This window comes from Anomaloglossus baeobatrachus, chromosome 2 (genome assembly GCF_048569485.1).
Source record: "Anomaloglossus baeobatrachus isolate aAnoBae1 chromosome 2, aAnoBae1.hap1, whole genome shotgun sequence".
NCBI classification, from domain to species: Eukaryota; Metazoa; Chordata; class Amphibia; order Anura; family Aromobatidae; genus Anomaloglossus; species Anomaloglossus baeobatrachus.
The window spans coordinates 615,119,156-615,191,244 of record NC_134354.1 but is presented as its reverse complement, the minus strand read 5'-3'; positions in this window follow the sequence as shown (position 1 = coordinate 615,191,244).

Sequence of the window (72,089 nt, the reverse complement as noted above, 5' to 3'; positions counted from 1 at the left end):
GTGTTACTGTTCTGCTGATTACAATGCATTCTGACATTTATGACAGTTTTATAATTCTTGTATTCTGTACTTTGCTGCGCTCTGAAGTGTCTCTACTCTGCTGATGGCTTTCTCTTGGGAGATGGTACTAAAGCTTTGTGGGCACAAAGGACAATAAACCATTTTAATGGGAAGCTAGCTATGTACATTCATTGTTTGCTAATTTGGAAAGTATACAAACTCAGAGAGATGAAGTAAATCAAAGAAAGATACAAAATATTTAAATATATGAAAAATTGACTAATAAAACTAATTTTAAATCCGCTTTCTAAAATATTACTAATAGCTATAAATCGAATTTTACATTATTCGTTAGCAACAAAAGTGTATAACAAAACAGGGAGGTAACATTACTGCCTAAATATTCAGTTTCCATATTATATATATATGAAACCCAGTAGGACAGACCGTAACTCAGCACTGATGGGGTTGAACTAAAAAAATAAAAATACAAAGCATTTTATAGAGCAACAAAGTAAACAAAAGAGCAAAAAAAGTTTAAGGAACTTTGTCACCACCACTAGCTTGATATAGATCTATATATATCACCGCTTAACTTTTTGAGAATTTTAAGCAATACAAAATGAATACATTATTGCAAAATGTTTATAAATCCGTTGACAGTCACATCAGTCACTGGATAACCATGTAAAGACAAATATAGCATGCATATTTCTTCGCATTGTGAAATTTATATTTTTAAACTGTTTAGTACTAACAGCTAAGGGTTCCTTTATATTAGTGCATGTGTGATATGAATGTTGATCTGCATCTTGTTTTCTGCTCAGTGGTCATTTAAATGCCTGTTTAGACATGCAGATTATACTTCCGATGGGCATATAGGCTGCCACTGTTCCTGGCAACACAGTTCCTGTTTACAGAGAATGATGTGCTGTAAAGTTTGCTGAATTTTGAACCTGCTTAAGGCTTTGTGCGCACGTTACGCTTTTTCTTGCGTTAACGCTGCGTTTTGAAATGCAGCGTTTCAGTGCCAAGTAGCATGCATTCTGCTTCCCCAGCAAAGTCTATGAGAAGTCAAAAATTCAATGCGCATGCTATATTTATAAATGCAGCATTTTGAATGCCAAAAATCGCTGCGGAAAAAAAAGCAGCATGTCACTTCTTTTGTGTGTGGTTGCTGCGTTCTCCACCCATTGAAATCAATGATGTGGGTCAAAACGCAACCAAAATGCACTTGGACTGCATTTTTGTTGCATTTCGCATGCTTTTTTGACAAGCAAAATGCAGGTCTTCAGTCTCTCTCTGTCGATGTCGGTCAATCTCCCTCTGTCTGTCGGTCGGTCTCTTTCTCTGTCAGTTGGTCGCTCTGTCTGTCTCTCTCTCTTTCTGGACATCGGTTTCTCTCTCTGTCTGTCCCTCTCTCTGTCCGTTGGTCGAACTCTAGCTCTCTCTCATACTCACCGATCACCAGCGTGGCGCTGCACGGCTGTCACAAGCTCCGGCGGCTTTTCCTCTTTTGAAAATGCCGGCCGTTAACATTATTCAATCTCGTATTCCCTGCTTGCGCTGCACACCGGCGGCTATGATTGGTTGCAGTCAAACACTCCCCCACCCTGAGTGACAGCTGTCTCACTGCAACCAATCACAGCCACCGGTGGGCGGGTCTATATCGTGCAGTAAAAAAATAAATAAATAATTAAAAAAAAACGACATGCGGTCCCCCCACAATTTTCATACCAGCCAGGGAAAAGCCACACGACTGAAGGCTGGTATTCTCAGGATGGGAAGCTCCCCGTTAGTAACTCACAAATACCCATCCAGGTCTGGCGTAATCCACACAACATCCCACAATGCTCTCAGCTCTGCTACATGAAGCTGACAGAAGTGGTCACAGACTCATTCATCAGGTTATCAGTAGCTTGTTTACCCTTCAAAACTATCAGGAACTGTTAATTCATAAAAAGATTCAGAGTTCATATCCACCAAATTGTTATTTGGACTTTACCCCTTAGCACAATATGACATACATATATGTAAGTGCTGGTATCAACGTGTGTAAAGGGGGCTCATGAGTTGAGCTCTATTTGCATGTAGTAGATGCTGGCTCTTTTACATAGCTGCTATCTGTCTCCAATGGCTACTGTTAACAATTAAGATGTCGCTGTCCAATTCTGACAAAGACATAGAAATGAAGGGGTTATTAATGCATGTAAAACCCCAGCTCCTTTCACCTCTCCACTTGGTGATTTTGGACCTGCAATTCTTTGTCATGGCATCCAAATACTTGCTGAAGGCCATCATTTTTGCCATCCTTGAGCTTCTATGAAATAATTTTCACCATGTACTGCAATATAGTAGTACTGCAGTATATAGTTACATATACACAATAAAAATAAACTAAATAAACATATGTGATGCCCCTGGACTATCAGGTTCTCACAGGGTACTGCACAAACTGCCCTTCCATGCAGTATTTCAAGTCCCTCATGGTTCTGGGTCCGTATCTTATGGTGTTGCCCCCAACAACAAATCAAATCCTAGATACATACTGCACCACACCCACCAGGCAGACCAGTGGACGGCTTGAGTAGAATAGAGTCGCCAACCTGGGGTCAGGGAAGGGAGGTGAGTAGTGTAGTCAGTCTGTCAGTGAGTGGAGAGTTGGGAAGTAGCCCTCGAGCTGTGAGGAGCTCAGAGGAGGATGGGAGAGGAGGCTCTCAAGAAAAGCTTTCTAAGTTGCAGATGGTGTTCTGGACCTAGAGGAATTGGACCCCCAGTAACAGGGGATTGCTGCTAGGTGCCTGCACCTGTCGAGGAGGACGGTCAGCAGCCTGGCACAGTCACCGGTCTGGGACCGAAGGCAGGGCAGGGTACACGGACCCTAACTCGGGGAGAAGCTTCAGGCAACCCGACAATTCACTTAAAGAGAACGAAGCCTTTATGATCTGTTCCCACCCGCTCCAGAATCGGGGCACTAGCACAACAAGGGGGATAGGGCCTTTCAACCAAACGGTCCAGAAAATTCCAAGCGTGAGCTCTGAGAGCAGGCTCCCACACTTAGCCACAGTAGAGAGCGGGGACCGGCAAGTTTCAGATTACTGGGCCACCACATTGAAATTAAACTTAGTGCCAGGAGGCAGGTCACGTTTCACCAGGCAACACCATAGGGGACGGGACCCGCACGTGCTCTCTTCAAGCGGCAGCAATACTCGAGATTTGGTTTACCCAGTTGTCAGCGTTTTCTTAATGACTGAGTGAGTACCTGAGTGATACCTGCATCCCACGGCATCCCACCGAGTCCCGGGGCCTACCTCTACCCGTGGAGGGCCACGACACCTTGCTGCCCCACTCCATCACCCCGAATATTCCCAATGGCAACGGCGGTACTTCCAATTACCGTACACCATGGGTGGCATCACAAACTATCTCTCCCCTGTAAATACACCTCTTCTTCAATCGAGTGTGGCCCCTAGCCCCCGGGTCCGGAGACCCTCGAGCCACGAATAATCACCCCTTGATCCGAGTGGTTCGGACCACTGCAGGGGCGGCACACATATATGCTATCAGTGTCCTTAAAAGTTCGGCCCATAAAAAATTTAAATTATTTGACACATACTGTAAATGGTGTAAGCAATAGAAAGAGAAAAAAAAAACTTTTTTCAGTCTCAACACCACAGTAAAAAATATATTATAAAAACTAATCAAAATGTATGATATACCCAAACTTTCCAAAAAATTAATACCATAAAATAAACCCTCCAAAACAATGGTGTAATTACATTTTTTCAGTATTTCATCCCACTTAAAAAATGTTTATTGTGTTTCAGTTCATTGCATGGAACAATGGTAATGCCATTAAAAAATACCACTCTTCCCATTAAAAACAAGTCCTCATATGGCTACGTTGAAGGAAAAATTACAAAAATGTGGCTCTGGGAAGAAGACGATGGAAAAATGCAAATATTAATACAAAATTTGTTGCAGAAGCAAGGGGTTAAAGATAAACCTTTCATTCGGGTTTTTAGACCCTAAACTACATTATGTATATTATTAACCTGAAATATTGATTATGTCCATGTCTTTGTATAATACATCTGTTTCCCCCTTTTATTGAAATCCATCAGTGAATGTTTAAGCAAATAAGCTTTCAACTGCAGGAGGCTTGGCCTGTACATCGAGCTCTGTGGACTCTTTCTTCCAACACTGTCTACCTATCAATGGCTGACAGGTCACTCTTCTCTCTGACCTGCTTCACTACCTTTCACACAGGCATCATCTTTCTCAGGAGCAGTGCATGAGTACTAAGGTCCTGATGACACTGCAAGAGTCGGGTTATCAATCTGCGCATGTGCGGCAACCGCAATTGACAGCAGGCTGCTGACATAATTTCTTTTCTGTGGGCGTACCTAAAAACTAATGTAGAATTCTTGATTATGGCTTATTATCTGGGAAGTGAGGGAAATAGTTTTTAGAAAATTCAACACATGTTTTAATTTTGCCATACTTGTTTACTACTCTATTTTAGAAATGTTACCCCCATTTGATTGGTAACCAGATTGGGGTGATATGGAGGAGATGTCATCAGAGGTGAAATTTGGTGAACTCAACATTAGAAGTTACGACCTTGAGCAACTATCTGTCACTATATGAGTGAACATAGCCAGGTATACCTAAGCTGCAATGCCCTGCACATGAGGTGAGCAAAATGGCTATATCAGGAGAACTAGGTTACATTTCTAATTGGATGTTCCAATATTATTAATATTACACTTACTACATATTAGGATAGGATCATGGAGATGTAAATAACCCTTTAACTGATGAGTAAAGCCGCAAACCGCTGAGTGAAGAGCACCTGTAAAAATCCAGTTCATACACTATGGGGCTGCCCCTGCTGTTTACTATTCTCTTAAATGTGCTTTACACCAGAGCCATTTGGGAGGTTTTTTTGGGGTGTCTGGTGTGTAATTGCTGCACTGACCAAAAAAATGTGCTAATCAAAATAAGCCATTGTTTCCATGCTTAAAAATACCAACATCTACAGTTTTGTTGAATATGAGGTTATTTTCCACCTTTGATTTTGTCTGAACCCTCTTCCTATTTGAACAGTCTCAGTATCAGCATCTTCATCATCTACTGCTTGTTGTACTTACAGTAATCCTCTTGATCACAGACATGTGCTTTAATCTGCAGTGCAGAGGTTGAATTGTTCAACCCACATATTGCTATGAACATTTTGGGTTGACGACAAATGTGTAATAAACACTGGAAGTAAAGAAATTTGAAGTGCTAGTTTGTTTCTTTATACATCGTGTTAACACAGACTTGTATGTTGTTGGAGACAAATGGTAGCCACACATTTCACAGAGCTTATAGTCTTCAGAATGTGAGGTGTATCTAGTAAAATGGTTTTCAATATTAATTTTTTTTCATTTTTTTTAAATTCCAATGTTTTAAGAATATATTTTAATATTATTGTTTACACTGCATAATAATAAAGTTTGGGAATGCAGTTTGTACACAAAAAAAAATAAACTTTTGATGCTTAGTTTGGACTGATATGATTAAACATTGCCCCTGACTTAAAGGGAACCTGTCAGGTCCAATATGCACCCAGAACTACGAGCAGTTCTGGGTTCATATTGCTAATCCCTGCCTAATCATCCCTGTATACTCTAGCATAGATAAAAGAAATACTTTTTCTAAAGATCCCTTTATCGTAATGAGTGAGGGCACTAGTCCCCTGGGTGTTAGTTCCCTTGCCAATCATCTCCATTAGCGTGTTAGTTCGCCCCTGTGGTCGTGATAACATGCTAATGAATGCGCAGCATCAGAGGATGAACTCACTCACCTCTCCGCTGCCATCGCCACCCAATGCTGGATTTTGGCTCAGTGCGCATGACCCCGGAGTTTCGTTCATGAGCACTATGAAGCCGTGAGTACTTGTTCCGGCTTAAAACTGAAGGAATGCGTATGACCAAAAGTCCGGTATCATGCATACTGTGCCGAAATCCAGTGTTGTGTGGCAATGGCGGCAGAGAGGTGAGTGAAATCATCCTCTGGTGCTGCGTATTCATTAGCATGTTAGTACGCCAACAGCGGCGTGCTAACATGCTAATGGAGCTGACTAGCAAGGGAAGCCCAAGTCCTTGGAACTAGTCCCTGCTCTCATTAGCATACGAAAAAAGATCTTTATAAATACTTTTTCTAAATATCTCTTTATCTATGGTAGTGTATACTGGGGCGGTTAGTCAGGGATTAGCAATATGCACCCAGAACTGCTCGTGGTTCTGCGTACATATTGGACCTGATAGGTTCGCTTTAAGCTCTTTTGTATGCTGTGGTGATAAACCTTTCGGGATAAAATTTGCAAATTGGACACAATGGTTGATAGCTTTAATGTTTTATTGAGGCATCAAATTATGAGAAGTAATGTAGAAGGGGAGTAAAGGTACAAAGTAAGGTAATGGAATATGATTGGCAAGGCTTTTAAGGCACAATTATAACTGTGGACAGTGGAAATTAAGCTAATACCACAACATCATGCATTTCAGAGAAATGTAATGGCAGAAGTAAAGTCTTTGAGATTGAAATTCAATACTCATTTAGTCGAAGAAGTTAATTTTAGAGTGTTGGTAGACAGTACAAAACTATTGGGGTGCTTAATGGTGAGGAATGAAATGATGTAGGTAGTAAGGCTCTGTGGAAAAATGTATAAGGAAAATTAAAATATCTAAGCTCTGTTTAATAAAGAATTATATTGCGTATCACCTGGCTGTAGAGAAAAGACAGACATTTTTAGGCAAGACATGATCAAGTATCTGCTGTTTTTTTATTTATCTACAGATTTGAGGCTCTAAGAAATTACTGAAAAAAAGGAAACTTTCAATCAGAGCAAGACTAAAAATTTAAAAATCAAAAGCTAGGATTTAGTAATAACGTTGTTAGTAGAGTTGATCAAACCCGCCAAAATCCAGGATCGGTGGATCACTGCCGGATTAAAAAAAAAGTCTGGATCCGCTCTGAATTCCAGTGCCCATAAAAGTCTATGGGGACCAGAATCTGGAGAAATAAAAACATTTGTGGATGGGATTAGGGGGGGTAGAAACACGTGCTGTGTACTCACCCGCGTCTGTGTCATAGCAGCAAACTCCATCCGGGTCACGCTTTTCCCTTCTGGAGCCGACAATTAAATATTCATTGTTTTGCTCACCCACCGACACATGAAATTGGTTGCAGTTAGACACGCCCCCACCCTGAGTGGCAGCGTGTCAGCTAACTGCAACCAATCACAGGCGGCAGGACGGCCGTTAGGTGGGGAAAGCAGTGCAAGTGTCTGCGGGTCAGTATTGTGAACGTGCATGTGTTTCAGAAATACATGCGTGCTCCTGTCAGAAGTGTGTGCGGCTTTGCTGGTGATGCGATGTCAGACTCATGCGAGTCTGCCATGACAGCACCCGGCACGGCCTGCCGCTCTCTGAACATGAGCGTGCATGTACCTAGAAACACATTCAGACTCCTGTCAGAAGTGAGTGGCTGTGCTGCAATGTCAGACTCACAGGAGTCTCTCACAAGTGACTCCGGCCATAAAGAAACCACATGCAGTTTTTTTTTTATTAATTAAATAAATCATTTTAAAAAAAACAACGTGCGATCCCCCCTAATTTTGATACTCAGTCAAGATAAAGCTTGCTGGGGGCTGGTATTCTCAGCCCGCAGCTGCCCAGTATTGCCGCATCTATTAGATGTGACGATCCTGGTGCAATACTGGCTCATCCCGTTGGCAGTGGAGCAGTGCCAATCGGGGTAATAAGGAGTTAATAGCAGCGCACAGCTGCTACTAAACCCTAGGTTAGTAATGGCACAGGCATCTATGAGATACCTAGTAAATAAACACAGTCACAGAGAAAAATCCTTTATTTGAAATAAAGTACAAAACACACACCCTCCTTCACCTCTTACTAACCCCCAACACCCTGCAGGTCCAGCGTAATCCACACGAGGTCCCACGCCATTTCCGCTCTGCTACATAACACAGCCAGCGGCCATAGAGCACGACCACTGGAAATGCAGACAATGACTGAGCCGCGATAACTGGATGGCAGGCAGATACTGTCACAGGATGGGGAAGTGTCTGCCTGAACCAATCACAGACAAGAGGATGGCCGGTGGGTGGGGAAAACATAGAAAGCTGTGTGTATACGATGCACAGTACAGGAAGTGAATGCGCGACCCGGAAGCAGTGTGCCTCCATGACACCGAATCTCGGTAAGTATGAAACGCTGTTTTATTTCTGTTTTTCTTTATTTTTCAATTATTTTCCCCAGTGCCAGATCCGGATTGTGCACCCGGAATCCCGGATCCAGGTCCTGCACCCGGGCATCATTAAAATCGTGCGAATCTGGATGTTTACAGTCCGGATCCGCTCAGCTCTAATTGTTAGGGTGTAAGTGAATCAGAACTTAAATGATGTTTTCACATCAAATGCTGCTACAGGTTCAATGATAGTGCAGCAGTGAACACAGTCACTGTAGGTTTACTCAGAACATCATGGGTCTGCACAGCATAGCAGTGTATAGACACAATATTTGTTTGTTTTTCATGAAAATTGAGGTTTCCAGTAAGCACAAAGCATCGATATTGCAGAATGCATTCTCTTAAGAGAGATTACCAACAGCAAACACAATCATGATGCTTTGGAGGTTGAACCATTTGCACTGCACACTTTGTAGTACCTTTCACTATGGCTAATCCCTAATAGCTCTATGCAGGAGCAACCTGCATTCTCACAAATAATTCATTCTCACAGATGGAGGACACAAAACTGTAGGTTTTGTGTCTTGCAGTATGGCATTTCATGTTTCAATGAGGTCATCATAACATGTAATCACAATTATTATAATGTTTCAGGTCAAGGACCCAGTGGCTATCACAAGACAGCTTTCCACACTATCTCAGGCTACAACAACACTAGGTATAGAGGCCACAGACATCTTAAATGTCTCAAGCAGGTTAGTGTTCTCAATTATATCAGGTCAATTCAGGGCATTACACACTATACCTACAAGGGGAGTAATGATCAGGAAGGTGACCTGCTGAAGCCAGCGCCTATTTCACCTGAAATGAATTCCAATGCAGAGACCCACTGGCTCTTTGCACTGCAATACACAATGCATACAAAACAGAGGCCTGAAGCAGATGTCGACTTGCCCATGACGGGAGGCACATGGAAGTGACATCATGTGGTGCCTGTGCTGGAACGCCAAAGTATACTGTCAACTTCTGCCCCTGCTGTAGAGGAGGACTCTCCATTTTTTTTTTGGCGCTGGGGAAGACACGTAGAATAGCTTTTTTTTTTTTTAAAAAAAAAAAAAAAAATGTGTTAGACATGAACAAAAATTATTTTTACTGGAAGGGGTGCAGAAAGAGTGACATTTTACTAAGAAAGGGCCCACAATGTGGAGCATTATAACAGGAAGGTCCTAGGATGGTGAAAACTATTATTAAATGAAGAGGACCAGAATTATACCGAAAAAGGGTCCCAGGATGGGGACATTGTACCAAAATTGTAGACCTAATATCCGGAAGAGTCCCCGGATTGGGGACATTATACCATAATGGGGAATATTGTTATACTATTGAGATCAGGATGGAGAACATTATTACTGGAAGTGCCATTGATGAAGGACATTATTAATGGAAGGGGAAAGATGGGAACATTATTACTATAAGGGACCCGGGATGGAGAACTTTATTACATGATGAGGGACATTATCATAGGAAGGGGTTCAGGATATGTGATATTATTACATGAAATAGGACAACGTATCAGGAAAAGGCCCAAATGGGGGGCATTATTACTGGAAAGGTCCTGGATAGAGTTGAGCGCGGTTCGCGGTTCGAGGTTCTCCAGTTCGCGGCTCGAGTGATTTTGGGGGCTGTTCTAGATCGAAATAGAACTCGAGCTTTTTGCTAAAGCTCGATAGTTCTAGATACGTTTGAGAACGGTTCTAGCAGCAAAAAGACAACCTAATTACTAGCTGGCTTTCCGCTGTAATAGTGTAAGTCACTCTGTGACTCACACTATTATGAAATTTCAGCGTATAGTGTGCGGGAACAGCGCATTCAGATTACTGCTGTTTGGATAATGGCGATCGCCTTTTTTTTTTTTTTCCCTTGTCTTCCTTCCCTAAGCGCAAGCGTGTAGTGGGGCGGGCCAGCATGTCAGCCAATCCCAGACACACACACAGCTAAGTGGACTTTTAGCCAGAGAAGCAACGGCATGTGTGATAGGATGTCCATGTCACATGTCCATGCATTATAAAAATGGACATTTTCCTCCAGCACGCCATTATCTGCCTTCTGTGTCTTGGTGTCAGTCACCGCTGGTGTAGCTCCTGTCTCCGATACTGCTGTGTACGCTCTATACACAGCGCTATACAGAATAGGGATAAAAGTTTCTATTAGTCCTTATAAGGGCTAATACCGGCAGGGTTAGAGCCATAGGTGACAGTCAGGTCCGTGAAAACAGATTTTAACAGCTACACAAGATGACAGCGTCTGTGTAGATAAGGTCAGGGATTTCCTCGATGCATTTCCCCATTAGGAGGGATAGAAAGGGAGGCTTCCTTTCCGCTACCCAGACACACAACCCTGCCACTGTACCCTCCTGCCCTTTGCACACTCAAACTCATTGTTACTAAGCCATTATACTAGCAAACACTGAGGAAACTTAGTGGCATCCTAAAAGTGGCTGTTGGACTTCCATTAGTGTCCCACTGGTGCAAATCTATGTGCAACACCTCTGCATTACACACTCAAACTCATTGTTACTAAGCCATTATACTAGAAAACACTGAGTAAACTTAGTGGCATCCTAAAAGTGGCTGTTGGACTTCCATTAGTGTCCCACTGGTGCAAAGCTATTTGCAGCACCACTGCATTGCACACTCAAACTCATTGTTACTAAGCCATTATACTAGCAAACACTGAGTAAACTTAGTGGCATCCTAAAAGTGGCTGTTGGACTTCCATTAGTGTCCCACTGGTGCAAACCTATGTGCAGCACCTCTGCATTGCACACTCAAACTCATTGTTACTAAGCCATTATACTAGCAAACACTGAGTAAACGTAGTGGCATCCTAAAAGTGGATGTTGGACTTCCATTAGTCTCCCACTGGTGCAATCCTATGTGCAGCACCTCTGCATTGCACGCTCAAACTCATTGTTACTAAGCCATTATACTAGCAAACACTGAGGAAACTTAGTGGCATCCTAAAAGTGGCTGTTGGACTTCCATTAGTGTCCCACTGGTGCAAACCTATGTGCAGCACCTCTGCATTGCACACTCAAACTCATTGTTACTAAGATATTATACTAGCAAACACTGAGGAAACTTAGTAGCGTCCTAAAAGTGGCTGTTGGACTTCCATTAGTGTCCCACTGGTGCAAACCTATGTGCAGCACCTCTACATTGCACATTTAAACTCATTGTTACTAAGCCATTATACTAGCAAACACTGAGGAAACTTAGTGGCATCCTAAAAGTGGCTGTTGGACTTCCATTAGTGTCCCACTGGTGCAAACCTATGTGCAGCACCTCTGCATTGCACACTCAAACTCATTGTTACTAAGGCATTTTACTAGCAAACACTGAGTAAACTTAGTGGCATCCTAAAAGTGGCTGTTGAACTTCATTATTGCCCCACTAGTGCAAAGATACTTGTAGCACCTCTGCATTGCACACTCAAACTCATTGTTACTAAGCTATTTACTAGCAAACACTGAGGAAACTTAGTGGCATCCTAAAAGTGTCTGTTGGACTTCCATTAGTGTCCCACTGGTGCAAACCTATGTGCAGCACCTCTGCATTGCACACTCAAACTCATTGTTACTAAGCCTTTATACTAGCAAACACTGAGGAAACTTAGTGGCATCCTAAAAGTGGCTGTTGGACTTCCATTAGTGTCCCACTGGTGCAAACCTATGTGCAGCACCTCTGCATTGCACACTCAAACTCATCGTTACTAAGCCATTATACTAGCAAACACTGAGGAAACTTAGTGGCATCCTAAAAGTGGCTGTTGGACTTCCATTAGTGTCCCACTGGTGCAAACCTATGTGCAGCACCTCTGCAGTGCACACTCAAACTCATTGTTACTAAAGCATTATACTAGCAAACACTGAGGAAACTTAGTGACATCCTAAAAGTGGCTGTTGGACTTCCATTAGTGTCCCACTGCTGCAAACCTATGTGCAGCACCTCTGCATTGCACACTCAAACTCATTGTTACTAAGGCATTATAATAGCAAACACTGAGTAAACTTAGTGGCATCCTAAAAGTGGCTGTTGGACTTCCATTAGTGTCCCACTGGTGCAAACCTATGTGCAGGACCTCTGCATTGCACACTCAAACTCATTGTTACTAAGCCATTATACTAGCAAACACTGAGGAAACTTAGTGGCATCCTAAAAGTGGCTGTTGGACTTCATTATTGTCCCACTAGTGCAAAGATATTTGCAGCACCTCTGCATTGCACACTCAAACTCATTGTTACTAAGGCATTATACTAGCAAACACTGATTAAACTTAGTGGCATCCTAAAAGTGGCTGTTGGACTTCATTATTGTCCCACTAGTGCAAAGATATTTGCAGCACCACTGCATTGCACACTCAAACTCATTGTTACTAAGCCATTATACTAGCAAACTATGCTGCCAGTTTAAGAGCCGTACTTGCATTGTCAGGGATAGTTATTGTTGTTTATTCTGCTGTTAATAAAGATAGACCACCGCTGCAATCTACACCACCTCTCAATTTTTACTACCACATTTTAAGTGCACAATCTTGTCGCAATCAAAATGAGTGGCAAAATGACAGATGCTGGTGGAAAGGGGAAGAGGCGTGTTGGAAAAGGAAAAAAAGGGTTTGTCCGTGGGGAAGGTGGCAAAGCTCCATTAACATCTGCTGAAGATAGACTATCTTCCAGCAAAAGTAAGATGTCTATTACTTACCGTGGACAATCCGATGTGCTCCCTTTTTTACGGACACGAACAACTGGAACAAAGGTAGATGATGGCCAAAAAAGGAAAATGCTTGAATGGATCTCAAGTGGTCCAACAAGTGCTCTCTCCGCCACCTCAACTACCGCATCCAAAAAACACCAGTCCTCTGAGTTGTCATCCCAATCAAATTTGCTTTCTCCCAGCTCTGAAGTCTCCATCCGCCCGGCACAGTATGGTGGAACTGAGATGGCTGAGTCTGCTGAGCTGTTCAGTCACACTATAGCCTGGGAATCAGACATTTGCTCCCAAGCTACAGTGAGTACAGACCAGAAAATGGTCTGCAGTGATGCCCAGAACCTTTGTGACTCAGATTCAGGCCGTGAGGACCAAGATTTTGAGCATAATGTTGACCCTTTTTCACAAACTGTAACACCTGTTGTTATAGACAATGAGGAACATACTGATGACGATGAGACGCAGATACCAGATTGGGATGACAACTTAAATATTCGGTCAGGGCAAGAACAGGCTCGGTCTGAGGGTGAGGGGAGTGCAAACACAACAATTGATGAGGAAGTTCTAGATCCCACCTACTGTCAACCCACAGTCAGGCCCTCGAGGAGGTCAACAGAGACGGTGGAGGAGGATGCAACTGACGACGAAGTTACCTTGCGCCTTCCCGGACAGAGTCCTAGCACTGGTAGCACGTCTACAACTGCATCCTCAGCCACCACTGTGCCTCTGAGCACTAGTCGGGGTGGATCAGCAGGTCGCATGCCCTCTAAGCCTTGCCTAGCCTGGTCCTTTATTGACATAGCAAAAGATCGCCCAAATTATGTGATCTGTAAAATTTGTCATGATTCTGTTAGTAGAGGGCAAAACCCCAGCAGTTTGACAACTTCTTCCATGAATCGTCACATGAATAAATATCATATGTCCCAGTGGGAAGCTCACCGTGCTGCAATGCAGCCTAGCGGAGCGAACCATCCACCGCCTGCCCCTTCCAGTGCATTTGCGCGCTCTTCATCTTCTAGGACTGTATGGACAGCTGTAACACCTGGTTTTCCACGCACAACTTCCACCACTGTAACCGCAACAGGCAGTTTGCTTGGTAGGTCGTCAGTTGGTTTTAAAGGGGAAACAAGTGCGTGTGTACAGCTCTCTCAGACATCGATAGCACCAACGTTGGATGAAGGCAACATCATGTCTACGCCTGCACTTTCCTCACAAACCTGCATTTTTCCAGGGACATGCTACTCAACACCATCTACACACAGCAGCCAGATCTGTCCCTCAGATGTGGACAAATAAAAGGCCATTTCCTGCGACCCATGACAAAGCTAAGAGGTTGACTTTATCCCTCTGTAAGCTCTTGGCTACCAAAATGCTGCCTTTCCGCCTGGTGGACACACAGGATTTTAGAGACCTTATGTCTGTCGCTGTGCCCCAGTACCAGATGCCCAGTCGCCACTACTTCTCTAAGAAAGGTGTGCCCATGCTACACCAGCATGTTGCACACAACATCACCGCTTCCTTGAGAAACTCTGTGTGTGAACGGGTGCATTTCACCACCGATACTTGGACAAGTAAGCATGGACAGGGACGTTACATGTCGCTGACTGGGCACTGGGTAACTATAGTGATAGATGGTGAAGGGTCTGCTGCACAAGTCTTGCCGCCCCCACGACTTGTGTGTCAATCCTCTGTCTGTCCAAGTTTCGCCACTGCTTCTGCCTCCTCCACCTCATCTGGGTCCTCCACCTCCGCCCAAAGCCTGCCTGGACAGGCCACCAGCGTTCTCACTGCGCAGAAGGAATCACGCACCCCTCATTACTATGCTGGCAGCAGAGCGCAACGGCATCAGGCGGTCTTTAGCTTGACATGTCTTGGAAATAGGAGTCACACAGCGGCTGAGTTGTGGGCAGCTCTGGAAACTGAGTTTAATAAATGGTTGTCTCCACTCAACCTGCAGCCTGGTAAGGCCGTGTGCGACAATGCTGCAAACCAGGGTGCGGCCCTTCGCCTGGGCAAGGTGACACACGTGCCTTGTATGGCTCACGTGTTGAACATTGTTGTCCAGCAATTTTTAACACACTATCCCGGCCTAGATGGCCTTCTGACCAGGGCACGAAAACTGTCTGCTCACTTCCGACGTTCAACCGCCGCAGCTGAGCGAATTGCATCGCTCCAGAAGTCTTTCAGCCTGCCGGTTCATCGCCTGAAATGCGATGTGGCGACACGCTGGAATTCGACTCTCCACATGTTACAGCGACTGGGGCAGCACCGCCGAGCCCTGGTGCAATACGTCATGACGTATAGCCTGGGCCAAGGAGATGCAGAGGTGGGGCAGATCACCCTGATGGAGTGGTCTCAGATCAAGGACCTATGCACCCTTCTGCACAGTTTCGACATGGCGACGAATATGTTTAGCGCTGACAATGCCATTATTAGCATGACAATTCCAGTCATTTACATGCTGGAGCACTCGCTAAACACTATTCGGAGTCAGGGGGTGGGACAACAGGAAGGGGAGGAACTACAGGAGGATTCATATGCGCAAGACACAACAACATCACCAAGGTCCAGACGTTCATCATCACCAACGCGGCAGGCATGGGACCATGGGGGACAGGGATTAACTAGGGCGCATGGTAGCAGGCGCAATGTTGAGGAAGGTGCAGGAGAACATGAAGAAATGGAGGACGAACTGTCCATGGACATGGAAGACTCAGCGGATGAGGGAGACCTTGGTCAAATTTCAGTTGAAAGAGGTTAGGGGGAGATGTCAGAGGAAGAAAGAACGGTTAGCACCTCTATGACACAAACACAGCGTGGAATTGGTCCGCATGGCTGCGCAAGACACATGAGTGCCTTCTTGCTGCACTACCTCCAACATGACCCTTGTATTGTTAAAATTAGAAGTGATGATGACTACTGGCTTGCCACACTATTAGATCCCCGGTACAAGTCCAAATTTTGTGACATAATTCCAGCCATAGAAAGGGACGCACGTATGCAGGAGTATCAGCAGAAGCTGTTACTCGATCTTAGCTCGGCTTTTCCACCAAACAACCGTGCAGGTGCAGGGAGTGAATCTCCCAGTTGTAACTTGACAAACATGGGACGATCTCTTCATCTTCAACAGTCTACCCGTACCAATAGCACCGTATCTGTTGCTGGTAACAGCAATTTTATTGAATCTTTTCATAATTTTTTTTTAGACCCTCCTTTGCAAGGCCACCAGAGACAACAAGTCTGACACATAGTCAACGGCTGGAGAGGATGATACATTAGTATCTCCAAATGAACATCGATGCCATGACTTTGCAAATGGAGCCTTCCTCATTTTGGGCTTCAAATCTTGAAAAATGGCCAGAGCTCTCCACTTACGCCTTGGAGATTTTGTCGTGTCCAGCTGCCAGCATTCTCTCAACAGGTCTTCAGTGCTGCTCGGTGTGTGCTGACAGATAAGCGCACGCGTCTTTCCACTGACAATGTGGACAGACTAACGTTCATCAAAATGAACAAGTCATGGATCCACAAGGAATTTACTACCCCTGTGTCCTCCTGGGGAGAGTAAATGCTTGTGGATTTGGAATGTGCTTGATGCAAATCAAAACATCCTGTTTGCAACTAGGGCACAAGTGCTGCCACTGAAGGGGTGAGTGTCTGTGTGGCCCAATTTTTGGAAAAAAGGGAGACTCCGCTTGGAGTAACCCTTGCTTACATTGTTTTTTAAAAATGATCCAAGATGCACAGAGCTGGAATCAGGAAAGACTTTGCTACCTACCCCAGGGTCATCCTATCCTAAGTATGGTGTATTTTTGAATGTGCTTGATGCAAATCTAGCTGTGAAGTGTACAACTGGGGCACAAGTGCTGTCACTGAAGGGGTGGGTGTGTGTGGGGCCCAATTTTTAAAATAAAGGGAGACTCCGCTTGGAGTAACCCTTGCTTGCTGTGTTTTTTAAAAGGAGCCAAGTTGAACAAGTCATGGTTCAGCAAAGACTTTGCTACCTACTCTGGTGTCATCCTAGGGACGGTTAAGTATGGCATATTTTTGAATGTGCTTGATATAAATCTAGCTGTGAAGTGTACAACTGGGGCACAAGTGCTACCACTGAATGGGTGGGTGTGTGTGGGGCCCAATTTTTTGAAAAAAAAGGAAGACTCCGCTTGGAGTAACCCTTGCTTACATTGTTTTTAAAAATGATCCAAGATGAACATTGCTGGGATCAGGAAAGACTTTGCTACCTACTCTGGTGTCATCCTGGGGACGGTTAAGTATGGCATATTTTTGAATGTGCTTTATATAAATCTAGCTGTGAAGTGTACAACTGGAGCACAAGTGCTGCCACTGAATGGGTGGGTGTGTGTGGGGCCCAATTTTTGAAAAAAAAAGGGAGACTCCGCTTGGAGTAACCCTTGCTTACATTGTTTTTAAAAATGATCCAAGATGAACATTGCTGGGATCAGGAAAGACTTTGCTACCTACCCCGGTGTCATCCTGCGGACGGTTAAGTATGGCGTATTTTTGAATGTGCTTGATGCAAATCTAGCTGTGAAGTGTACAACTGGAGCACAAGTGCTGCCACTGAAGGGGTGGGTGTGTGTGTGGCCCAATTTTTGGAAAAAAGGGAGACTCCGCTTGGAGTAACCCTTCCTTACATTGTTTTTAAAAATGATCCAAGATGCACAGAGCTGGGTTCAGGAAAGACTTTGCTACCTACCCCGGGGTCATCCTGGGGACGGTTAAGTATAGTGTATTTTTGAATGTGCTTGATGCAAATCTAGCTGTGAAGTGTACAACTGGGGCACAAGTGCTGCCACTGAAGGGGTGGGTGTGTGTGTGTGGCCCAATTTTTGGAAAAAAGGGAGACTCCGTGTTTTACATGATTTTAGAAGGGCGTGCCATGCCTATATCTGTGTCTCCTCCTCTTTTTCCTTGTCCAGCTCTTTTGTTTTTGCATGAGTATATGTCCTTGTCACTTTCCCATGTGTTTGTGTTGTGTTGTGAGTTGTTTGTCACCTTTTGGACACCTTTGAGGGTGTTTTCTAGGTGTTTTTATGTGTTTGCGATTGCCTGCCATTGTTTCCTATGCGGTTCGAGTTCGGTTCGTCGAACGTTCGCCGAACCGAACTCGAACGAGACGCCCGTTCGGCGAACAGAACTCGAGCCGAACCGCGACCGGTTCGCTCATCTCTCGTCATGGATGGGGGAAATTATTACTGGAAGGCTATTATGGGGGAGATTACTACATGATGGAGGTATTATACCAGGAAGGGGCCAAGGATGGGGGTAATATTACTGGAAATGCTCAGTAGGCGGGAATTATTACCTTAAGTGCCCAGGCTGGGAGATTATTACAGGAAGGATCCAGGATGGGAGGATATTATTTCTAAGGAGGCTAATATGGCTGTCTTTATAGAATCTAGAACTCTACAAGGGGCCATACATTTGACCAACATGCAGGTATAGGACCATGTCCGAAGTTTGAAACAGAGTCCATAGGACTTTAGTGAATGCCACTGGTACTTTCCAATGGCAATCTATTTCTAGGTGTTCCCCCACTTTTGAAATCAGCAAAATGACAAGTAGTCCAATGAGAGCAGGAGAAAGGTCTGCAACCACTGGCTATTTTCAGAACATGTCTACCAGTCATGTGCTGACTAACTGTGCTTTTTCTGCTTTTGTCCAGTCACATATTTTATCTAGCTACATCCACTGCTTCTCACCATAAGACTTCGTAACTCCCTTATGTTATACTATTGACTCACCTTAATTGGTGTGGTTAGTTTATATCACTAGTCTAACTTAATTTAGTTTATAAATACTGTCTGTTTTCTGTAAGGCACTTTGGCAATGCTTCTCAGTTTCACACTGCAACCGTTTGAAATTTAGAATTAGCATGAATATGCCAGATCAGAACAAAATTCCATAGGCAACATGCCAGCAGATTATGACATTAGGAATCATATGATTATTGATTATACGTATAAGAAAATATTTCTGTGTATGAATGTATTCTTCAATATACATGTGTGAATGCTCACAGTTTTATAGTTTTCCCTCTATATTGGTAACTTGACTGGTTATTTTTCTTTTACGTTATGTGGCCACAAGTAAACAAATTAAAATATTCCCTAAACTGTTTCCTTTGCAAATACATGTATAACTAAAAGCCTTAATTAAAACAAATCTGTAATTTCCTACCCGAAGTGACAAACCGTTAAAAATGGTAAATGACCAACATATTGTGTAAATGTTGTTCCCTAATTTAGAATCATTACCTTCCTGGAACATTGGCATTGTGTCATTTGTTATAATTTCTTGTAGTGGGTGTTTAAGCTATTTTTATGATTTCTCAATTTAGGCAGGTGGAAATCAATGGGATAATATTTATATTTACTCTTTCTGCGCTGCAGATTTTCATGGCAATGATAAATTGTATTGAAATTGTAAGTGTGACATTTGTTGAAGCAAGTTTTAATAATTTCAATCTTTAGTAATTGTGTAGAGGTTATTTTCGTTCATATTTCCTTTACAGAAAATTTGCATTTACTCTCAGCTAAATGAAAATTTAAAAATCAAGTATGTGTTTTGTGCTAGTAAGCTACCATAGTTATGCCTCCCACTGTTAGTTTCAGAAGATAAATTATACACTAGAACAAATTATACCAGATTTATCTATTATGGAAAATACTTTATTGTATTCAAGTAAACAAACAGTATGAATAAGGGTACAAAGAATGTAAGTAACTTCCGTTCCCCCCCCCGTAAGAGCTGTATATATAGTTGATACAGCATTAGGCTGAAGAGAAGTTGAAGACCTATTAAAGCAAAAAAAAACAAAACAAAATACAATAAATTTAATGCATAACACGTTGCAGTATAACATTCCAAAAAGAAATGAAAGAAATACACAGCATAATTAATAATTTCTGAATATATTTAATCTTACTCCACTTTAATTTATGAGGGGGGGGGCAAGATTCTAATATTTTAAACATACATCTGATTTTTAAAAAAAAATGCATATGCAATAAGCAACTTAATCTAGAGTTAAATTAGATAATATTCTACAAATAGAATTAGTTTAGCAAAAATACCAAGAAAAATAGACCTCATCATGGTTCATTTATACAGTACCTGTAGCCCGATATTATCATAGAAACAAACCAAAAGAAAAAGGGCCATTACAGTATAAATAAATAATATGCCATATAAGATTTTTAAACTGCTTTTCATTTGAAAAAGTGCACATTAGTTACAGCCAGAAAATGGCAGGTGAATTTAAAATAACAAATACATGTAATTGTACCAGATGAACTAGGTATGAGGAGGAACAGAGTCCCATATGAGGGAAGGGGAGTCCTAGAAGTGTACGGTATAGGGTTAAATAAAATAATAAGGATAACAATCCTAATAAAAAAGGACCCTAGATCACCCTGAAAAAAAACACTAAAAAAGACCAAGGTCTTCTTAAGCAGCACTTGTGAAACACATGTCTGGACCTTTCCCATCCCAGGACTGGCATACCCTTTTTTTCTCTGACAGTAGGTAAGGTCTACAGGTGCCACTTCACCACCAACTTCTTTCTATTCTTGATATATTAAACTTTTGTATATATATACTTTTCAGAATAGATGGTTGGTATATAAACAAGTGGCCCTGCGTGTTTGACCTCCTCTGTCTTTTTTAGTGGGTTTTTTGGGGGTTATTAGGGTCTTTTTTTTATTAGGATTGTTATCCCTATTATTGTATTGAACCCTATACTTCTAGGACATGCCTTCCCTTATTTGGGACTTTTTTCCTCCTCATACCTCGTTTATCTGATACAATTACATGTATTTGTTATTTTAAATTCACCTCACATTTTCTGGCTGTAACTAATGTGCACTTTTTGAAATAAAAAGCAGCTTAAAGAGTCTTATATGGCACATTATTTACTTATACTGTAATGGCCCCCCTTTTTCTTTTGTTTTGTTTCTAAAATAGAATTAGTTTGTAGCATTACTCACTAGCAAGTCTGAGAGAGCTTCATGTGTTATTGATCTTCCTAGTGACAAGTGCTAGTCAGCTTGGCACTCAGAAGTTGGATAGCCAGCATGTGAGCCAGCATTCATAGGAGATCATGACTTTTGCTATACAGAGCAGTGATGATGCTTAGGGCACAAAACTAAGTCATTATACAGCCCAAGATCCCTAAAAATGAAAATATTTTGGGTCTTGGAAAATGGCAAACAAAGCAAAACTATTTTTTTGACAAAATATCTGAATTTTTTTCATCACTATTTAAACAAAAAATTATACTTGTTTGGTATCTACTTACAGTTCCTTGTGAAATTATTCACTCCTTTGCTTTGTTACCTAAATATTTTTGTAATCCGATTTGTGTGTGATGCATCAACAATAAACAGTCTAAAGGGCCCGTTAAACGCTACAATATATCTAACGATATGTCGTCGGGGTCACGTCGTTAGTGACGCACATCCGATATAGTTTGACATATCGTAGCGTGTGACAGCTACGAGCGACTGTGAACAAGCAAAAATACTCACCTTATCGTTTCTCGTTGACACGTCACTCATTTTCAAAAAATCGATCTTCCTATTCCGCGCCAGTTGTTCATTGTTCCCGAGGCAGCACACATTGCTCCGTGTGACACCCCGGGAACGATGAACTGCAGCTTACCTGCGGCCGCCGGCAATGCAGAAAGAAGGAGGTGGGCGGGATGGTACTTCCCGCTCATCTCCGCCCACTCCGCTTCTATTGGGTGGCCTGCTGTGTGATGTTGCTGTGACGCTGAACGTCCCTCCCCCTTCAGGAAGAGGACGTTCGCCGCCCACAGCGAGGTCATTTGTGAGGTAAATACGTGTGACGGGGGTTACCGACTTTGTGCGACACGGGTAACAAATTGCCTGTAACGCACAAACGATGGGGGCGGGTGCGATCGCACATGCGAATGCGTGATAAATCGACGCGTGTAACGGGGCCTTAAGTTGGGGAAATAAAATGAGAAAAATATAAGAAAAGATTAAAATTTATGGGATAAAATAAATAATAACTGTCTTGTGGACATGTATCTGCCTGTTTTGCTTTGAAGTCCCAAAAAATTTCTGGTGTAAGCAATTACCTACATAAGTGACATGCTTATTAATAGGAAATCCACCTGTTTGCAATCTGTCACCTGGTCTATCAGTATACACACACCTTTTCTGAAAGTCCACAGCGGCTGCAACACAATTAAGCAAGGGACATCACTAACCAAATTATAAAATGAAGACCTAGGAGATCGCCAAACAAGTCAGAGAAAAATTACAAGTTAAGGTTGGGTTGTAAAAAAAATATTCTAATGTCTCATAATCCCCTGGAGAACCATCAAATCCATTATCAACACATGCAAAGAACATGGTATCAGAACAAACCTGCCAAGACAGGGCTTTAAACCAAAATGATCAGCCTGGGCACAGAGGACATTAATCATAGAGGCAGCATAAAGATCAAAGGTAACCCTGAAGGAGCTGAAGAGTTCCCAAGCAGAAACTTCAGCAGCTTTCCATATGACCAAAATAAGCCGCACACTACATAGAGATGGCCTTTATGGCAGAATGACCACAAAAAATGCATTTACTTACAGCCAAAAATTGGAAAACTCATTTTTATTTTGCCAACAAACATGGAGGAGACTTCACAAATGTATTGAAGAAGGTGCTGTGGTCAGATAAGACAAAAATTGAACTTTATGGCCACCAAGGTAAACACTATTTCTCGATCCAAACCAACACAGTTCTTTACCCCACATCACCATCACCACAATGAAACATGGTGGTGCCAGTACCATGCTGTGGGGAAGTTTTTTGGCAGCATGAACTGTCAAAATAGTCAAAGTTGAGGCGAAAATGGATGGTGAAAAATACAGAAAATTCTTGAGCAAAACCTGTTTCAGTCTTTCTGTGATTTCAGACTGGGATGGAGATTTAGTTTACAACAATACAATGGCCCAAAGCATACTTCTAAAGCAACACTCAAGTAGTTTAAGGGGTGAACATGTAAATGTATTGGAGTGGCCTAGTCAAAGCCCACATCAACCAATTGAGACTCTGTGGTTAGACTTGAAGACAGATGTTCATCTGAAGAAACTATCTAAGTTGATGGAGCTGGGGCAGTTTTCCCTTGAGGAATGGGCAAATTTTTCAGTGCCAAGATGTAGAAAGCTCAAAGAAACTTATCAAAAGCATCTTGCAGCTGTATTTGCCAGACAGGAGGGTCTAAAAAGTAATGACTTTAGGCGATGAATAGTTATGCCCACTGAATGTTTGTTATTTTGTCCAATTTTTTTGCTCCACAATAAAATGAAAAACAAATGTTCACAGTTATAGACATGTTCTTTACATGTACTGATGTAAATGCTAAAAAAACAATGAAATTCCAGTTTGTGAGTAGAGATAAGCGAGCCTCTGAAGGCTCGAGTTCGATTCGGTTTGACGAACCGTTCGACCCACTTTGAAAACAATGGGAGGTAAACACAAACACATAAAAACACATTATACATGTACACATACAGTTAATAAACATTGCCATAACACTTACAATTCCACTCGACGCGTCCTGCACTCTGTCTCCCGCCGCTTTTCCTTCCGATAATCGCTGCGTCCTCCCGGTAGCCAGCACTGATGATAGGACCTTCCGTGACGTCAAAAAAAGCATGTGACCAGTCACATATCTATTATCTCATCGGCTACAGACTGGTCACATGAGTATGACGCGTCATGTAGGACCTGTCATTCCATCTCTCTGTTACACGGTGCACGTTTGTGTATCGCCGTGTACCGGCGACATGCTCTAGCACACGGTCGACTCCCCGCTCTGCTTCCCCGTTCCCTTATGGTACCGTCACACTAAGCAACGCTCCAGCGATCGCACCAGCATCCTAACCTGGCAGGGATCGCTGGAGCGTTGCTACACGGGTTGCAGGTGAGCTGTCACACAGGCAGATCTCAATAGCAACCAGTGACCAGCCCCCAGCCAGCAGCACGCGTGGAAGCGATGCTGCGCTTGGTAACTAGGGTAAATATCGGGTAACCAACCCGATATTTACCTTGGTTACCAGCGCACACCGCTTAGCGCTGGCTCCCTGCACTCCTAGCCACAGTACACATCGGGTTAATTTAACCCGATGTGTAGTCTGGCTATGTGTCTGGCTAGACATCATTGCTAGGTCCTGTCAGTGCATCTCAGCGGTAAGCAGTGCTCGTTTGAGCATGTCCCTGTACCGGCGAGATGCTCTGGCACATGAACGGCTTCACCGTCCATGCATGTGGGCGCTCTTTACAGAGTCAGCCCACATGCAGGGACTAGCTGTCACAGCCGGTAAATAGCGGCACCAGGAATCAAGTGATCGGAGCACTGTTGCTATGGTAACCCGCCTGTCAGCGGTGACGTCACCGCTTACAGCCGTCAGCCTCTGGTCTCTCTTACTGAGGGAATAGACTGCACGGGAGCAGCAGTGTTCTTCCTCCCATGCTGTGCTGTCTGATGTAGCAGAGCTGCATGGGTTGAAGGAGAAAGAAGACAGAAGAGCAGGATCGTGGAGGGCTGACAGGGAGTAATAAACATGGAATCTCTAATGTGTCTGTGTATTTATTTCTATTAAAGTATTTTTTCTCTGTGTGGTGTCTTTTTTTAACCCTTTATTGGAAATTCTTAATGGCCGGGTCAAACTTTCCTGACATTAAGAATCTCTGACTTAATACTAGCTAGTAAAACAAAGCTAGTATTAACTCATTATTACCCAGCAAGCCACCCGGCTACAGGGCTGCTGGAAGAGTTGGATACAGCGCCAGATGATTGCACTTCTATGAAAGCGCCATTTTCTGGGGTGACTGCGGACTGCAATTCGCAGCAGAGGGGCCCTGAAAGCACGGGCTAACCTGTGCTGCGGATTCCAATCCCCTGCTGCCTAGTTGTACCCGGCTTGACATTATTTCATGAAATAATTAAAAAGGGCTTCCCTATATTTTTAGTTTCCAGCCGAGTACAAATAGGCAGCTGGGAGTTGGGGGCAGCGCGTACCTGCCTGCTGTACCTGGCTAGCATACAAAAATATGGCAAAGCATACGTCATGTTTTTTTTTAGTTTTTTGGCAAAAAAAAAAAATGCTTCCCTGGATTTTCCATTGCCAGTGAAGGTAACACCAAGCAGTGGGGGTTAGCAGCCAGTAGCTGCTTGGATTACCCTTAGCTAGCAATACAAAAAATGCAGCGGGAGCCCATACATTTTTTTTTAATTATTTATTTAAATAACTAAAAAAAATGGGCTTCCCTGTATTTTGATTGCCTGACATCACAGTACTGTAAAAATAAATCATTAAAAAAAACGTAGCGCGGTATTTTTGATTCTCAGCGCAGATAAAGCAGAAAGCTACGGGTTGCCACCCCCATCTGCCTGGCGTTACCTTGGCTGGCAATCAAAATACAGGGAAGCCCATTAATTTTTTTTATTTAAAAATATAGTTTAAAAAAATAAATGATGTGGAGTCCCCCCATTTTTGATAGCCAGCTAGGGTAAAGTAGATGGCTGTAGCCTGAAAACCACAGCTGACAGCTTTACCGTGGTTGGTGATCCAATGTGGAGGTCACCCCAGGCTCTTTTTTATAATTATTTTATAAATAATAATAATTCCAAAAAAAAAGTAGGATCCCCCCCAAATTGGATCACCAGCCAAGGTAAAGCAGACAGCTGCGGTCTGGTATTCTCAGGGTGGGAAGGTCCATAGTTTTTGGCCCTTCACAGCCTAAAAATAGCAGGCCAAAGGTGCCCCAGACGTGGCGCATCCACTAGATACGCCAATCCTGGCACTTCACCCCAGCTCATCCCGTGCCCTGGTGCAGTGGCAAATGGGCTAATAAATGGGGTTAATACTAGCTGTAAGGTCACCTGACATCAAGCCCAGCAGTTTGTGATGTCATGGCGTCTATCAGATTCCCGACATCACAAACTGTCAGTACTAACAAAAAAATAGACAACAAAAAAAAAGTATTTGAAAAAACTCTCTCCAAAACATTTCCTCTTTGACCAATTTATTGTAAGGAAAAAAAAATAAGGGGGTCCCACGACGACTCTGGTCCGTCTAGAATATGGAGGGACACACTCAGAGAACGTATCCTCCATTTTCTAGGAGTGCAGACCCTCCATGTGAGGAGTGTGGGTGCAATGAATCTGCACTCACTCTCCCCGGGTCCACAGCAGCAGAGTCCATGTCGTAACTGTTGCTACCAAAGCTGCCATGCCCTTCTTATGAGGAAAGGGCATGCCTAATCAGGAGAACTATTCTACATTTCCAAACATTGGTATTTGCTGATATTATTACTATTCCACCTACTATATATTGGGGATAGGATCTTGGAGATGGAAAACCCCTTTAAGTCCAGTTATCCTGCTGAATGAATACTAAACAACATAGTTCGCTATTTACACATGTTATTTTGCGGCGTATGACAGACTCTCATGTTTGGTATTCATTTAGCAGGGCAACAGAAATAGCAAATACCTCCATTTGGAAATTTAGTATAGCTCTCCTAATTAACTATGTTCCTTACCTCATTAGCAGGGCATTGCAGTAGCTAAAGCCTGCTTTAGACGTTACAATTTGTTGTACAATCGCGTTTGCGATGTGACACGGCCAGATCGCATATGTGATCTAATAAGATCGCACGTAGGTCATTCATTTGCTGTCACACGTGCGTTAGTAGTCTGTTAAATTGATCAATTTTGTGTGTGATATTTCAGATCAAGTGTTCTGTGACGTATGCATTGTGCACCCTTTTTTTTTTTTTTATTTATTGACTTGCCAAGCGTGTGTAATGCGTAGGGGATCCATTTTTACTATGTCATCTGCCATTCAGCTCTGCTACATGGCCGCTGACAGCAGACACAGACAGCCATGTAGCAGAGATAAATGGCAGATGACAGCAGACACAGACAGAGCCGCACGATCAGAATGAAGTCGGATGAACTTCACCCGACTTCATTGTCATACCGCGGGTCTGTCTGTGTCGCCTACTGATTAGCGGTCACCCGTGAAGGACTCACGGGTGACTGCTAATCTCCTGAGTGACTGAATTGAGCAGCCCTCTCTCATACTCACCGATCCCCGGCGCGGCGCTGCACGGCGTTCACACTGCTCCGGCGGCTTTTACTATTTTGAAAAAGCCGGCCGCTTATTATTTAATCTCGTATTCCCTGCTTTCCCCGCCCATCGGCGCCTATGATTGGTTGCAGTCAGACACGCCCCCACGCTGAGTGACAGGTGTCTCACTGCACCCAATCACAGCAGCCGGTGGACGTGTCTATATTGTGCAGTGAAATAAATAATTAAATAATTATAAAACTGGCATGCGGTCCCCCCCAATTTTAAAACCAGCCAGATAAAGCCATACGGCTGAAGGCTGGTATTTTCAGCATGGGGAGCTCCACGTTATGGGGATCCCCCCAGCCTAACAATATCAGTCAGCAGCCGCCCAGAATTGCCACATACAATAGATGCGACAGTTCTGGGACTGTACCCAGCTCTTCCCGATTTGCCCTGGTGCGGTGGCAATCGGGGTAATAAAGAGTTAATGGCAGCCCATAGCAGCCACTACATCCTAGATTAATCATTGCAGGCGTCTCCCCGAGTTACCTTCCATTATTAATCTGTAAGTTACAGAAAATAAACACACACAGCCGAAAAATCCTTTATTTGAAATAAAAAAACACTAACAAATTCCCTCGTTCACCAATTTAATAAGCCCGAAATAGCCCTCCATGTCCAGCGTAATCCAGGATAATCCAGCGTCGCTTCCAGCTCTGCTGCATGGAGGTGACCGGAGCAGCAGAAGACACCGCCGCTCCTGTCACATCCACGCAGCAACTGAGGTGAGTAGCGCGATCAGCTGAACTGTCACTGAGGTTAATCACGGCCACCGCTGGATCCAGCAGTGGCCACGGGTAACCTCAGTGACAGCTCAGCTGATCGCGCGGCTGTCTTCAGTTGCCTCGTGGAGGTGATTTATGTCGCTATTTAGACATATTTTCTTGTGGCGTAAAACAGACTGTCATGTTTGGTAGTCGTTCAGCAGGGCAACTATAAAAGCAAATACCTCCATTTGGAAATGTAGTATAGCTCTTCTGATCAACTGTTCCTTACCTCATGAGCAGGGCATTGCAGTAGCTTACAGATGCATGGTTACCGCCACTCACTGTGACTGAAGACAGGAAGATGAGCTGACAGCCACTCTGTGCATGCGGCAGCATCTATTGTGAAGGAGGGGGCCGCGGCTGCACAGGTAACATGGGACAACGGGGAACACCGGTGGGGTTATAGGGGGTGACCTGGCAAGGCCTGGGGAGGAGTTTTTTGTCACATGTGTCATGGCACACGCGACAGAAATCAGAGAAGAAGGGTTAATGCGACTGGCACGCTGCTGTGCGTGTGGCCATCTTGGATTTCCGGGAGAGGGTTGGGGGGGCACTTTGGTGACACCAGGGAACTAGAGGGGACCGGGGAGGAGATTTATCTCCCATCTGAGATGTTTGTTCATGCCAGATGGGAGACAAATAATTTTTTACCGACACTGTCATTTACTGTAACGTGATTAGAGATAAGCAAACCGGTCGCGGTTCGGCTCGAGCTCGGTCCGCCAAACCGAGGTCTGGTTCGAGTTCGGTTCGGCGAACCGGTTCGGCGAACCACTCGAACCCATAGGAAACAATGGGAGGCAATCACAAACACATAAAAACACATTATAAATGTACACATACAGTTAAAAAACATTGCCATAACACTTACCTGTCCCCGGGATGCGTCCTGCACTCTGTCTCCTGCCGCTATTCCTCCCGATAATTGCAGCGTCCTCCTGTTAACTAGCAGTTATGCAGGACCTACGTGACGTCATTAAAATAGCATGTGACCAGTCATATGTCTGTTGTCTCATTGGCTACAGACTGGTCACATGATTATGACGCGTCATGTAGGACCTGTCATTGCATCTCTCTGTTACATGGTGCACGTTTGTGTATCGCCGTGTACCGGCGACATGCTCTAGCACACGGTCGACTCCCCGCTCTGCTTCCCCGTTCCCTTATGGTACCGTCACACTAAGCGATGCTCCAGCGATCCCACCAGCAACCTAACCTGGCAGGGATCGCTGGAGCGTCGCTGCACGGGTTGCAGGTGAGCTGTCACACAGGAAGATCTCACCAGCAACCAGTGACCAGCCCCCAGCCAGCAGCACGCGTGGAAGCGATGCTGCACTTGGTAACTAAGGTAAATATCGGGTAACCAACCCGATATTTACCTTGGTTACCAGCGCACACCGCTTAGCGCTGGCTCCCTGCACTCCTAGCCACAGTAAACATCGGGTTAATTTAACCCGATGTGTAGTCTGGCTATAAGTGCAGAGAGCAGGGAGCTGGCACTGGCAGCGTGAGAGCGGCGGACGCTGGTAACTACGGTAAACATCGGGTAACCAAGGAAAGGGCTTCTTGGTTACCCGATGTTTACCGTAGTTACCAGCGTCCGCAGAAGCCGGCTCCTGACCGGCTGACACAGCCGGTCAATTGTGGAGATCACTGTTGCCATAACAATGCGCTTGGTAGCGGTGACGGGGACGTCCCGCTACCAGCATGCAGCGGCACCGGAATCACGTGATCGGAGCAGCGTTGCAATGGCAACCCGTGCCACCGCTTACAGCCGGGAGCCTGTGGTTACTCTCACAGAGTGATTTCTGCACGGAGCACAGCGTCTTACCCCATGCAGTGCTGTCTGATGGAGCAGACAGAGCTGCATGTGTTGAAGGGGAAAGAAGACAGAAGATCATGGATTGTGGAGGGTTGACAGGGGGTAATAAACATGGAGTCTTTAAGTGTGTCTGTGTATTTATTTATATTAAAGTATTTTTTTTCTGTGTGGTGGTTTTTTTTTAACCCTTTATTGGAGATTCTTAATGGCCGGGTCAAACGTGCCTGACATTAAGAATCTCTGACTTAATACTAGCTAATAAAACAAAGCCAGTAATAACTCATGATTACCCAACAAGCCACCCGGCTTCAGGGCTGTTGGAAGAGTTGGATACAGCACCAGATGATGGCGCTTCTATGAGAGCGCCATTTTCTGGGGTGGCTGCGGACTGCAATTTGCAGCAGAGTGGCCCAGAAACCTCGGGCTAACCTGTGCTGTGGATTCCAATCCCCCAGCTGCTTAGTTGTACCCGGCTGGACAAAAAAATGGGGCGAAGCCCACGTCGTTTTTTTTTTTTTTTAATTATTTCATAAAATTCATGAATTTAGTAAAAAAAGGGCTTCCCTATATTTGTAGTTCCCAGACGGGTACAAATAGGTAGCTGGGGGTTGGGGGCAGTCGTACCTGCCTGCTGTACCTGGCTAGCATACAAAAATATGGCGAAGCGCACGTCATTATTTTTGCACTTTTTTTGCAAAAAAAATAAAAAATGCTTCCGTGGATTTTCCATTGCCAGTGAAGGTAACACCAAGCAGTGGGGGTCAGCAGCCAGTAGCTGCTTGGATTACCCTTAGCTAGCAATACAAAAAATGCAGCGGGAGCCCATATATAATTTTTTTAATTATTTATTTAAATAACTAAAAACAAAAAGGGCTTCCCCGTATTTTGATTGCCTGACATGACAGTGCTGTAAAAATAAATTTTTTAAAAAAATGACTTAGCGCTCCGCGGTATTTTTGATTCTTAGTGCAGAAAAAGCAGAAAGCTATGGGTTGCCATCCCCATCTGCCTGGCGTTACCTTGGCTGGCAATCAAAATACAGGGAAGCCCGTTAATTTTTTCTATTTAAAAAATAGTTAAAAAAAATGGCGTTTGGTCCCCCCATTTTTGATAGCCAGCTAGGGTAAAGCAGAGGGCTGTTGCCTGAAAGCCACAGCTGGCAGCTTTATCGTGGTTGGGGATCCAATGTGGAGGTCACACCAGGCTCTTTTTTTATAATTATTTTATAAATATTAATAATTACAAAAAAAAAGTAGGGTCCCCCCAAATTAGATCACCAGCCAAGGTAAAGCGGACAGCTGTGGTCTGGTATTCTCAGGGTGGGAAGGTCCATAGTTATTGGGCCTTCACAGCCTAAAAATAGCAGGCCGCAGGCACCCCAGACGTGGCGCATCCACTAGATGCGCCAATTCTTTCGCTTGACCCCAGCTCATCCCGTGCCCTGGTGCAGTGGCAAACGGGGTAATAAATGGTGTTGATACTAGCTGTAAAGTCACCTGACATCAAGCCCAGCAGTTTGTGATGTCATGGCGCCTATCAGATACCCGACATCATAAACTGTCAGTACTAACAAAAAAATCAACAAAAAAAATGTATTTGAAAAAACAATCCCCAAAACATTTCCTCTTTCAACAATTTATTGTAAGAAAAAAAATAAGGGGGTCCCACGACGACTCTGGACAGTCTAGAATATGGGGGGAGACATTAAGGGAATGTATCCCCCATTTTCTAGGAGTGCAGACCCTCCATGTGAGGAGTGTGGGTGCAATGAATCTGCACTCACTCTCTCCACAGCAGCAGAGTACATGTCGTAACGGTTGCTACCAAAGCTGCAATGCCCTGCTCATGAGGTAAGGGCATGCCTAATCAGGAGAACTATTCTACATTTCCAAATGTTGGTATTTGCTGATATTATTGCTATTCTACCTACTATATATTGGGGATAGGATCTTGGAGATGGAATACCCCTTTAAGTCCAGTTATCCAGCTGAATGAATACTAAACAACAGATCTCGCTATTTAGATGTGTTTTCTTGTGGCGTATAACGGACTCTCATGTTTGGTATTTGTTCAGCAGAGCAACTATAAAATCAAATACCTCCATTTGGAAATGTAGTATAGCTCTCCTGATCAACTATGTTCCTTACCTCATGAGCAGGGCATTGCAGTAATAATAATTTATTCATTTATATAGCGCTATTAATTCCATAGTGCTTTGCATACATTGGGAACACTGTCCCCATTGGGGCTCACAATCTAAATTCCCTATCTGTATGTCTTTGGAGTGTAAGAGGAAACCAGAGTACGCGGAGGAAACCCACGCAAACACGGGCAGAACATACAAACTCCTTGCAGATGGTGTCCTTGGTGGGAATTGAACCCAGGACCTCAGCACTGCAAGACTGCAGTGCTAACCACTGAGCCACCGTGCCGCCCATTTAGCTTACAGATGCATAAACACCACTCACTGTGTCTGAACACAGGAAGCTGAGCTGACAGCCGCTCTCTGCATGCGGCAGCATCTATTGTGAAGGAGAGGGCCGTGGGGGATCAACGCTGCACAGGTACCCTGGGACACCGGGGAACACCGGTGGTGTTATAGGGGGTGACCTGGCAGGGCCTGGGGAGGAGTTTTCTGTCGCATGTCTCATGGCACATGTGACAGAAATCAGAGGAGTAGGCTGAATGCGGCCGGCGCGCTGCTGTGCGCGCGGCCATCTTGGATTTCCGGGAGGGGGTCAGGGGGGGGCACTTTGGCGACACCGGGGGACCGGAGGGGACCGGGGAGGAGATTTATCATGTTTGTTCATGCCAGATGGGAGATACATTTTTTTTTACCATTGCTGTCATTTACTGTAATGTGATCATCGGTATACGGTGTATACCGGTGATCACGTTAGCGGGGACCGGAAAAACCGGCCTAAATCATGATCTCCAGGGTCTCAGCTACCCCCTGAAACCCCGGAGATTTTCTGACGCTGGGGGGCGCTATTCACTTATTTCTGCCTGCTGTTTATAAACGGCAGATCAGAATAAGGCTACATTCACATGACCGATCCGTTTTTGCGGTCCGCAAAAAACGGATTGGTTTTTTTTTTGGAAGCATCCATGTGGCATCCATTTCTGTTCCATATACGGTCCATATGTCATCCGTGAGCCTTCCGTTTGTTTGTGTACTGTAAGAAAACTGAACGAGGGAAAATACATAAATTTACCCAGGATCTGTGATGCCCTGGACCACCAGGGGTCACAGGTAACAACACACAACACCACACACACACCCACCCCAGTGAGGCACCAGCAGCCAACAAGTACTGACCGCCTCCCTCAGGTCTAGCAAGGCACACCAGGTGGGCGGAGCCAGGCGGATAGGCACGCCCTCTGAGGAGTCTGCTGGCCTGAGGCAGGGAAAGGACAAGTGAGTCGAGTGAGGAGAGGAGTCAAATTGGCGAGCTGAGAGTCAGGGGCCTAGGACGGAGCCTAGGACCCTTTGGAACGGTCAGGCAGGCAGACGGTGGTGGCTGTCTGCAGGAGTCCGGTCAGGGACTGAACTGCGGAGCCGTAGGGATCGAGAAAAGGGTGGTGACCCTTCGGACCCGAATCGGGGAGCTAACAAGTCAACCGGAACACAAGGCAGGGTACTCAAACCCCATTTTAGCCCAGAAGCAACCGGGCTCAGACAAATCTAATGATTGCGGTTTGGACCTCAGGGGTTCATTCCCACTCAAAGTCCCGATAGACGGCAACAGCCCACCGATTCAAGATAAGAGCCACCACTAAGGGCCAGAGATCCAAAGGGCCAGCGCCTGCGGGCAAAAGGGCTCCTCCGGTACCCAAAAGCCAGGGAGCGGACTACCGTTGCTGAAGCACAGGAGTCACTATAGCAAATTTAAAGGTGCAGGATAAAGGCGACATCACCAATCTCACTGGGGAAACACGCAGCTGGCTGCGGGCACCGATCTACACCGAACTTGGTTTACTATTGACTCTGTGTGGTTTAATCGTGAGTACACCAGTGCCATTAGGCACCGTGCTGCAATCGAGCCCCTGTGTCCTGCAACCCCCCGCTCCTGCCACCTGGCCCCGGGACCAACAAACCCCCTACCCACGGAGGGGTCAACACCTAGCTGCGACCCACCACCGATCTTGGACGAGCCCCCGCACCCTCAAAGGTGGTGCCCATCACCTCACCACGACCCGTGGGTGGCGTCACGAACTGTTACCGGTCACCGCGGCTCCAGCCGTGAAACCGGTCCACCCCAAACCAAACAACCAACCCCCCCTTTCCAGAGCGACGTGGCCCCCGGTCTGGAGGCGCTCGAGCCACCTACAACCCGAGCCCGGATCCGAGCGGCTCGGCGGAGAGCAGCCGAGCCCCCAGGGCAGTACAGATCCATAGCTTCAACCTACATGAGGCGGTCACATGTTCACTCCAGTGCCATTTTCTACTGCTTTTCACAGCGTAGAGCGCTCTGGTTATTTTCCTTTGCTTGTACACTTCATATCAGTCTTTTCTGTCATTATAATGGCAGAAAGACACATAGTGTCCCACTCTCCTGCATTTTGTAATTTTGCACCCTTTGGTGCCTTTCATGTGGCACTAAGGGGTGCTTAGCCTTGTGTTTAGCCAAAAAAATGAAAAAAAATGACGTGGGGTTCCCCCTATTTTTGTAGCCAGCTAGGGTAAAGCAGATGGCTACAGCCTGCAGACCACAGCTGGCAGCTTCACCTTGGCTGGTAATCCAAAACTGAGGGCACCTCACGCTGTTATTTTAAATTAAATAAATAATTTAAAAAAAAAAACATGTGGGGGTCCCCCCAAAATTGGACCACCAGCCAAGGTAAAGCAGACAGCTGGAGTCTGATATTCTCAGACTAGGGAGGTCCATGGTTATTGGACTCTCCCCAGCCTAAAAATAGCAAGGCCGCAGCCGCCCCAGAAGTGGCACATCCATTAGATGCGCCAATCCTGGTGCTTCGCCCCAGCTCATCCCGTGCCCTGGAGTGGTGGCAAACGGGGTAATATATGGGGTTAATACCAGATGTGTAATGTCACGTGGCATCAAACCCTGGGGTTGGTGAGGTCAGGCGTCTATCAGATACCCGACATCACCAACCCAGTCAGTAATAAAAAAAAATAGACGACAAACACATTTTTATTTGAAAAAAACACTGCCCAACACATTGACTCTTTCACCAATTTATTAGAAAGAAAAACAAATCCAGGTCTGCTGTAATCCAAGGGGTTCCCATGACAATTCACACTGTCCCAGTCAGTGAAGAGCAGGATGTTCCCCATTGGCTGGGAGAGCAATGCAGTGACCTGAGCTAACATCAATTGGTCAGCCCAGGTCAAAGCAGGGGATGACAAGTGCTGCTGTCAGTGAGGTACATTACCTGCGCTGATCTCCTGCACTGCTGACAGCATCTGTCACCGACTTCAATGACCTTCACAGCCAAGTATCGCGAGCGGCCCGTGACGTCACCGCTAGTCACAGTCTCGGGTCGGAAGCGAGAGAAGGTGATGTGACAAGCAGCGGCCATGGAGGACAGTGACAGCGCTGAGGTCGGGATGGCGGGACTTCATCACCGCAGGTAAGCCGAGCGGGGCCATGTATGCGGAGTGCGAGGTGGGCGGAGCCTAGTGGGGTAATGTGTGCAGAGTGCCAGGTGGGCAGAGCCTAACGGGGTAATGTGTGCAAAGTGCCAGGTGGGCGAAGCCTAGCGGGGTATTGTGTGTAGAGTGCCAGGTGGGCGTAGCCTAGCGGGGCCATGTGTGCAGAGTGCCAGGTGGGCGTAGCCTAGCGGGGCCATGTGTGCAGAGTGCCAGGTGGGCTGAGCCTAGCGGGGCCAGGTGGGCGGAGCCTAGCAGGACCATGTGTGCAGAGTGCCAGGTGGGCGGAGCCTAGCGGGACCATGTGTGTAGAGTGCCAGGTGGGCGGAACCTAGCGGGACAATGTGTGCAGAGTCCCAGGTGGGCGGAGCATAGCGGGACCATGTGTGCAGAGTGACAGGTGGGCGGAGCCTAGCGGGGCCATGTGTTGTTGAGGACGTCAGTGTCGTGGACTGCATGGCTAGGGACAGGTGAGTGTGTGTGTGAGTGTGTGTGTGTGTGTGTGAGTGTGTGTGTGTACATGCCGCGTGCAGGTGGGGGCGGAGCGAGCTGAGCGGGAAAGTGGCTGCTCCCTGCACACGTAACTAGGATAAATATCGGGTTACTAACCAAAGCGCTTTGCTTGGATACCCGATGTTTATCTTGGTTACCAGCTTCTGGCAGGCTGCCAGCGATGGCTCCCTGCACATTGTAGCTGTAAAAAGCCCTGCTTTTGCTGCTAGAACTGTTCTCGAACGTAACTCGAACTGCCGAGCTTTTAGCAAAAAGCTCGAGTTCTAGTTCGATCTAGAACATCCCCCAAAATCACTCGAACCGCGAACTGGAGAACTGCGAACTGGAGAACCGCGAACCGCAAACCACGCTCAACTCTAAACGTGATCATCAGTATACGGTGTATACCGGTGATCATGTGAGCGGGGACCGGAAAAACCAGCCTGAATCATGATCTCCAGGGTCTCAGCTACACCCTGAAACCCCGGAGATTTTCTGACGCTGAGGGGCGCTATTCACTTATTTCTGCCTTCTGTTTATAAATGGCAGATCAGAATAAGGCTACATTAACACGACCAATCCATTTTTGCGGTCCGCAAAAAACGGTCCATTTTTTTTCACGGGTGCATCCGTGTGGCATCCGTTCCGTAGACGGTCCGTATGTCATCCATTTGTCATCCGTGTGCCTTCTGTTTTTTTGCATACTGCAAAAAAACTGAAGGAGGGAAAATACATACATTTATTCAGGATCCATAGCTTCAACCTACATGAGGTGGTCACATGTTCACTCCAGGGCCATTTTCTACTGCTTTTCACAGCGTAGAGCGCTCTGGTGATTTTCCTTTGCTTGTACACTTCATATCAGTCTTTTCTGTCAATATAATGGCAGAAAGACACATAATGTCCCACTCTCCTGCATTTTGTAATTTTGCACCCTTTGGTGCCTTTCATGTGGCACTAAGGGGTGCTTAGCCTTGTATTTAGCAAAAAAAATTTAAAAAAAAAATGACGTGGGGTTCCCCCTATTTTTGATAGCCAGCTAGGGTAAAGCAGATGGCTGCAGCCTGCAGACCACAGCTGGCAGCTTCACCTTGGCTGGTAATCCAAAACTGAGAGCACCCCACGCTGTTATTTTAAATTAAATAAATAATTTAAAAAAAAAACACGTGGGGGTCCCCCCAAAATTGGATCACCAGCCAAGGTAAAGCGGACAGCTGGGGTCTGATATTCTCAGACTAGGGAGGTCCATGGTTATTGGACTCTCCCTAGCCTAAAAATAGCAAGGCCGCAGCCGCCCCAGAAGTGGCGCATCCATTAGATGCGGCAATCCTGGTGTTTCGCTCCAGCTCATCCCGTGCCCTGGTGCGGGGGCAAACGGGGTAATATGCGGGGTTAATACCAGAGGTGTAATGAAACCTGGCATCAAGCCCTGAGGTTCGTGATGTCAGGCGTCTATCAGATACCCGACATCACCAACCCAGTCAGTAATAAAAAAAAATAGACGACAAACACATTTTTATTTGAAAAAAACACTCCCCAAAACATTCCCTCTTTCACCAATTCATTAGAAAGAAAAACAAATCCAGGTCTGGTGTAATCCAAGGGGTTCCCATGACGATCCATACCATAGTCAATGTCCCAGTCAATGAAGAACAGAATGTTCCATGTTCGCTGAGAGAGCAATGCAGTGACCTGAGCTAACATCAGTAGGTCAGCCCAGGTCACTGCAGGGCATGACAAATGTTGCTGTCAGGAGGATAGCGAGGTACATTACCTGCGGTGATCACTGCACTCCTGATAGCAGAGCTGTCACTGCAGGACATGACAAGTGCTGCTGTCAAGAGGATAGGGAGGTACATTACCTGCAGTGATCGCTGCACTCCTGATAGCAGAGCTGTCACTGCAGGACATGACAAGTGCTGATGTCAGGAGGTTAGCGAGGTACATTACCTGCGGTGATCATTGCACTCCTGATAGCAGAGCTGTCACTGAGTTCCATGACCGCCGCCTTTACAACCAAGCATCACGAGTGCCTGTGACATCACCGCTAGTGACAGTCTCGGGCCAGCAGCGAGAGGAGATGTGAGAAGAGGCGGCCATGGAGGACAGTGGCAGCACTGATGCCGGGAGGGCAGGATTTCATCACCGCAGGTAAGAAACTTTACTAATCTCCTGACGGCAGCGCTTGTCATCCCCGCGGCTGCTGTCACTGCAGTGTGGGCAGCTGCGGACACGTACAGTGCAGGCAGCTGAAGACACTGCTGAGCGGGCAGCTGCGAACACCATAAAGTGCGGGCAGCTGCAGACACTGCTGAGCGGGCAGCCGCGGGGCTGGAGCTGGAGTGGGACACAGACTGCAGCGCATCCGATGGAAGTCACACAGAAGTGCTTCTGTGTGGCTTTCGGGGATTTTTGTACACGTAGCCAGGGTAAACATCGGGTTACTAAGCAAAGCGCTTTGCTTGGATACCCGATATTTACCCTGGTTACCAGATTACTGCAGGCTGCCAGCCATGGCTCCCTGCACACCTAGCTGTAAAATGCCACTCTTTTGGTGAAAAAAGGCTCGAGTTTGTCGAACGACTCAAACACCCCCCAAAGTCACTCGAACATGAAATTGACGAACCTCGAACATAGCTCATCTCTATTCATGAGGTAACAAAATTAAAAAAAAAATGCCAAGGTGGTAAATACTTAGTGAACATTGTAGATAAAATTAAAATATTGTGGAATTGGACTTTTATTGCAATTTCACCAACCTTGATTTTTATTCCCCTATTTTACAATACATTATGTGACCAAATAAATTGTGCCATTGAAATGTACAACTGGTCCCACAAAAATCAATCCCTCATATGGCTATAATAATCAAAAAATAAAAATGGAGGGAGGAAAATACTAAAATGAAAAATGGAAAATCACCCAGGGGTGAAGGGGTTAATCCACCAAATGATTTTTTTTAAAATATCTGTCATTTTATTCACTGAAAATTTTTATGGCCTTTACAAAGACGGACATTTCTCACACAGTATCAAAGTTGACTAAAGATACACTTTTAGAAAATCCTTTTAGCAATGTCAACTTGTAAAGATCATAAAAATTAGCAATAAATATACTAGAACATATTTCTAAAGCTAAAACCAAAAAAATGAGCCGGAGCGTGAGTTGGTATACTGCACATTATAAGTGCATGTTCACACTGGCCTTAAGACAAAGAAAACCCGAAAGAATATTGACATATACCCTACTGTAACTAATAAATAAAAGCATAATGCATATAAATAAGCATAGGGTACTTAGTAAACACAATTTTGATCATAAAAGCCATTCTCTGCCCTTATTCAGATTGATGTTTATTGACAAATGGTGAGGATTTAATATTAGAGAGTTTAGGTACTGTCCCGATTGGGTACACCTTGTTGTGGTGGGATGGCTTTACGCTTTTTTGATCAAAATTGTGTTTACTAAGTACCCTATGTTTACTTATATGCACTATGCTTTTATTTATTAGTTACAGTAGGGTATATGTTAATATTTTTCTTATTTTGTTTTTTTTTTGTCTTATGCCAGTGTGAACATGCACTTATAATGTGCAGTATACCAACTCACGCTCTGGCTCATTTTTTTGTTTTTTTTTAGTGTTTTGTACATCACAGCTGTGGAGAACATGGAGGGAGCACATTCACCCTCTTCCTCCCGCCTGTCTCTGCGTACATTGCACTGTGGTCAGATGACACACGAGTGCAGTGCAATGTTTTGCACGCTCCCTTAGACTTGTATTGGGGGTGCATGAGCCTAGACTCACCGACAAACGCAGCATGCTGTGATTCATTCCGCATGCCGCTATGGCATGAAACATCAATCACAGATGGACAATGCCCCATAGTTTGGTACTAGAGTGAGAGCAGTCCGATGTTTTATCAGATTGCAAGGAAAAAGGTGATCCTGCTAAGCTGTGGCAAGGTCCGGCATGCAGAGATAACACTCTGGTAGTGCAGGGATCCAATAGAAGAAAAAAGACAATCCAGCTTCCGGAATAATATAAAATCTTGTGCAAGCTTTATTTTAAACGACATAATTTTTTTTTATCATTACAAGGACAAAATAGGGAGCCCATGTGCGGCAACGCGTTTCGAACGCTACCAGCGTTCTTTGTCAAAGAATTTTGCTTGACAAAGATCGCAGGTAGCATTCGAAATGTGTTGCCGCACATGGGCTCCCTATTTTGTCCTTGTAAGTATAAATATTTTTTACGCCCTTTAAAATAAAGCTTGCTCAAGATTTTATATTATTCCAGAAGCTGGATTGTCTTTTTTATTCTATTTTATCAGATTGCACTCGTCCTTGGAAAATGCAAGTGGAATCACACACAATTCCAAATGCAGCTGCATGAAATCCCAGTCTAAAGGCAACTTTACACACTGCGATATCGGTCCCGATATCGCTAGTGTGGGTACCCGCCCCCATCTGTTGCGCGACACGAGCAAATCGCTGCCCGTGCCGCACAACATCGCCCAGAGTCGTCACACATACTTACCTGTCCGGCGACGTCGCTGTGATGGGCGAACCGCCTCCTTTCTAAGGGGGCGGTCCGTGTGGCGTCACAGCAACGTCACTGAAGCGTCACTGAACTGCCGCCCAATAGCAGCGGAGGGGCGGAGATGAGCGGGACGTAACATGCCGCCCACCTCCTTCCTTCCTCATAGCGGCTGGGAGGCAGGTAAGGGGAGCTTCCTCGTTCCTGCGACGTCACACGGAGCGATGTGTGCTGCCGCAGGAACGAGGAACAACTTCATTACTGCTGCAGTAACGATTTTTAAGAATGGACTCCCATGTCGCCGATTAGCGATTTTGTACGTTTTTGCAACGATGCAAAATCGCTTATCGGTGTCACACGCAACGACATCGCTAATGCGGCTGGATGTGCATCACAATTTCCGTGACCCCAACGACTCCGCATTAGTGATGTCGCAGCGTGTAAAGCCCCCTTAAAAGTAATGGTGTGACAATCTTTCCATTTACTATAGTATAACAAAAGCCTGCGTTTTGAAAAGTAAAATTATTTTTTGTAAAAATACCTTAATTATAAAATTTAAAAAATATCATAACATTTTGATAAACATTTCCGCTTATGCAAAGTATTAGATAAATCACCATGTTGCAAGCAGTTAGCTACCGATGTTTAATAGAATGAGTCCATCTAATACCTCAAGTCATAAAAATGTAATTCATTTTTTAATAGCCAAAAAAATAAGATAGTTAATTTGAACACATGTATAAAAATCCAGATACTCTAAATTCTGACTGAGAACTAGAAGTAGGAATAGCTATGGTAAGTCCCTCAATGTAACTTCCTATTAAATAGTTTTCCTTCTTAATATTTGAACCAACATGAAAACAACAATGCATTTTCATTAGAAATGTTAAATATCTTATAAGGTACAATTGAGGGGTCAGTGAAGCCCAAGGCTTGTGCACACATTGGGTTTTTATCGCATTTTTAATGTGTTCTGAACTTTGATTTGTCACAAAACCAGAAGGGAATCCTGATGCCAGAAAAGTCAATGACAATCCTGAAGTGTCATGTACACATTGCCTATTTGTGACTTGTAGATTTGGTGCAGAAAATATTCTGCAGCATGACAATTCTCTTAGCATTTTTGCAGCATTTTTCAGCTGTTGACTTCAATTAAGTCAGTCAAAAACACTATAAATTCAAATAGTTGCCCTCAGGCAGTTGGCAGCGCTTAACCAAAAACCTTTTTAATCTTGCAGCTTGGTTCCAATGACAGAGGAACCCCTTCACTCTACCAGACCATTAAAAACTAAATAGAGGATTTTTAAAAGAAAATCCACAAGAAACCAGCGCTAGATAGGTTTTTATAATTTTATTAATATAATGCTCACCACAAATGAAAAAACTTTTTCTATCCTTGTTTCAAGACAGAGTATTTGATTATTATTAAGTCCAAGGACCACATAAAATAAGACCACATAAAAATACTAATAAAGAAAAATAATGATTGTAAAGGTAAAATTCTTTTGTATAACCAACAAGCTCCGAGGTGATACAATATTCACATTGAGTTAATTTAACCAGTTTAATAAATTGCCCCGGCCGGTGGCATATATTTTGTTGAATTAATATTTTTAGACTGATGTATTGAGTGATATACTAAACCACCCGGTTGACTTGCACACTTAGTTTATACAATATACGTCTGCAGCATTAAAAATGCCCCCAAACCTTGGGGAAAAAACTCAAACCAGATTAACCACAACGACACCCCTGATCCACAATGTAAATCAGCAGAGTTTTCTAGCAGAATTAAATCTGCGGTAAATGGACCGGCTTTCCTCCGCCGATTAAGCTGGAACCTGCTGTGTACAGGGCTAATTTGTTAGACTTCCAGAGCGGACACTTTGAGAGCAGTGGCCGCGATTAGTGCTGGCTCTGAGGGAGGTGTATGGTTACCGGACCTCTCTTTACAAAGCCTGTATAACACTTCGCAATGCCGCAATCAGCCGGTCCCGTGCACTCCCAAATGTACTTCCAATAAGGCTGTGCAAAGTCGCTGAAACCACCAAAATGCTGGCTGCAGACAACAATAAGGTCAGCGGTAATTACTCAGCCTCTCCGGCGGGCAGTCCAGACCATATCCAGTGTAGGCTGACTGAGTCCACGCAGGGGGGAGTTGTTTGGCAGAATAGCACCACGCTAGGTTCCGATCCGTTTCCAACCAAGCAATACAGATCCGCTGGAGGTACCAGTGTGTGCTGGTTGGAGACACAGAAGGAGTCAGTGGTAATCTCTCACCCTCTCCGGCAGAAAATCCGGACCGTGTCCAATAGATGCTGATGGATTCCACACGAGGGAGAGACTACTTAGCAGGTTATCACCGCACAGATGAGGTAGGCAAAAAACAGAGTCCTGATCCGACGCGCGTTTCGGGGGCGTATGTCGGCCCCCTTCCTCAAGGATAACTCAGCTGTTGCCTAAAACCCTATTCATGCATATACTTAATTAGTCACAATTTGCATAAAATTAAACAATGTTTGAATTCAACCAACATTCATTGATCCCTACATTTATCAATTTGTGAAAAACCGCTCATAATAGTCATACAATATAAAATAAGATAAAATAAAATAAATTTGTGCAATGGTTTTTCCATATAAAACCCCACTTGTACCATCTTATATTGGGAAGATAATATATATATATATGCATATACTGTTATTCAACAATTATGTTTAACAAAAACATCATAAGTGTGTAATATAAATTCGCTATGATATAAGAAGCCCCTTCTGTCTAATACAGCCTTGGGCAAATAAAGCGCTAATTTTAATATATGTTATGCATATATATATAACTAGAACAATCACATACTTTTTTTTTTTTTTTTTTTTTTTTTTTTTCTTTTTCTTTTTTTTCTTCTCTTTTCTTCTCTCTTTTTCCTTCCTTCTTTCGTATTAGTAGCAGTACCTATTGCTCCTCTACCTATTTATATATGTAAAATTATAAATTAATTAAAAGCAAACAATTCAATGTCATTATTGAGTCCATATGGCTTCAAGGTGTTCAATTCAAAAATCCATTGGCTTTCTGCTCGTGACATTTTTTTTAATGAAATCGCCACCCCTCCAATCCTTTACTATTTTTTGTACACCCCATACTTGGGATCCTTTATAGGACCCTCCATGTTTTAATACATAATGTCTGGATAGGGGGTGCTTAATACATTTATTTTTGACACTTCTAATGTGCTCACCCACCCTTTTCCATAGGGGTCTGATAGTTCTCCCAATATATTTTTTCTGACAGGGACATTGAATGCAATATACAACTCCCTTTGATTGGCATGTAATAAGTTCTTGAATCATAACTTCTGATTGTCCCTGTAAAAAGGATTTCCGTGTAATATTTTTCGTATTGTTGCATATTATACAGTTTTTGCATGGAAAAAAACCTTTCAGGCCAAAAAGTCCTCCCTTTTTGGATGCTGTAAAATTACGTATGGTGGGTGCCACTAGATTGCCAATGTTATTTGCCTTCCTGTATATGAATTTTGGGTTGATGGGTAAGAGATCCCCTATTACCTTATCCTCTTTCAGGAGGTTCCAATACTTTTTAATAATATTTTTAAAAAATCTTACTTGTGCAGTGTATTGGAGGATTATGGGGATATTAAATTCATTGGATTCGGGGGAGATTGGTGTACCTTGTTTATTTTGAAGTAGAATTTTTCTTTCTATCTGTTTTGTCTGCACATAAGCTTCCTTCAAGAATTCCCCCCTATATCCTTTTTGTACAAATTTCTTTGTTAATACACTCGCCTCTAACTCAAAGTCTTCCTGTTTACTACAATTTCTGTATGCTCTGATATATTGGCTTTTTGGAACATTAAGGAGCCAGCTTGGAAGATGACAACTCCTCAGGGATATATAACTATTTGTGTCAGTCGGTTTATGATAAGTTTTAGTTAAAATCTGGCCATTCTCAATAAAAATATTTAGATCAAGAAAATTAACCGTTGTAGTACTCAATGTATGGGTAAACTTGAGATGATATTCATTTATGTTTAAACTTGCCAAAAAATCATGAAGTGACTTATCGTCACCTGACCAAATAAAGAGAACATCATCAATGAACCGCCGCCAGAGGACCAGGTTCTCCCGAAGCACGCCCCCAGGGTATATGGTATCTTCCTCCCACCTCCCCATATACAGGTTAGCGTAGCTTGGAGCGAACCTGGTCCCCATGGCTGTTCCCCACTTTTGTAAAAAGTATTGGACCCCATACCGAAAATAATTGTGATTTAATATAAACAATATACATTCCTCCAGGTAGCCAATCTGCGTTTGGGGAAATAAACCGGACTTAGTTAAAAAATATTTTGAGGCCTCACAGCCCTTTTGATGCTCAATGGAGGTATATAGGGAGGTGACATCGATGGACCCCAAGATATAATTTTGCTCCCATTTTACTTCTTGCAAGAGCTGTAACACCTGGGTACTATCCTTCAAATAAGCTGGTAATAATGGAACGCACTTCTGAAGATGAATATCTATGTACCTTGATAGATTGGCTGTCAAACAACCAATCCCCGAAATAATGGGGCGGCCTGGGGGGTTTACCATTGTTTTGTGAATTTTAGGTACGTGATAGAAGACAGCTAGCCTAGGGGTTTGGTTCCTAATATAAGATGCTTCATCCTTGTTTAGTACCCCTTTATCAAGTCCTCTCCTGACTAAGGAGTTAAGTTCCTCTATATAGGTATTTGTAGGATTAGAGGTTAGTATTTCATATGTTAACTTATCCCCTAAAAGGCGAGCTGATTCCTTTTCATAATCTCCCATATCCATCACGACTATGCCCCCTCCTTTATCTGCTGGGCGTATTATTATGTTTCCATTTTTCTGCAAATTCTTCATTGCTATTATTTCTCTCATTGTTAAGTTATTCTTCCGGCTTCCACATTTTGTCGGGTTTTTCAGCCTTCTAATATCATTCACTACACATTTTTGGAAGGTAAGAAGAGAGTCCGAATACTCATTGAGTGGATGAAAGTTAGACTGTCGTTTGAGGTCAGTAGTTTGACTGGTTGTAATGGTTAAGTCCATCGGGTTCATCATATTTTTAACCATAGGGTTTTTTAAAAAATGTTTTTTTAGGGCCAGTTTTCTCATGAATTGTTTCACCCCAATGAAGGCTTGGAATCTGTTAAAGCCCACAGAGGGTGCAAATTTTAACCCTTTCTGTAGTAAGGAGGTCTCATTAGTAGTTAGTCGGTGATGACTGAGATTAAAAATTTTTTGTAATTGTTGGTTCTCTCCTAATTCACTATTTATTTTCTTTTTGGTGCGTTTCCCTCCCCTACACCCTCTTTTGTATTTCTTTTTCCTACCCTGAAAAAATCCAGGGTAGTGGTACTTCGTACTACTTTAGAGCGGCTAGGATTACTAGCATACCTTCTATTATTTCTCTGGGGTCGAGGTTGTGTAGGTTGTAGCCTTGAAACAACAGGCGTATTATTGTTAGTTTCTGGCAAGTTTGGCCTCCCTCTCTGAGATGTGGAGGGTTCATTGATACTATTCCCAGGGTCTAAAAGTACTTCAGAAATAGGAGTATTATTTGGACTTCTGCCACCTATTGCTTGTCCATGCAAATTATTACTCGTTTGAGAGGTATTTATTAGGTTCGGTGTACTGGCAGAATCTAATAATAGGTTTTGGGTTAAATGTTCCATAGAGGTTTCATATACTGAAAATACTTCCTCCTCTTCCCTGGATCCTACATCAGGGGTACAATCAATTTGATCTAAAATCTCAAATTGGTTAAGTTCTAGTGCATCCCTCCCATCATGTTTGTTTGAAAAAGTCTGGGGCATGGCAGAACTTCTCCTACCCGATAACACTGATAAGCCCAAATCTCTTCCATATTTTCTTTCTTTTTTCTCAATAATTTCTTTTTCTTTGTTTTGTATCCGTTTTAAAATATTTTTGGACAGATTAGATATTTCATAATTGTTTTTATGGGGCTTTATGTCATCAAATAATTGGAGAATTCGACTTTTATTTAATATGAGTTGTTTTTTTCTTTTATCAATAATGAATTGAACTGCTTGTCTAGAAAAATCTTTAAAAAGTTCATCCCATTCTATGAGGGTTTGACGGTCCCCTATATCTCCTGATAAGGCTTTACTGACTAATAGACCTTTAGGTATAATATCAGCTTCCAAATATCTTTCAAGAGTTGCTACTTCCCATAAATCTCTCATCTCTTTTAAGAGTAATTGTTCTAATTCTCTAAGTTTCTTTTTAGTTAAAGATATATCTGGACCATTATCAGTAACAAGTTGTGGTTTTTTCCGCATATCCGAAAAACCTTTGCACCTTAAAAATTCTATCTTTGCGGTTTTCCCATAAATCCCCCATCTTAATCTATGGGGGAGTGTATAGACAATGCCCGAAAACAAGGATAGAGCGTACTATAGGTTAGCAGCTAACCACAAGGGGTTAATATAATAAATTCAAATAGTTGCCCTCAGGCAGTTGGCAGCGCTTAACCAAAAACCTTTTTAATCTTGCAGCTTGGTTCCAATGACAGAGGAACCCCTTCACTCTACCAGACCATTAAAAACTAAATAGAGGATTTTTAAAAGAAAATCCACAAGAAACCAGCGCTAGATAGGTTTTTATAATTTTATTAATATAATGCTCACCACAAATGAAAAACTTTTTCTATCCTTGTTTCAAGACAGAGTATTTGATTATTATTAAGTCCAAGGACCACATAAAATAAGACCACATAAAAATACTAATAAAGAAAAATAATGATTGTAAAGGTAAAATTCTTTTGTATAACCAACAAGCTCCGAGGTGATAAAATATTCACATTGAGTTAATTTAATTTAACCAGTTTAATAAATTGCCCCGGCCGGTGGCATATATTTTGTTGAATTAATATTTTTAGACTGATGTATTGAGTGATATACTAAACCACCCGGTTGACTTGCACACTTAGTTTATACAATATACGTCTGCAGCATTAAAAATGCCCCCAAACCTTGGGGAAAAAACTCAAACCAGATTAACCACAACGACACCCCTGATCCACAATGTAAATCAGCAGAGTTTTCTAGCAGAATTAAATCTGCGGTAAATGGACCGGCTTTCCTCCGCCGATTAAGCTGGAACCTGCTGTGTACAGGGCTAATTTGTTAGACTTCCAGAGCGGACACTTTGAGAGCAGTGGCCGCGATTAGTGCTGGCTCTGAGGGAGGTGTATGGTTACCGGACCTCTCTTTACAAAGCCTGTATAACACTTCGCAATGCCGCAATCAGCCGGTCCCGTGCACTCCCAAATGTACTTCCAATAAGGCTGTGCAAAGTCGCTGAAACCACCAAAATGCTGGCTGCAGACAACAATAAGGTCAGCGGTAATTACTCAGCCTCTCCGGCGGGCAGTCCAGACCATATCCAGTGTAGGCTGACTGAGTCCACGCAGGGGGGAGTTGTTTGGCAGAATAGCACCACGCTAGGTTCCGATCCGTTTCCAACCAAGCAATACAGATCCGCTGGAGGTACCAGTGTGTGCTGGTTGGAGACACAGAAGGAGTCAGTGGTAATCTCTCACCCTCTCCGGCAGACAATCCGGACCGTGTCCAATAGATGCTGATGGATTCCACACGAGGGAGAGACTACTTAGCAGGTTATCACCGCACAGATGAGGTAGGCAAAAAACAGAGTCCTGATCCGACGCGCGTTTCGGGGGCGTATGTCGGGCCCCCTTCCTCAAGGATAACTCAGCTGTTGCCTAAAACCCTATTTATGCATATACTTAATTAGTCACAATTTGCATAAAATTAAACAATGTTTGAATTCAACCAACATTCATTGATCCCTACATTTATCAATTTGTGAAAAACCGCTCATAATAGTCATACAATATAAAATAAGATAAAATAAAATAAATTTGTGCAATGGTTTTTCCATATAAAACCCCACTTGTACCATCTTATATTGGGAAGATAATATATATATATATGCATATACTGTTATTCAACAATTATGTTTAACAAAAACATCATAAGTGTGTAATATAAATTCGCTATGATATAAGAAGCCCCTTCTGTCTAATACAGCCTTGGGCAAATAAAGCGCTAATTTTAATATATGTTATGCATATATATATAACTAGAACAATCACATACTTTTTTTTTTTTTTTTTCTTCTCTCTTTTTCCTTCCTTCTTTCGTATTAGTAGCAGTACCTATTGCTCCTCTACCTATTTATATATGTAAAATTATAAATTAATTAAAAGCAAACTTCTTGCAAGAAGTAAAATGGGAGCAAAATTATATCTTGGGGTCCATCGATGTCACCTCCCTATATACCTCCATTGAGCATCAAAAGGGCTGTGAGGCCTCAAAATATTTTTTAACTAAGTCCGGTTTATTTCCCCAAACGCAGATTGGCTACCTGGAGGAATGTATATTGTTTATATTAAATCACAATTATTTTCGGTATGGGGTCCAATACTTTTTACAAAAGTGGGGAACAGCCATGGGGACCAGGTTCGCTCCAAGCTACGCTAACCTGTATATGGGGAGGTGGGAGGAAGATACCATATACCCTGGGGGCGTGCTTCGGGAGAACCTGGTCCTCTGGCGGCGGTTCATTGATGATGTTCTCTTTATTTGGTCAGGTGACGATAAGTCACTTCATGATTTTTTGGCAAGTTTAAACATAAATGAATATCATCTCAAGTTTACCCATACATTGAGTACTACAACGGTTAATTTTCTTGATCTAAATATTTTTATTGAGAATGGCCAGATTTTAACTAAAACTTATCATAAACCGACTGACACAAATAGTTATATATCCCTGAGGAGTTGTCATCTTCCAAGCTGGCTCCTTAATGTTCCAAAAAGCCAATATATCAGAGCATACAGAAATTGTAGTAAACAGGAAGACTTTGAGTTAGAGGCGAGTGTATTAACAAAGAAATTTGTACAAAAAGGATATAGGGGGGAATTCTTGAAGGAAGCTTATGTGCAGACAAAACAGATAGAAAGAAAAATTCTACTTCAAAATAAACAAGGTACACCAATCTCCCCCGAATCCAATGAATTTAATATCCCCATAATCCTCCAATACACTGCACAAGTAAGATTTTTTAAAAATATTATTAAAAAGTATTGGAACCTCCTGAAAGAGGATAAGGTAATAGGGGATCTCTTACCCATCAACCCAAAATTCATATACAGGAAGGCAAATAACATTGGCAATCTAGTGGCACCCACCATACGTAATTTTACAGCATCCAAAAAGGGAGGACTTTTTGGCCTGAAAGGTTTTTTTCCATGCAAAAACTGTATAATATGCAACAATACGAAAAATATTACACGGAAATCCTTTTTACAGGGACAATCAGAAGTTATGATTCAAGAACTTATTACATGCCAATCAAAGGGAGTTGTATATTGCATTCAATGTCCCTGTCAGAAAAAATATATTGGGAGAACTATCAGACCCCTATGGAAAAGGGTGGGTGAGCACATTAGAAGTGTCAAAAATAAATGTATTAAGCACCCCCTATCCAGACATTATGTATTAAAACATGGAGGGTCCTATAAAGGATCCCAAGTATGGGGTGTACAAAAAATAGTAAAGGATTGGAGGGGTGGTGATTTCATTAAAAAAAATGTCACGAGCAGAAAGCCAATGGATTTTTGAATTGAACACCTTGAAGCCATATGGACTCAATAATGACATTGAATTGTTTGCTTTTAATTAATTTATAATTTTACATATATAAATAGGTAGAGGAGCAATAGGTACTGCTACTAATACGAAAGAAGGAAGGAAAAAGAGAGAAGAAAAGAGAAGAAAAAAAAGAAAAAGAAAAAAAAAAAGTATGTGATTGTTCTAGTTATATATATATGCATAACATATATTAAAATTAGCGCTTTATTTGCCCAAGGCTGTATTAGACAGAAGGGGCTTCTTATATCATAGCGAATTTATATTACACACTTATGATGTTTTTGTTAAACATAATTGTTGAATAACAGTATATGCATATATATATATATTATCTTCCCAATATAAGATGGTACAAGTGGGGTTTTATATGGAAAAACCATTGCACAAATTTATTTTATTTTATCTTATTTTATATTGTATGACTATTATGAGCGGTTTTTCACAAATTGATAAATGTAGGGATCAATGAATGTTGGTTGAATTCAAACATTGTTTAATTTTATGCAAATTGTGACTAATTAAGTATATGCATAAATAGGGTTTTAGGCAACAGCTGAGTTATCCTTGAGGAAGGGGGCCGACATACGCCCCCGAAACGCGCGTCGGATCAGGACTCTGTTTTTTGCCTACCTCATCTGTGCGGTGATAACCTGCTAAGTAGTCTCTCCCTCGTGTGGAATCCATCAGCATCTATTGGACACGGTCCGGATTGTCTGCCGGAGAGGGTGAGAGATTACCACTGACTCCTTCTGTGTCTCCAACCAGCACACACTGGTACCTCCAGCGGATCTGTATTGCTTGGTTGGAAATGGATCGGAACCTAGCGTGGTGCTATTCTGCCAAACAACTCCCCCCTGCGTGGACTCAGTCAGCCTACACTGGATATGGTCTGGACTGCCCGCCGGAGAGGCTGAGTAATTACCGCTGACCTTATTGTTGTCTGCAGCCAGCATTTTGGTGGTTTCAGCGACTTTGCACAGCCTTATTGGAAGTACATTTGGGAGTGCACGGGACCGGCTGATTGCGGCATTGCGAAGTGTTATACAGGCTTTGTAAAGAGAGGTCCGGTAACCATACACCTCCCTCAGAGCCAGCACTAATCGCGGCCACTGCTCTCAAAGTGTCCGCTCTGGAAGTCTAACAAATTAGCCCTGTACACAGCAGGTTCCAGCTTAATCGGCGGAGGAAAGCCGGTCCATTTACCGCAGATTTAATTCTGCTAGAAAACTCTGCTGATTTACATTGTGGATCAGGGGTGTCGTTGTGGTTAATCTGGTTTGAGTTTTTTCCCCAAGGTTTGGGGGCATTTTTAATGCTGCAGACGTATATTGTATAAACTAAGTGTGCAAGTCAACCGGGTGGTTTAGTATATCACTCAATACATCAGTCTAAAAATATTAATTCAACAAAATATATGCCACCGGCCGGGGCAATTTATTAAACTGGTTAAATTAAATTAACTCAATGTGAATATTTTATCACCTCGGAGCTTGTTGGTTATACAAAAGAATTTTACCTTTACAATCATTATTTTTCTTTATTAGTATTTTTATGTGGTCTTATTTTATGTGGTCCTTGGACTTAATAATAATCAAATACTCTGTCTTGAAACAAGGATAGAAAAAGTTTTTCATTTGTGGTGAGCATTATATTAATAAAATTATAAAAACCTATCTAGCGCTGGTTTCTTGTGGATTTTCTTTTAAAAATCCTCTATTTAGTTTTTAATGGTCTGGTAGAGTGAAGGGGTTCCTCTGTCATTGGAACCAAGCTGCAAGATTAAAAAGGTTTTTGGTTAAGCGCTGCCAACTGCCTGAGGGCAACTATTTGAATTTATTATATTAACCCCTTGTGGTTAGCTGCTAACCTATAGTACGCTCTATCCTTGTTTTCGGGCATTGTCTATACACTCCCCCATAGATTAAGATGGGGGATTTATGGGAAAACCGCAAAGATAGAATTTTTAAGGTGCAAAGGTTTTTCGGATATGCGGAAAAACCACAACTTGTTACTGATAATGGTCCAGATATATCTTTAACTAAAAAGAAACTTAGAGAATTAGAACAATTACTCTTAAAAGAGATGAGAGATTTATGGGAAGTAGCAACTCTTGAAAGATATTTGGAAGCTGATATTATACCTAAAGGTCTATTAGTCAGTAAAGCCTTATCAGGAGATATAGGGGACCGTCAAACCCTCATAGAATGGGATGAACTTTTTAAAGATTTTTCTAGACAAGCAGTTCAATTCATTATTGATAAAAGAAAAAAGCAACTCATATTAAATAAAAGTCGAATTCTCCAATTATTTGATGACATAAAGCCCCATAAAAACAATTATGAAATATCTAATCTGTCCAAAAATATTTTAAAACGGATACAAAACAAAGAAAAAGAAATTATTGAGAAAAAAGAAAGAAAATATGGAAGAGATTTGGGCTTATCAGTGTTATCGGGTAGGAGAAGTTCTGCCATGCCCCAGACTTTTTCAAACAAACATGATGGGAGGGATGCACTAGAACTTAACCAATTTGAGATTTTAGATCAAATTGATTGTACCCCTGATGTAGGATCCAGGGAAGAGGAGGAAGTATTTTCAGTATATGAAACCTCTATGGAACATTTAACCCAAAACCTATTATTAGATTCTGCCAGTACACCGAACCTAATAAATACCTCTCAAACGAGTAATAATTTGCATGGACAAGCAATAGGTGGCAGAAGTCCAAATAATACTCCTATTTCTGAAGTACTTTTAGACCCTGGGAATAGTATCAATGAACCCTCCACATCTCAGAGAGGGAGGCCAAACTTGCCAGAAACTAACAATAATACGCCTGTTGTTTCAAGGCTACAACCTACACAACCTCGACCCCAGAGAAATAATAGAAGGTATGCTAGTAATCCTAGCCGCTCTAAAGTAGTACGAAGTACCACTACCCTGGATTTTTTCAGGGTAGGAAAAAGAAATACAAAAGAGGGTGTAGGGGAGGGAAACGCACCAAAAAGAAAATAAATAGTGAATTAGGAGAGAACCAACAATTACAAAAAATTTTTAATCTCAGTCATCACCGACTAACTACTAATGAGACCTCCTTACTACAGAAAGGGTTAAAATTTGCACCCTCTGTGGGCTTTAACAGATTCCAAGCCTTCATTGGGGTGAAACAATTCATGAGAAAACTGGCCCTAAAAAAACATTTTTTAAAAAACCCTATGGTTAAAAATATGATGAACCCGATGGACTTAACCATTACAACCAGTCAAACTACTGACCTCAAACGACAGTCTAACTTTCATCCACTCAATGAGTATTCGGACTCTCTTCTTACCTTCCAAAAATGTGTAGTGAATGATATTAGAAGGCTGAAAAACCCGACAAAATGTGGAAGCCGGAAGAATAACTTAACAATGAGAGAAATAATAGCAATGAAGAATTTGCAGAAAAATGGAAACATAATAATACGCCCAGCAGATAAAGGAGGGGGCATAGTCGTGATGGATATGGGAGATTATGAAAAGGAATCAGCTCGCCTTTTAGGGGATAAGTTAACATATGAAATACTAACCTCTAATCCTACAAATACCTATATAGAGGAACTTAACTCCTTAGTCAGGAGAGGACTTGATAAAGGGGTACTAAACAAGGATGAAGCATCTTATATTAGGAACCAAACCCCTAGGCTAGCTGTCTTCTATCACGTACCTAAAATTCACAAAACAATGGTAAACCCCCCAGGCCGCCCCATTATTTCGGGGATTGGTTGTTTGACAGCCAATCTATCAAGGTACATAGATATTCATCTTCAGAAGTGCGTTCCATTATTACCAGCTTATTTGAAGGATAGTACCCAGGTGTTACAGCTCTTGCAAGAAGTAAAATGGGAGCAAAATTATATCTTGGGGTCCATCGATGTCACCTCCCTATATACCTCCATTGAGCATCAAAAGGGCTGTGAGGCCTCAAAATATTTTTTAACTAAGTCCGGTTTATTTCCCCAAACGCAGATTGGCTACCTGGAGGAATGTATATTGTTTATATTAAATCACAATTATTTTCGGTATGGGGTCCAATACTTTTTACAAAAGTGGGGAACAGCCATGGGGACCAGGTTCGCTCCAAGCTACACTAACCTGTATATGGGGAGGTGGGAGGAAGATACCATATACCCTGGGGGCGTGCTTCGGGAGAACCTGGTCCTCTGGCGGCGGTTCATTGATGATGTTCTCTTTATTTGGTCAGGTGACGATAAGTCACTTCATGATTTTTTGGCAAGTTTAAACATAAATGAATATCATCTCAAGTTTACCCATACATTGAGTACTACAACGGTTAATTTTCTTGATCTAAATATTTTTATTGAGAATGGCCAGATTTTAACTAAAACTTATCATAAACCGACTGACACAAATAGTTATATATCCCTGAGGAGTTGTCATCTTCCAAGCTGGCTCCTTAATGTTCCAAAAAGCCAATATATCAGAGCATACAGAAATTGTAGTAAACAGGAAGACTTTGAGTTAGAGGCGAGTGTATTAACAAATAAATTTGTACAAAAAGGATATAGGGGGGAATTCTTGAAGGAAGCTTATGTGCAGACAAAACAGATAGAAAGAAAAATTCTACTTCAAAATAAACAAGGTACACCAATCTCCCCCGAATCCAATGAATTTAATATCCCCATAATCCTCCAATACACTGCACAAGTAAGATTTTTTAAAAATATTATTAAAAAGTATTGGAACCTCCTGAAAGAGGATAAGGTAATAGGGGATCTCTTACCCATCAACCCAAAATTCATATACAGGAAGGCAAATAACATTGGCAATCTAGTGGCACCCACCATACGTAATTTTACAGCATCCAAAAAGGGAGGACTTTTTGGCCTGAAAGGTTTTTTTCCATGCAAAAACTGTATAATATGCAACAATACGAAAAATATTACACGGAAATCCTTTTTACAGGGACAATCAGAAGTTATGATTCAAGAACTTATTACATGCCAATCAAAGGGAGTTGTATATTGCATTCAATGTCCCTGTCAGAAAAAATATATTGGGAGAACTATCAGACCCCTATGGAAAAGGGTGGGTGAGCACATTAGAAGTGTCAAAAATAAATGTATTAAGCACCCCCTATCCAGACATTATGTATTAAAACATGGAGGGTCCTTTAAAGGATCCCAAGTATGGGGTGTACAAAAAATAGTAAAGGATTGGAGGGGTGGCGATTTCATTAAAAAAATGTCACGAGCAGAAAGCCAATGGATTTTTGAATTGAACACCTTGAAGCTATATGGACTCAATAATGACATTGAATTGTTTGCTTTTAATTAATTTATAATTTTACATATATAAATAGGTAGAGGAGCAATAGGTACTGCTACTAATACGAAAGAAGGAAGGAAAAAGAGAGAAGAAAAGAGAAGAAAAAAAAGAAAAAGAAAAAAAAAAAAAAAAAGTATGTGATTGTTCTAGTTATATATATATGCATAACATATATTAAAATTAGCGCTTTATTTGCCCAAGGCTGTATTAGACTAAAGGGGCTTCTTATATCATAGCGAATTTATATTACACACTTATGATGTTTTTGTTAAACATAATTGTTGAATAACAGTATATGCATATATATATATATTATCTTCCCAATATAAGATGGTACAAGTGGGGTTTTATATGGAAAAACCATTGCACAAATTTATTTTATTTTATCTTATTTTATATTGTATGACTATTATGAGCGGTTTTTCACAAATTGATAAATGTAGGGATCAATGAATGTTGGTTGAATTCAAACATTGTTTAATTTTATGCAAATTGTGACTAATTAAGTATATGCATAAATAGGGTTTTAGGCAACAGCTGAGTTATCCTTGAGGAAGGGGGCCGACATACGCCCCCGAAACGCGCGTCGGATCAGGACTCTGTTTTTTGCCTACCTCATCTGTGCGGTGATAACCTGCTAAGTAGTCTCTCCCTCGTGTGGAATCCATCAGCATCTATTGGACACGGTCCGGATTGTCTGCCGGAGAGGGTGAGAGATTACCACTGACTCCTTCTGTGTCTCCAACCAGCACACACTGGTACCTCCAGCGGATCTGTATTGCTTGGTTGGAAACGGATCGGAACCTAGCGTGGTGCTATTCTGCCAAACAACTCCCCCCTGCGTGGACTCAGTCAGCCTACACTGGATATGGTCTGGACTGCCCGCCGGAGAGGCTGAGTAATTACCGCTGACCTTATTGTTGTCTGCAGCCAGCATTTTGGTGGTTTCAGCGACTTTGCACAGCCTTATTGGAAGTACATTTGGGAGTGCACGGGACCGGCTGATTGCGGCATTGCGAAGTGTTATACAGGCTTTGTAAAGAGAGGTCCGGTAACCATACACCTCCCTCAGAGCCAGCACTAATCGCGGCCACTGCTCTCAAAGTGTCCGCTCTGGAAGTCTAACAAATTAGCCCTGTACACAGCAGGTTCCAGCTTAATCGGCGGAGGAAAGCCGGTCCATTTACCGCAGATTTAATTCTGCTAGAAAACTCTGCTGATTTACATTGTGGATCAGGGGTGTCGTTGTGGTTAATCTGGTTTGAGTTTTTTCCCCAAGGTTTGGGGGCATTTTTAATGCTGTAGACGTATATTGTATAAACTAAGTGTGCAAGTCAACCGGGTGGTTTAGTATATCACTCAATACATCAGTCTAAAAATATTAATTCAACAAAATATATGCCACCGGCCGGGGCAATTTATTAAACTGGTTAAATTAACTCAATGTGAATATTGTATCACCTCGGAGCTTGTTGGTTATACAAAAGAATTTTACCTTTACAATCATTATTTTTCTTTATTAGTATTTTTATGTGGTCTTATTTTATGTGGTCCTTGGACTTAATAATAATCAAATACTCTGTCTTGAAACAAGGATAGAAAAAGTTTTTCATTTGTGGTGAGCATTATATTAATAAAATTATAAAAACCTATCTAGCGCTGGTTTCTTGTGGATTTTCTTTTAAAAATCCTCTATTTAGTTTCAAAAACACTATAAAACACAGGCATTAAAATGACTGTGCATTTGCTGCTTATTTACTGGATTTTGATAGCATTTTTTTCCAAACGCACCCTGGGCATCCCTGGGGCACATTTATATATGATAACTATGCTGCTGCCGGTGTATTAAACATATTATAAGTGTTATGTGCGGTTATTAGATTCTAGATCGGTCTGCTCATTTTTTTGCACTTGTGAGACCTCCATATTTCCAAACCGTGGAGTTATTCTTCAAACACGCTCTTTTTACTTTCGTTTGTCTGCAACATACCCATGTTTATATACTTACCCTATGAATAACACTACCATCCATTATATTCTATATGGGTATATCTTTCCATCTTATAAGTGCAACCAATTTCATAGTTTGTTTCAGACAACAATGTTTTTATATTGTACCCTCGGTCTGTTTTTTACATTCTCTATTTTTCCCTTTGTTTAAAATAATTTTAAAAATTAAATCCTTTTGAAATCATAAACCAATAAAGGATTGCTACATGAATCTTTGGAGAGCAGTCTCCTTTTTCCTGTCGGATCTATATATATTGATAACAGTCAGAAATTGACTAAGAGAGAGACAGCCACAGAGAAAGCGACAAAAGGAGTGACAGCCATATAATAAAATCACACCTTGTAAAGCTAATTCTCTAGTTTTTTTTATGATTTAATAAATAAGTACATGAAAAAAGTATTTGGCTCCCTCCACCAATTTTTTTAACCAGCAAAGGTAAAGCAGACAGCTGTGATCTGTCAATGGCTATTAAGCCTTTCCCAGCCTATAAATACTAGCATGCAACTTCATCAGAAGTTGTGCATCTGTCGCTTCTGCTCAGCTCTTGCTGAGGTGTGTGAAAGTGTAAGGAGTCTACGGAGACTCGTTCTAGTGCTCCATGGGCTTTAATCTACTTAATCGAAGAAAATTGTAGAAACTGCAAGACTACGTTGGAACTGTGTGGCAAATTTTCATTTTAATAAATTAGTGAAAGAAGGACAGCATCTTGTTCTTATTTCTTTCCTTTTTTTATTCCTTAGGTTTCCATTTGTGAACTACATGGGATTCCCTGGACTACATCAGAATCCCTGGACTACTTTGGACCTGCACATTTGTTTTTTTTTTGTTTCTTTCTTATAAAATGGTCAACCAGGAAAAGTGAGAGGGAGCGTTTATTTAAATAAAAACATGTTGTGTTTATTTTCTTTTTACTTACTGGTTTAGTAATGCCTCTCTAATTCTATCACAATGCTTGATGCCAGCTGACACTTAGCAGCTGAAATTGACCCCAAAAGCCATTACCCCAATTGCCACCACACCCAGGCAATCAGGAAGAGCCATAATCAAAATAAACTTATACAAAAAAGAACTCACCAGAAATAAAGCCACCAGCCAACGAAAATGGTCAAAAAATGGCAAATGCACATGCAGGATATAGACGGACCCCCATGATAAAGGTTGGAATTGCCCAAGTGCAGAATACCAATAAAACAACCATCCACAGCTTAATATGTCAGGAGGGGGCGGTTGCTGTCATTACAACTGCACACTAATAGGATCTAACATAGGGCGTCACTCACACAGGTACATGCAATGCACAGTGTCTAGGCAAAGGCTAGTTAAAAAGTTGCCAGCTGTTTATCCCTCGCCCATCATCCCGCCCTCCTGTCAGCACCTGCTTCAGCGCTGAGAGAAGGGCGGGAGGATGGGCGTGCATATTAAATGAGCGGGTCCACGTGGTCACGGCAGGTGCTGCTGCAGCCTGCTCGTGCCCCCGATGACCCACGCCACCACAGCACCCCCATTCCCAGCCCTATATTCAGACCATAAGACACACCCCCCACTTTCCCCCAACATTTGGGGGGAAAAAAGTGCGTCACCCTGGTCTCAATCCTATTGAACATTTATGGGAAAAGCTGAAAAGGCAGGAGTGAGTTAGGTAACCTACAAACATCGCTCAGTTACACCAGTTCTATGAGGAGGAATGGGCCCAAATTGCACCAACAATTGTGAGAAGCTTGTGGAAAGAAATCCAAATCATTTGAACCAAGTCATACAGTTTAAGGTCAATGGTACCAAATACTAATAAAATGTATGTAAACGTTTGACTTTGCAGAATGTAAAAGAAATGCCGTAAAACATTCTCTCTCTCTCTCATTATTCTGGCTTTTGGCAAATATATATAATTTTTGTAATCTTAACTGACCTAAAACGGGAAAGGTTTATTCTGATTTGATGTCAGAGAGGGGGGGGGGAAGCATGCCTATGTGTCTTTTAAGATAGCGTTTGTTAATGTCTGTTTCAAATGTTTCTGCCTATCTATCTATATCTGTCTATCTAACATACATAGCACGTTAAAGATATCTGTTTGGGGAATTTAGGTTTCCTGTCATGTTATTCTTCAGAAAAATATTAAGCATGGTAGGCTTTGTTGTTAAGACTAGAATATATGGCTAGCATTAGGATTTTTTCTGCTTGGTCAAAGGTTGAAATACCTATACTCATTTGTGACTTTTCATTGTTTAGTACAGTACATGCTGTGCTTTTGCCTGTGTTTAAGGGCAGTTTTTATACTGAACTTTTAGGACAGAAAAGCTCCAAAAATAGAACTGCACAGATTGATGAACCAGAAAAAGAGGACACATCTGCTGGGAAATTTTGACAGTACAATTGCTTTATTTACTGACCATTTCCTTCTGAATGCACATAACTAAGCTAGCCCAAGGCCATGCATGAGAGACATTTCTCATTGTACTGGATGTATAAGGATCTGTATTTGGCATAAAAATATCAACTACATAAAATAATTTCATATATTTCATTATTATAATTTAAAAATTGGAACACTGAAACATTTGTTGTATGCATTAAAGTATGGAAAAAACTAAACATAGCAAATATGTTTGCGATGGTAAATATATATATATATACTAGAAGGTGGCCCGATTCTACGCATCGGGTATTCTAGAATTTACGTATTGTGTAGTTCATGTATGATTTTTGTTATATATATATATATATATATATATAGATGTTGTTGTGTGTAGTTACCAAGTGTTTGTATAGGGCGCTGTACATGTTCTGGGTGTGGCGGGGGGTGAGAGCGGTGTTGTATGTGTGTTGCATGTGTTGCGTTGTTTGTGGAGCGCTGTGTGTCTGTAGCGTTGTGTGTGTGTGTGTTGCGCGGTTTGTGTGGGTGTGGTGTGTTTTGGGGGGAGGTATGTTTTGTGCAATGTGTGTGTTGTGCAGTATGTGCGTATATTTATGTATGCCGCGGTGTTTGTGTGTTGGGTGTTGTGTGTGTGCGGCGTTGTCTGTGTGTGTGGGTGTCTGTGTATGGCGGTGTTTGTGGTTCCCAGTGTGTGTGTGGTGTGTTGTGTGTGTGTGTTGGGGGGAGGTGTGCACCTCCCATCGTGCTCCATCCCCCATGCTGTGCACCCCCCATCGTGCCCCATCCCCCATGCTGCGCACCCCCATCGTGCTTTATCCCCCATGCTGCCCACCCCCATCATGCTCCATCCCCTATGCTGCGCATTCCCCATCGTGCGCCATCCCCAATGCTGCGCACCCCCCCATCTTGCTCCATCCCCCATGCTGCGCACTCCCTATCGTGCTCCATCCCCCATGCTGCGCACCCCCCATCGTGCTACATCCCCCATGCTGCACACCCCATCGTGCTCCATCCCCCATGCTATAATAGTTCTCCTATTATACTCAGAGAGGAGTATAATAGGAGGACTATAATAGGAGGAGTAGTCCTGGGGGGAGAGGAGTATAATGCCGGCTCCCTGCACATGTGTACCGGGAGCCGGCGTACGCTGGTAACTATGATACACATCGGGTAACTAAGGGACCTTAGTTACCCGATGTGTATAATGGTTACCAGCATTCACCGGCTCTGTCAAGATCCCAGCATCGCAAGGTTATGTCTGGCCCTGCTGGGATCCTGACGGAGCCGGTGTACACTGGTAACTATGATACACATCGGGTAACTAAGGGACCTTAGTTACCCGATGTGTATAATGGCTACCAGCGTTCACCGGCTCCGTCACGATCCCAGCAGCGCAAGGTTATGTCTGGCGATGCGTGCGGAGGGCCGGGGCGAGTGGCCAATCCATGCGGAGGGCGGGGCCAGGCCGAGGCAAGCGACCAATCCGTGGGGGGGCGGAGCCGAGGCGAGCGGCCAATCCGTGCGGGGGGCGGGGCCATGGCGAGCCCAGCGGTCAATCAGCTTTGTGTCACCGTAAGGACACAATTTTGGGACAAGACAGACAGACAGACAGACAGACAGAATAAGGCAATTATATATATATATATATATATATATATATATACAAATATATTTATATATTTTTTTTCAATTTTTAACATGTAAACTGCATAGACCTGGGGTTACTAAACAGCCATGGTGGCTTTTAGCAAGATAAAGGCTATCATATTTCTCTTTCCGCCCCTGACGGTTGCTTTGCCAGTAATAATAAAGAAAGGAAAAATAGAACCACATCACTTTGTGTTGGCAGTTTTCATTGCTCATAGTGCATAGTGTTACAATCATCCTCTATATGATTGTCCCATGTGCACGGCGTCTGTGCTCCACACCAGCACGAGTATGTACATGAACATCAAAATGTGGGGAAAACACTTCTAAAACCCTGTATGTTCTTAGGTATTTTTGAAAAGGTTTACTTTAGCATATCTATGTCTTATGAAATCAACTGACATTTTGATGGAGAGAAAGATAATTAAAGGAAACCACAAGTTATCCTTTGAGGACATTATAAATCAATTCAATACCATTAGATTGACTACCTAGTGACATAATACATTTATTATGATCTATACCTTTGAAATAAATGCATTATGATTCAGCTATCAATAAAAAATGGGTTTTACTATAGTTATTCTTTTTAAGATTCACCTCCTCTTCATTTTTAATATCAAGGACTGCATTGAAAACAGGTAAAAGCCGTTATATATCTGATATGATAGCCAAACTCTGGCATTGAGACAAGCTATTATTGAATAGCTTGCATTGCATGTTGCATTCTTCAACAGTCCTATATATATATATATATATATATATATAAAAATATATATATACACAGTATATATATGCAAGAATACAGTGCATACTATGGGGGCAATTTATCAAAAGCTTTTTCTCAAGATTTTTGCCAAAAAATATTTTAAAAGTCAAATTTTTTATGCATTATGAGGTTGCGCTGAAAACGCAAATACTGGTGTTTTCTCACCCCAGCTCCATTAAAGTGCGGTGACTTTGGCATGACATCATGGTGACACCCGGTCATCTGATTCATTACAAGCTTCGTCGTTTATGCCACAAATCTTACTCCATCAGATGCTGTAATAAGATTTATGGAAAAGTGCAAATAGCGGTTCATGACACTATGCACCTTGCCTGATTCTTTAAGAGGCAAGCAACTATTAATTTATTAGGAAAGTTTGCTTCCACATGCCCCCCTCATGAAGACTGGTGGGAGAATCCCTTTTCTCTATACAGTACTGCTTTTATATGTGTTTTGATGGATAAAACATGAATCATTATAGTCTATGGTGAAGTTTACATGTCCATGTTTCCTTGTGGATTGCGTGTTAGCAATATCGGTATGGGTCCATAAAAATCATCCATTCCAACCATGTGTTGTCCATTCTTAATATTGCAGTGGGTAGGAGAAAGTTTACACTGAAAAATCACTGATGAAATACTGATGGTAAAAACATTTCCTCCAAAACACTAATGACAATAAGGGTGGCTTTACACGCTGCGACATCGCTAGCTGATGCTAGCGATGGCGAGCGTGATAGCATCCGCCCCTATCGTTATGCCAATATGTGAAGATCGCTGCCGTAGCGAACATTATCGCTACGGCAGCATGACACGTACTTACCTGCTCGGCAACGTCACTGTGACCGGCGAACTGCCTCCTTTCTAAGGGGGCGGTTCGTTCAGCGTCACAGCGACGTCACTAAGCGGGCACCCAATCAAAGCGGAGGGGAGGAGATGAGCGGGACGAACATCCCTCCCACCTTCTTCCTTCCTCATTGCTGGCGTGTGGTAGGTAAGGAGAAGTTCCTCGTTCTTGTGGTGTCACACGTAGCGATGTGTGCTGCCGCAGGGACGAGGATCAACTTCGCCCAAGCGACAGCAGCGATAATTGAGAGAGGACCCCTATGTCAACGAGGAGCGATTTTGGACGTTTTGCAACGATCCAAATTCGCTCCTAGGAGTCAAACACAACGAGATCGCTACAGCGGCCGGATGTGCGTCACAAAATCTGTGACCCCAACGAGATCGCTGTAGCGATCTCGTAGCATGTAAAGCCGCTTAAGTCAGTTTTTTATGTACATGAAAAATCACTGACGTCTTAATGAGGCCTGAAAAAGCTAAAAATATATATTTCAAATCAAGGATAAGTAAATACAGCCTGTACAACAAAGAATGAAGATAAAGGGTACGTGCCCACAAGTTTTACTTAGGTTTTTGACACTGCGTGTCTTCACTGTTTCAAAAACTCAACGTTTTACCATACAAGCAGAGTAGATGGGATTAAGAGAAATGTCATGTCCTCTGTGCCTCTTTTTTACACTGTGTAAATTGACCTGTGTTGTGTTTTTCCAATCTGCAACATGTTAATTTCTCTTTCAGAAATTTCCCCATAGACTTGCATTAGATTCGGAAATTCCGCAGGTATAAACGCACATGCAATTTGATGCTTTTACACTGCAGAAACACATTAAATATGCAAGTAATCCGCACCCAACAATGTGAATACAAGGAAGTTCAAAAAACAATACAGGTTTATTTAAAGGATGACACACCAAACAGAGACAAAAACACAGGGTCAAATACAAAATAAAAATTTAGCACCAAAAAGCACAAAAAAATATAATGAAAAAAAAAACGGGAGTAAACTAAGGTGCGGAGATGGTGCAGAAATTCTGCAGTGTCAAAAACTCAAAGGATACTGATCATGGGAACATAGCCTAACTGGCACAAAATGAGATACAATGTTACCAAACATCATTCATTATTACTGGTAAATCATAAAGATATATTTAATGACAAGACACACATGCACATTCATATATGCATTCAAAGTCAGGGTGATAACCAAATAAAGCAAACATGCTGCATTAATAGCTCACATGTGAATAATAGCAATAATTACAGCCACAACCTGTCACACTCTTATCTCTTCATGAATGATGACTGCCTTCTGCAAAGATGATGAAACTTATGATTGCACATGATATCAGAGCACAACACAAAGCATGTTTAGTCACAAAAGATTACTAGAGCATGCTCAATGAGTTATTGTGAACTTATCTAAAGGCACAAATCATGCTCAATATATTATTGAAAATATCTAAAGGCATAAATCATGTTGCCGCTTTTGAAGGGCACAGTACATGATCCATGATCCCTAAGCACATTTATTTTTAGATAGCTTTCCTGCAAAGCTTTGCTTTTAGTTTATTGCAAGTTGCAAGAAACAAACTACCCTTCTACCTTTATTTCAGAAGTTCACATAATAAAAGAGATTACAAATGCAAAGCTTGTGTTTTGTATTTATTATATGCATACTAATACGTGTTTATTATCTTCCTTAAAAAAATGAATAAAAAGAGGCAGAACTTAATATTTCTATATAGCCCTCATGACAAGCCCATATTAGTAAATACTGATATTTCTCATGGGGGGAATCATGTGGAACAGAGACCAGCTTCTGCATTCTAAACCTATATGGGTGTGAGATGAGAGATGATTATGTTTATAGAGCAAAATATTCCTTTATCTGGATGAGTATTAGACCTTGCTCTCGTTAGCATATAGCATCCGATGCTTGAGAATGAGACGCAATATGCTATTTATGCTACTTTATTATGACTGGCTAGGATAATGGTGCTGTATGATGAACAGGGGAGGTGTTTGATGCTAAAGGGGATTACTTACCAGTCTCCAGGTGCGAGGCTGTAACACTGCTTTCAGATCTGCTCATTTCATCTCATACATATTCACTGCTTCCCCGTCCATCATCTGTGACAGCATCTGTGATTGGCTGCAGTCATCTTGCTGGCATCTCTGATTGGCTACTCTTACAGAGACTGTCTGCATCCCCTAATGTAGAGTAAAATTAAAGAAATAAAGATGTAAGGTCCCCTAAATATAGATAGATAGCACTAATAATGCATATGGCTACAGGATGCAGCCCCCAGTCGTTCACATTATCTTGGCTGTGTATCAAAATGCAAAGGACTCAATGCGGCTTTTTGAAATTATTTAAATGAATAATTTTTAAAAACAACATGCGGTCTCCATGAATTTTGATACTCAGCCATGGTAAAGTCGACAACTGGGAGCAGGTATTCTTAGGCTGGGAAGGCCCATGGTTATTGTCCCCCCAGCCTAATATAGCAGCCCACAACCATCCAGAAACGTCGTCATGTAGTTGACATCAGACTTTGGTAATTTGGGACTTAATAACAGCTTTCATTAACGACATATAATACCTTAATCGCCACCACACCAAGACAATCGGGATGACCTGGGTAAGGTGGTGTAATTGTTGCATCTGATGGATGCAACAATTCTGGGTGGCTGTCAGCTGCTATTTTAAACTGTGGGTGAAAATAACCATAGGTCTTGCCTGCCTTAGAATACCAGTTCCCAGCTGTTAGCTATATTTTAGCTGAGTATCAAAATTGTGGGGACCCTAAGTCATTGTTTACATTTCTTTATTTTTACACCACTATAGGGATGGAGACAGCATGTGTGATTTGAACCAAGCACAGACGGTGTTAAAGAGGGTGGTGGCATGGTCTGACTGCAGCCATTCACAGACACCATGACTGATGGTGGGTGAGGGAAGCACTGAATATGTATGAGAGCTAAATATTGAACCTCTAAGCAGTGATACAGCCATAGGCAAGGTCGATAAGTATAACGGTCCTGCTTTATTCCTTATTTTCTTTCTTTTGTAGCCCCCTAGCCCTTACTCACATCATTTTATAACACATAAGTTATCATCCCTTAGACTTATATGGGGTTCGGCGTCCACGGACAAGTTCGGGGTCAAGTTCGGCTGCCCAATCCGATTTTTTTTTTTTAGTTCCTGCTAGTTCAGCGAACCCAAACATCCACAGATTTGCTCATCACTACTAGCTACCATTGTAATATAACATTCATAATGCAGTACAAACCACATATTACTCAATGTCATATGTATACAAAAAAATATCTTAAATCATGACAATTACTGAAGCTTCATCAAAGATGTATAGAGATTTGTTATATACAGATTTACTATATGAATAGCTAGGAATACCACTCATATAAATAAAGTTCAATACTAAAACATATCTCTCATGATATTATATCAATATAGTTTTTATATGCCTCATTAAATTTAAACAATCTTGTGTGTCACACAATTTAAAATATATAACTGTGTACACATAATGTAGAGAAATCTAATAAATATGATGCAATAAATACACATATAAACATAATGGCATTGTACACATGCATGCATCTTCAGTATCTATGCCTCAAGCTGATTGGCACTAGCTCCTTATTAAACCCCGACTTCGACTCACTTCCCCACTCCATCGTTCGTCAGGCCAGACGTGTGCCCAGAGGTCTCCTCGATACATACCTTTCAATTGCTATAGTTAATGTCAACCATTATTACAATTATGCACCTGGCCATATAATGGATACTACTACCACTTGCAGTTAAGGTCTCCCATTAGAATTGGCTTGGGCATATTTCATTATGTGAAGCATTTCACTGCCCACGTGCAGCGATAATTACATTGCCCTAATACTTGTTTACATTTAGTGTGGATATCGTATCAAATTTGATTCAATCTGTATTTTAGAAGGAAAATCCTCATATCATCTATATATGGACACACAATCTATGTTTATATTACACTTATCCTTGTGCTAACATGATTTTATCTACCTTAAATTTGTTTGTTAAATAATAAAAAAATAGACATTTGATACATCATGGACGTTTGATCACATCCTTTTTGTTCTTTTGATGCTATCCGATGAGGAAGCAAAAACCCGGTGACAGATTCCCTTTAATAACATTTTATGGTGACTTAATATAAAAAAAACCAACAGCTCATCACACATATAATGCCTTTGTCCAGAGTGCTCAATGGCTTGAGCAAAGTGTCAATGCAATCAAGTGAAATGCGTCACTCTCTCCTTCATGAGAAAACTTTGTTTTTATTGTAACTCTATTCCATATGTGCTAAATTCACAGAGCAAAGATCCTCAAACATCAGATGTGTCTCAACAGTTACCTTTGTTATTCATAGCTTTTTAAAAATACTTAAAATCTCTATAAAAACAGTGCGATCCCACTTAAGAATCCTACAATCAGGAAAAAAATGGTATGTACTGTGTGTAACACAATTTAACACACACTACTGACAAACCTAAAAAAAATAACAAAGAAGAAAACAAATTTAGAAAACATAAAAATATAAAAACATGCTAGTAATAATAACACACTGATAATGGTAAATTAAATCCTACAATGAATTAAGATCAAAAAGTTGCCTTATCTGCAAAATAAAAAAAGAATGGTCTTTCCTTCTAATTAGAGATCTCCTGTGATTCACACCTCTCACAACTACACTAATTTTTTCTCTGCCAATATCTCTCTGATTATCAGTATTCCCTGTGTGAACTTATTAAAAAAATGTCTACATAGCTAAGAAATGTCCTTTCATTTTTTTTTTTAATATCACAGTTGAAAATATCTCCATGTACCAATCTTTATGTGACATATAGTGCAATCTACATATAATTTTTTATACTGAATAAAAATCTCTAAATAGATCCAAGAATTACTAGTGCAATTAATCTGTTTGGTTTTTTTTTTAGAAAATATGTAATACCTTATTGTTTTTGAATTCAGACATTCAAAGAGCATATAGATATTGTGGACAGATTTAACAACTATTTGTTTAAAGTCAGGAAAAGTTTTTTGACTAATAATGATGTATTAATAATAATGGGTTAAATCCTACCATTAATTAAGACCAACAGGTTGTGCTTTACAATGTGCTTCCCTGCTAAGCAGTAGTTATGGACGAACTTCCAACTATCCGGGATCGACGGGAGTTACCGGACTTTAAAAAAATTCTGCTCTGCCCCGGAATTGATCCTAGATATCTCACCGAACGACGATCTCCATATAAGTGTTTGGGGACAAGACGCTGGTGCTTACAAATGGTGGTAGAAGGGACAGGGGGAGTAAAAAGAGCGCTCTATACTTACCAATTCTGCGTCGTGGATGTAACTGTTTCCAGGGAGTTCACTTTTCCTCCAGAGACACTAATTCTTGCTCATCCATATTCACTGATTCCCCTGCCCACTGTCAGTCCAGGGGTATTTGATTGCTTTCAGTCAGACCCACCTCAGCCTGTGTAACAGTGCCTGACTGCTTGTGATCACAGACCCTGTCTGCAGGTCACTATAGAAAAATAAATTAATAAAACAACTGGCATAGGGTCTCCCCGTATTCTGATACCTAACACAGATAAATCATATGGCTACAGGCTGCAGCTCCCAGCTGTACACTTATCTTGGCTGTAAATCAAAATAAGAGATACAACATGCTGCTTTTTTTTCTTTAAAAAATAATTTAAAAAATTGTCTACAATCCCCCCCATTTTGATACCCAGCAGTGATAAAGCCAGACAGCCGGGGGCTGGTATTCTCAGGCTGGAGAAACCCATGCTTATTGCCCCCCCCAGGCTAAAAATAGAAGTCTGTAGCCACCCAGGATTGTAGTATCCATTAGATGTGACAATCCCAGCACTTTACCTATCTCTTCTGGTACAGGTGCAATCAGGGTAATAAGAGGTTAATCATAGCTTACAGCTGCAACTAAGCCATTGATTAGTAATGGAGAGGGTCAATGAGACCTCCCATTACTAATCTGTAAGTGAAAAGAAATAAACAAAAACAGAAAAAATCATTTATTTAAAATAAAATACAAAAAACACCCTCTTGCACCACTTCATTAGCCCCCAAAAGACCTAGGTCCGACGTAATCCACACGAGGTCCATGATAATTCTAGATCTGCTACATCTGAAATAACAGCATATGGCTATAGAACCTGACTGTATGCTGTAGCTTTAGGCAGAGACGAAGCCACAGAGATCATTGATGACTTCACTCAGGTTATTTGCAGTCACTGTTGGAGGCCAAAATGTCCTCCAACTGTGAATGCAGGTAATCTGACCTCAGGGGACCACAATGAACTCAGTGATCTCACCTCAGGTGAAATCACTGAGTTCAGAGACCTGCATCTCCTGGCAGAAAACTGTTTTGTTTTGTTTTTTGCTAACATGCAGATTTGGTGCTGAAATTTTGACAGCAAATCTGCATCGCTTGGCAAAAAAGTATATATCATAACATCTTAATATTCGTATGAGTAGCCAATAGTGGTGGATATATTTGCTCATCATGACATATAAAAGAAAAAAGTTATATTTTGTAAATATTTAACAATTTGTGGATACTAGCAACTAGCAATAAAAACAAAGTAAAAATTAAAATATAACTATATGAAAACGTAACTCTTTTAGTATACTGCAGTGCGCAATGTTACTATATAACTATAACAGTGCCAAATCCACTGTGTACCCTACATAGAGGGTTCCTACAGTAAAAGCCTCATAGCATTGTGTTTATCTGTATATGCCCCAAGGATGGCCAGCCCCAATGTGCTTCCACAACAATGCAAATTAAATAACAGTGTTAACTGCATCAGTGACCACCAATATTGCTGACCAGTCTCAGTTGACCAATACTCACTAGTCCCAAATTCATCAGCTGTTACTTCCAGAGGAGTCAAATTATGATCCAACATTTCCATTGCAGCATCTGATGCAGAGTAAATGTAGCATTACATGATGGCCATTTAGGACTTTAAGGGATTGTGCCAAGTTTAGAACTTTTGCCCTATCCTAGGATAAGGGATCTTTTGGATCATTGCTAAGAAGTCAACTGCTGGGCCCCACATTAATCTTAAAAACAGGGCTCTGCATAGCCCTGTGTGAATTAAGTGGAGGTTGAGTATGTGTACTTGGCTTCTTTCATTTTTATTTGGGAACTGGAGAACAATTAAAACGGAAGGTTTTCCTTCTGAATAAGGGAACAATTGCAAACTTGGCACAGATTCTTAATAAGAAATATGAAAAGGGTTTGTCTTCCTGAGAAATCCTCCTTGCATAAGACATCATTTAATATTTGACACAATAAAACATGTAAATGTGGCACCCCTGACCTGGTCAGGCACCACTGAGTACTGCACCCATGCTGGGACAATACTTCCAGGTAATTCCAAAGGCCAGAAAGAGGTGTGTACACACAGACACATAGCAACCAGGTCTCCCACACCAATAGATGGGACCCTTGGGCAGTCCATGGAGGGGTCTGGCCTTCAATTCCTGTCAAGGGGTGTAGGGGAGGGGCTGGAACTAAGTTGCAAAGGCTGTAAAGAAAGTAGGAGGCGCAAGCCAGTCTGAGAGCAGTGAGCAGCAGTGACTAAGAGAAGCAGACATGCACACACTCTAGTCAGACCCTGCACATGTAGTAGCCATTAGCGGGGGAGAATGGTTACCAGCGAGTCAGTCTGAAAGACACCTGAGGAGAGGCAGTCGAGTACGAGGACTGCTGGTGATTAGGCATGCACAGGGAACAGGTCCCTAGAGTAGATTTCCATTTATTGATCTGCTAAACCTGCCAGTGAGGGAACTGGAAGTACCTCACCAACCATCTAGAGTCCGAACTTCAGCAGCAACAGGGGGACCTATAAGGAGACAGAGTCATAAGCCATCTCACCTGGTCCACGCTGCCAGCAAACAGGCCAAAAAGGGAGAAAAGGTAGCAACTTCCCTGGATAGACCCCCCGTTACTTCAAGTCGGGGTTATCCGAACAAAGAAGTGCTAGGAAGGCGAGTTAATGGTTACCCTCTGATCGGTCTGAAGATGTTCCTGGTTCTACCTGGTTTATCTCAGCCTCGCCCGGGTTACCTCACGATAATATCTAAAAGTGAGTAAAACAAGTTGAAAGACTTCCAGACTGAGACTGAGCTATTCTGGGACCTGTTGTTCTACACACCCGAGCCCCTGGGGCCAGCCTCACTCACGGGAGGCCATACCTCCCAACTGCAGACTCCATCAGCCCCAGACGCTCATTAAACTTGCAGTGGCTTTCACCCATAACCCTGACCGCAAACCGTGAGTGGTGTCACGACTCCTATGTAAATAAACCTGACATACCTGTAGCCAGAAGTACCAAAGTGAAGACCCTGTGGCGTCCCTGAAGGTGAAGTGAAGTCCCTGGGGCGACCGCTGCAGGTGGGCGACACATAAACATCAATGTCAAAATAAATGGGATAAAGGTTTAATTATATTCTTCATATAAAGTATATTGCTTGAAATATAGTTGTTTAATAAGAAACATTTTTTCATACTATTTTATTAGTACTGTCTGATAAATATTAGAGATGAGCGAGTACCAAAATATTTGTAAACACTGTGCTTGTAACTAGTACTTTGAAATACTCGCGTATTCATTCCGAATAGCGAGTACGATGCAAGTCAATAAATAAAAAATGCGAGTAATTTTCTGCTGGACCCAACAAATAGGTCTGGGGGCCTGAGGAAAGGCTGACATAGATGGGAAAGTCATGAAACTGAATGGGGAGAACTTGGAGAATATGCCTGCATGTATTTCTGACTCATATGGTTTCTGGGAATATGGATGTCACAGTATTATGCCACTTTTACAGATGCACAACAACATTTACCAAACCTAA